Here is a 72,089-nt window from a genome sequence, read left to right as displayed (position 1 = left end):
AGCAAAGAAAGAAGCTCCAAGTCAAGGTCTTACCATGACAAAAGATCTTCTAGTCGAGAGCGAAATTGCTACAATTGTGGGAGGCCTAGACACTATTCCAATGAGTGTACGGCACCCTACAAAAGAAGAGAAGATTCTCCAAAAAGAAGAAGTAGAAGAGAAGAATCACCACCAAGAGAGAGGAGGAGTAGAGATGATCATTATGAACGAAGAACCTCAAGGAGAAGCAAAGATTCGGAAAGGAAGGACAAATCATCAAGGAGCTACACAAAACGAAGACATCAAGCTCATGTTGGTGAATGGGTTTCCGGATCCGACTCCGACAAGAACTCCGAGAGAAGCTATCACTCCGACTCCGAATATACTAAAGATGAAGGTGTTGCCGGTCTAGCACTTGTGTCAACCAACTCCTACGACATATTTGATTCACCAAATGAAGGAATTGGAAGATGCTTCATGGCCAAAGGTCCAAAGGTAACACATTCTGAGTATGTTGATTTCAATAGTGATGAAGATGACTTGCTTGCGGATGATGATTTACTTATTGACAACTCTAGTGATGAATACTATGATGAAACGTCAATTAATCATGCTAAACAAGATAAAACGAATGACAATGATAAGGAGAAGATTGACCTTCTAACTAATGAACTAAACACTCTTAAGTTAGCTCATGAAACTATCTTCGAAAATCATCGAGAACTTTTAAGGGCTCATGAGAAGTTACGCTTTGAAAAGCTCAATCTTGAGCAAGAGCATGAGTTCTTAAAAGCAATCAATGATGATCTTCATAAGAAAAGTTCTTCTTACATTGCCAAGCGTTTACTCCTATCTACTTACATGCCTCAAGTCAAGTCTAGTAACAAGTACAAGAAAGATACTTCCTCTAGTAGTAACAATAATAATGTCAAATCCAATATTGTTGCTTCTAGTAGTTCTCTTGATTCCACTAATGATTCTCTTAGCCAAGTTACACTTGAGCAAGAAAATAGCTTATTGAAGGGAATTATAGAGAAAGGTGTTTACAAGAGCCTTGCCGGGAGTAAGCAATTCGAGGAAATTGTACGCAAGCAAGGAAGACACCGGAAGAATCAAGGTGTTGGTTTTGAACGAAAGTTCAATGCCAATGGAGTTGAGTGGGAAGAAGATCAATACCCCAAGACGAAGTTTGTTCCTCAACAAGAGAAGTATGATCCTACTTCCTTCAAGGGAACACAAGCTCAAGATGATCTTCCACCACAAGACCATAAAGGCAAGGACAAGCTTCAAGAAGAGATTGATGCATTTGAAGAAGCACCTAAGGTCTCGGTCAAGTGGATTCCCAAGACTACGTCAAGTTCTACTTCATCAAGTACAACTACAACTCCAAGGATTCCCATCAAGATGATGTGGATCCCAAAGAAGAAGAACTAGAGAGTTCTTGAGGGTGACTCCGCCAACATTCTTCACTCATATTATTATGGCGAGGACAAGTGCAATCGACTTCCACATCTTGCACTAGTTCAAGGAGTCACAAACCCTCATGTTGGTAAGGCAAGGAACAAGGTAACCTAATGTTTTCATGGACATCATATTGTGTGTGCATCACTCTATGTCTAAGGATATTCTTGTTTGTTCCTTGTGGGACTAACCCATGTAGGTATGTTGAAAGTGCAACTCACTCCAATTGATTGCTCCAAATGATCTACAACAACATTGAGCATCCACATCTTCAACACCTACATGAAGTCACCATCGACAAAACCCAAGGTTAGTTCATCCCTCTAAAAAGGGATCTCACATCTAGGGGGAGCTTAACTCTAAGACTTGAGTCAAAGCAACTCTAATGGTGTGAACACATCAATGCATTATGTAAAAGTGGTAACCCCACTTGGGCTTAAACGATGAGTATGACCTATGATCAAATGTTTATCATTTGACTCCTAAGTCAATATACTCATATATAGATGACCTAGTCATCGCCAATTGTTTGATAGATGCTAGAATTGGTTGTGCATGCTTTGCCACATATTTCATTTGCCATTTTATTGTGTGAGCATGTTGGTGCATATTTTACTCATTCAAGGACATCCACTTGTTGTTTTGATTGTTTGGTTCTTCCTTCTTTTGGCCAAGTGGATGGACAAGAATTCCTAAGAACTTTCTCTAGCTATCTATGCTTTTCTCGTCTCAAACTCTATTCATGCTACATCACAAAATTTGATCAAGTCAGATTCGAACCACTCTGTGTGAGGAGCACTCGGAGTCCCCGATTCGTCATAGACTTAAACTTCCAAAACTTCTTTGTGATTCTCGGTCTGACCGATTCCTCCATTTCGGTCCTACCGAGATCACTAAGTCGATCTAGGTTTTCAATCTCAGTGCAACCGATTTGAACTTTTCGGTCACACCGAGTTGCAGTAACTGAACACAGTTATGCATCCCGGTGCCACCGAGTTGTTCCACTCAGTCACACCTACAGGGTCGGGCTATATATAGTCACGGGCAAAATTTGGAAACTTCTCCGAACCCCTTCGCCCGCGCAATAGCTCGCTCTGCCTCCAAGGTCTCTGGATCGTCTCCTCATCGCCAGCCGCCTCCTGTCGCTGGTCTCCGCCGCCGTCAATGGAATTCAACCCCGCCGTCGCCGCCGTAGCAAGTTCATCGCCAAGCTAGGGTATGGACTCGATCACTGTGCTATCCTCGTCCGATTCCTAGCACATTGTGTTCTTATTGATTCTTGCCACGATTGAAACACTCCTATCCAGTCAATGCAATCCGTAGATTAGATGAGATTTGAAAATTTAGGGTTAGGTTTCCGCCGAAACCATCTCGGACCCACCGAGTTGAAAAACTCGGTCCCACCGATTTGGCTTATGCCATTGCACTAGTAACTCTCGGTCTGACCGAGAATTGCTAATCGGTGCGACCGATTTTAGGACTTTGTGAAACCCTAGCAGTCTCGGTGCCACCAAACTGTGCTCGGTCCAACCGAGTTCATCAGTTTAGGTTCCAAAACTGCTTCGGTATCACCGAGTTTGAAAATCGGTTGATCCGAAATGCTTTCTGTGGAAAACTAAAACTGAATTTTTGAATCGTTCTTTTGCAAAAATCTCTGCATTTTGTGATGCTCATCCACTCCATCTCATCTATAACTCTTCACAGGGTCAGCAGTCAGAGTTTGCAGCATGTCAGACCAGAGTGATAGTCAGAACAGGTCAGAAGGGCAGATGCAAATGAGTGAGGGCACTAGTCCCTCTAGCACTTCAGATGAAGGCAGCAGGAGCAGTCCTAGCAACCTGCCTAAGGCTGCTACCAGGCAAAGGAAGAAGAGAACCTCAGACTCTGAAGATGAGGATTATAGAGCTGAAGAGGATGAAGCTACTTCCAAGAAGGTAGTGCACAAGAAGGTGCTTAGTTCAACTGCAGTAAAGCCAAGCATGAAGATCAAAAGGCCTGCAGGAAGACAACCAATGTCCAAAGCCAGAGCATCAACTCAACTGCCTGAGATGCCTGAAGAGCCAGCTGCTGAAGGAAAGAAAAGGAAGGAAAGGGTCAAGAAGACCATGGCCAGAGTTGTTGGGCAACCTTCCATGATGGAAGAAGAAGAGCTTGCTGCACCAGCACCAAAGGCACCAAAGCTTATGGGAGATGCTATTAGATCAGGGGCTGCAACATCTAAGCCCAAGGAAGCACCCAAAGCTGCCCCCAAGGCCAAGTCTGCACCAAAGAGGAATACCAGGAGTATTCCAGCTGCTGAGAAGAACAAGGCCCCAGTGCCTGAAGTTGGTGAGGAGGAAGATGAAGAAGGACAAGTTCTGAGGAAGCTCAAGCCAAAGATACCAGACCATAATGATGCCCATCCTGTAGCTGAGGACATGAACATCAGAAAAGATTCAGGGTTGAGGCTATGGAGGATGGCAGATCCATATGCCACAAGGAGAAGAACTGTTGTTGATTACAGGTTCCATACAAAGGAACAGCAGGACTTCTATGAGACAATCTTGTTGGACAAAAAGCCCATTGTGTGTGATATGAGGTGGGTCGACTGGACCTACATGAAGGAAAATGAAGAACACTATCCAGGAGTACAAGACAGTTTTGTTGCTTGTGGAGTTGCAGATTTTGTTGGGCAGAAGCTCACCAACTGGAATGATGAACTTATCATGCAATTCTACTCCACAGCACACTTCTATCCAGATGGGAGGATAGTTTGGATGTCTGAAGGTACAAGGTACCAGTTAACTATTGAGGAGTGGGCAAAACTGATAAATGCCCCAAAGGAAAATGATGATGATCTGGATGTATATGCCAAGAAGAAAATGGGACATAATACCATGGCACATATGTACAAGGAGATCCCAGACAAAGCCCTAGAGACTTTCTCTTTTGGATCAGTCCACTTTCTTCTGTCAGGGCTGCCTACAATCAACTGGATCCTAAGGCACACTCTATTGCCTAAGTCAGGTGACCACAACATGATCAGAGGGCATGCAATCAACATGTTGCATTTGTTTGATGTGCCTCAGAAATTCAAGGTCATGAGTCTTATAGTAGAAACCATTAAGAGGACTGCAGCAGATCATAAGAGGAGTTGTGGATATGCCCCGCAGATTCAGGAGTTGATTAACTCAAAGATGGGCACAGGCAAATATCTATTGGATAGGGAACATTTTCCTCTCTATCCAGACTTTGAGGACAATGAGGTTGTCATGAATGAGGATGATCCATCATCAGTTCAAGCTTAAGAGAAGAAGGAGAAGGCAAGGAAGGAGAAGGCTGCCAAGATGCCAACTCAAGAGGAGGCATCTGAGTATTTCTTGAAGAACAAGCAGGAGCAGCTTGGTTACTTGATAGCATCAACACTGAGGATTGAGAAGGGGTTGGCCACCTTAACTCAGAATCAGGAGAGCTTGGAAAGAATCATGGAACAAAAATTCTATGATCTTGATGTCAAGGTAACTGAGATTCAGTCAGTTGTGGAGCAGCTGTAGGATGACATGCAGGAGAGGAAGGGCAAGACTACCACTAATGTATTTCCCAGAGTGCCTAGAGCTCAGAGGTCAGCTGCAGTGCCAGTGTCAGACACTAGAGCAACATCATCTGCACCAGCCACAACTCCTACAGCTCCAGTGCAACCAGCTCCAGCACCAACTCCTCCAGCTCCCTCTACATCAACTGAAGCCATCGTCCAAGGAGCCATCTCTACACCACCAACTGAAGATCAAGCCTGAGAGTCGATCTAGCACTATGCATTTTCTATGAACTTTTTGGTAACTTGTTGCCAAAGGGGGAGAAAAATGTATAGATCATAGGCTTCGAGAGAGAGAGTGTTGTTTTTGTTCTCTCTTGCCTTAGTGGTTTTAAACTTGTTTGCTTTTGATTGCTTGAGATACTATGCTATTCTTGTGAGATATTGATGATCATGTGATTGATCTTAAGCTACACTTATGCATGTTTGATGATATTATCTTATCTATCCTATATGATCATTCACTTTGCTTGGTGATGAGTGCATGTATTCAATCTTTATCATTTTGAGCGCTCCACCAAGATGTATGTGACATGGAAGAGTAACCCATGAGCCTAATTCCTTGTGCATTTGCAGTCCAAAGCAAATCTTAAACTATGCACAAATTTAGGGGGAGCTCTTGCTTATCACATACTTCTCAAAGCGACGATGTTTTTCAATCTTATTATCATTTGTCGAAGCTTTGATCTATATGTTGTCATCAATTACCAAAAAGGGGGAGATTGAAAGTGCAACTATCCCTAGGTGGTTTTGGTAATTCATAACAACATATAGCTCATTGAGCTAATGCTATTTCAAGACTATTATTTCAGGAAAGCTCAATGAATGGCATGGCATGGATGATGAAAGTGGATCCCTCAAAATACTAAGTACAAAGGATTGGCTCAAGCTCAATAGCTCAAGACTCTTCATTTTATATTTTAGTGATCCAAGATCACATTGAGTCTATAGGAAAAGCCAATACTATCAAGGAGGGATGAGGTGTTGCTTAATGAGCCTCTTGCTTCATGTGCTTAGTGATATGCTCCAAAACCCTCAACTACTTTCTCACATCCACAAATGACCTAAACCCAAAGCGAAAATTGGTCACATCGATTCTTCCTATCCGGCACCACCGATTTCAAATGTCATAGCCACTGCCACAAACCCTAGGAAAATCGGTTCTACCGATAGGGATCTCGGTCTCACCGAGATGGGATTGTAATCTCTCTGTTTCCCTTCATAACGTTTCGGTCAAACCGAAGTGAGCGATCGGTCCCACCGAGATTGCAATGTAAACTCTCTGTTTCCCTTTTGTAACATTTCGGTCTCACCGAAAAGAGCAAATCGGTCCCACCGAGTTTACCTGACCAACTCTCTGGAAAGCTTATTACCAAAATCGGTCTCACCGAGTTTGTGTAATCGGTCTTACCGAGATTACGTTATGCCCTAACCCTAACCGAATCGGTCTTACCGAGTTGCATGTCAGTCCCACCGAAAATCACTAACGGTCACTAGGTTTACTAAATCGGTCCGACCGAGTCTGTTGAATCGGTCCCACCAAGTTTGGTAAATTGTGTGTAACGGTTAGATTTTGTGTGCAGGCTATATATACCCCTCCACCTCCTCTTCATTCGTGAAGAGAGCCATCAGACTAAACCTACACTTCCAACTTACCATTTCTGAGAGAGAACCACCTACTCATGTGTTGAGGCCAAGATATTCCATTCCTACCATATGAATCTTGATCTCTAGCCTTCCCCAAGTTGCTTTCCACTCAAATCTTCTTTCCACCAGATCCAAATCCTATGAGAGAGAGTTGAGTGTTGGGGAGACTATCATTTGAAGCACAAGAGCAAGGATTTCATCATCAACGCACCATTTGTTACTTCTTGGAGAGTGGTGTCTCCTAGATTGGCTAGGTGTCACTTGGGAGCCTCCGACAAGATTGTGGAGTTGAACCAAGGAGTTTGTAAGGGCAAGGAGATCGCCTACTTCGTGAAGATCTACCGCTAGTGAGGCAAGTCCTTCGTGGGCGACGGCCATGGTGGGATAGACAAGGTTGCTTCTTCGTGGACCCTTCTTGGGTGGAGCCCTCCGTGGACTCGCGCAACAGTTACCCTTCGTGGGTTGAAGTCTCCATCAACGTGGATGTACGATAGCACCACCTATCGGAACCACGCCAAAAACATCCGTGTCTCCAACTGCGTTTGAATCCTCCAAACCCTTCCCTTTACTTTCTTGCAAGTTGCATGCTTTAATTTCCGCTGCCTATATACTCTTTGCATGCTTGCTTGAACTGTGTGATGATTGCTTGACTTGTCCTAAGATAGCTAAAGTCTGCCAAACTCTAAAATTGGGAAAAGGTTAAGTTTTTAATTGGTCAAGTAGTCTAATCACCCCCCCCCCTCTAGACATACTTCAAGGTCCTACAGATGCCCATCAATGGATATCAATGTGAGTGAGTAGGGATTGCCATGCAACGGATGCACTAGAGTGATGTCTGCTAGAACTACGTCGGTATTTCCCCAAATAGGAAGGGATGATGCAGTACATCGATGGTAGGTATTTCCCTTAGTGATGATCCAAGGTTATCGAACCAGTAGGAGAACCTCCCCACACAACGTAAACATCACCTGCACAAAAATAACAAATACTCGCAACCCGACGTGTTGAAGGGGTTGTCAATCCCTTCCGGGTACGGCGCCTCAAGATAGGCAAATAACATGAGGTGAAAGTGGTAGATAGGATAAATAGATCGCGGAACAAATAAATTGCAGCAAGGTATTTTTGTATTTTTTGGTTTAATAGATCTGAAAATAAATGCAAGGGAAAATAGATCGCAAAGGCAAATATGATGAAAAGAGACCCGGGGGCCGTAGGTTTCACTAGTGGCTTCTCTCGAGAAAAATAGCAAACAGTGGGAAAACAATTACTGTTGGGCAATTGATAGAACTTCAAATAATCATGACGATATCCAGGCAATGATCATTATATAGGCATCACGTCCAAGATTAATAGACCGACTCCTGCCTGCATCTACTACTATTACTCCACACATCGACCGCTATCAGGATGCATCTAGTGTATTAAGTTCATGAGAAAATGAAGTAATGCAATAAGAACGATGACATGATGTAGACGAGATCCGTTTATCTATTGCGGAGATATAGATCTCATCTTGTTATCCTTAATTAGTAGCAATGATACATACGTGTCGGTTCCCCTTCTGTCACTGGGATCAAGCACAGTAAGATCGAACCCACTCCAAAGCACCTCTTCCCATTGCAAGATAAATAGATCAAGTTGGCCAAACAAAACCCAAATATCAGAGAAGAAATATGAGGCTATAAGCAATCATGCATATAAGAGATCAAAGAAGACACAAATAACTTTCATGGATAAAAACATAGATCTGATCATAAACTCAAAGTTCATCGGATCCCAACAAACACACCGCAAAAAGACTTACATCATATGGATCTCCAAGAGACCATTGTATTGATAATCAAGAGAGAGAGAGAGAGAGAGAGAGAGAGATCCATCTAGCTACTAACTACGGACCCGTAGGTCTACAAAGAACTACTCACGCATCATAGGAGAGGCACCAATGGAAGTGGTGAACCCCTCCATGACAGTGTCTAGATTGGATATGGTCACTGCATTCCAGGAGTTCCGTTCCGGTCTTTGCATAGCCGACGCTTTGACTGCGGGGGAGGGGGGTGTTGAATGTGACATATATGTATTTACATACAATTAATCTTTCTGTAGTCTCTAGCCTTGTATAGTTGACTTGTAGAGATATGGTAGGATTAATTGGCTTGTCACGCAAGACATCTCATGTATATATTGTGACCAACTCCGAGGAATACAATTGAGTTGCATCCCATATCTTTTCTACAAGATTGAACACTTGGACTGGTTGATAAGTTGCCATGTCGGTTTAGTATATGTGTTCAACACTTTTTTGACAATCGCCGCTTTATCTGGTCTCGCGTGAAAAAATAACAAAGTATCATCCACGAATAATAAGTCTGAGATCTCGGGAGCCCTTCTACAAATATTTAGTGCCTCCAAACCCTCCTCCCATATAGCCTTATGCAACAGTGCAGACAAAGCATAAGCCACAAATAGAAATAAAAAAGGGGATAATGGATCACCTTGTCAGAGGCCGCGGGTGGGGGACAATTTATCCAACAATCTCCCATTAAGTTTAACTAAATATTTGACCAAACGAATACAAGCCATAATTCACTTCACCCACTCTGTTAACAAGCCCCTTTGATTAGAGCCTTCTCTAGAAAGTCCCAATCCACTCGGTCATACGCCTTTGAAAAATCCAGTTTATAAGGACAATAAGATTGCTCCTCCTTAACTAATTGGATATGAGGTATGCATTCGAAGGCAATAATAGTATTATCCGTAATCAAACGCCACGGGATGAAAGAGCTTTGATTTTTTGATATCAGCTCCATCAACAAGGGACGGAGGCGATTAACCGTGCATTTGGACACCACCTTGTAAATTACATTGCATAAGCTGATTGGCCTAAATTCCTTCGGGTCCGCAAGGGTGGGGACCTTGGGAATAAGAACAATTGCGGTATCGTTAACTCCTTATGGCATATGTCCATTAGCAAAAAAAATTAGCACAGCTCGTGTCACTTCCTCCTTCAAAACTTGCCAATTACATTGAAAAGAACTAGCTGGGAATCCATCTAGACCTGGGGCCTTTATGGGTCCTATTTGAAACAATGCATCAGCCACTTCCTTCTCTGTAAACGGCGCATTGAGAACATCATTCATCTTCTGTGTAACTTTTGTTTTGATGCACTCTAACAATTCATCCGATGATAGTATTGGATCATTTGTGAATAGCTCCTCGAAATATTGATTGCACCACACGCTCCATATCAGTAGGTGTGTCCACCCAAGTGTCGTCGGCCTTACGAAGTTGACGAATAATTTTTTTCCTGGCTCGCCACACTGCCTTCCTGTGAAAGTATTGTGTATTGCGATCACCCTCCATTAGCCAACTTATGCGGGATCTCTAAAGCCACATCATCTCTTCCCGGTACAATAACTCGTCCAGGACAAACATCTTTTCCTGGATCAATGATCTTTCAGCCCTTTGCAACTGCAGGGCCTCCAACTCGGCTCTAAGGCCTTCTATCTATTTAGATACTTGACCAAAATGTTGTTTACTCTACTCAGGTAACTCCATCATATTCTTTAGGTTCTTCTCTACATCTCCTAAGTCCTCAGATTTCCTCTTTGCCCAAGCGTTGGCTATTATGCCTGGGAGGTCGGCATGCCGCTCCCACATTATTTCATATCTGCCGCCGCTCGTACGCCTTGTCGATTCCTGCACCTCCACCTTGTAATGAGAGAACATTTTGCAAATGATACTTTTTTCTATTGCATTGTTCTATAAATGATTGACTTATATATTCAGTTCAATTGGTCAAATTTACATTTATTTATATTGTCAAGAAGGGCTGTGAACCAAAAAAAGGAAAAAATGATAAAATATATTAAAAAGATGTACAAATATTCAATGTGAAATCCTGATTGAGAGGAAAGTATAAACATGGCTTTGGATTCAGTGATGATAAATATTTAATTTGTAATCTCTCTAGGCCACTTCATACACTACTTTTTATATTGAACACCAATACCGGTGCCTTTTATTTTAAATGGCAAGCATTACATCTATAATGTTGCAGGATCCCCCAACCACAACACAATAGTTGGGATTTTTAATGTTGATGATTTTAGTTATTGTTCAGAAAACAAGGCTGCATCTATGATCAGTGCAAATTTGTTGTTGATTATCTGCTAAGATATAAGCTCCGCTTTTTAGAAAATAAATTGTGTTCCCTTGTTTATATATATAATATGAAACATTTTCATTAAGCTGACCACTATTCATTCATTTCTATAAGTTTCACTTTTGATTGAAGCTTAAATAACTCTTACTGGTGTATATTCTGTATCTTGATTTTTAATTATATACTCCTAAACTTATTGTGAATAAATTTATATTCCTAAAAAAGTTAACATGTTACAAATAGTATAAACATTTAAGAGGCACTCAAATAGCTGGCCCGTGCCGGTTGATGACTAGTGTAAGCTAACCTGCAGAATGAACAAGTCCCTTACATGGACTTCGTAGCACCCTAGCAACACTTTACAGCCGAAGCAATCATACAGAACAAAGAGCAAAATGCATACGATCCCTCATAATCATTACTCGAATGTTCAGACCAGGAGAATACCACAACAGATTAATAACACGGCTCAGTATAGATCTCTGAGTGCCGATAGAGTGCAAAAGTGTTGTTTTGATCCTGAGCTCATATGCTCGTGCATGAACAGTAAAATAAAAAAATCGGAATTTTTTTGTGATGATTGTTCTAACTGCATGCAAAATTTCAGGTCGAAATAACATTCATGGAGGTCTGGGCAAAAATAACAAAATTGATGTTCCAAAATGCTTCTAACAATAGTCTTTTTGGACCATCGATTTTATTTTTTTGGCCCAGGCCTACACGAATGTCATTCAACCTGAAATTTTGCATGCAGTTAGAAAATTCATCAATGTTCATCACAAAAAAAATCAGATTTTTTTTGAATTCTTTTACTATTTTTTACTCCCTCCGTCCCATAATATAAGAACGTTTTTGACACTAGTGTAGTGTTAAAAACGTTCTTATATTTTGGGACAGAGGGAGTACATTTTACTGTTCATGTGGAGCATATGAGCTCGGGATCAAATACTCAATGTCCCGATAGAGTGCTCTTACATCCCCACATGCAACCACCGAAATTAGATCCGGCAGAACCTGGATCCCCATTATACATAGAGTAGTGATCTTGCATAACACACGAGCCAAAAATCATAGAGTACACTGGCTAATTAAAGATGCAGGATAGTAGTAGATAGTACACTGGCAAAAATTATACCACTAAATTCGTATTTTCGGTATGAATTCAGTGATATAATTTTTGCTCCCGCCGCAATCGGTCTCGTTGGTTAAATTTACAGTCAAACATAAATCTCAGGAAACGCAGGCGCACTACAGTGTGGAATGGAGGGAGTAGTAGATAGTAGAACGTTGGGTGCAGGATGTAGTAGTAGATGGTAGAACATGCGGTGCAGGATAGATATCCCAGGCATTGACCCATCCGTTCAATCGAATCGACGGACCCCAAGCAAAAAGGTGAGTGCTCCAAGACTGAAGCCAGCACCACAGGCCAAGCCCTCGTCCCTGCGCCTCTTCTTGTGTTGCTCTATAATCTTCTCCGGTGCTTTTATGCTCCCAAAGAGGAAGGAGAGTGAATGTTAGGATGTATTGCGCAATGAATGAATCAATCAGATGACAATCTTGCATGTCTAGTGCCTTACCGAAACTCTGGGCCAAAGCAGTCGAGGTCAGCATTAGCCGGTGCCTACATGCAGTTGAGTTTGAATCGTTAAAAATGGGAGCAGCTAATGCAGGCTGCTGAAACTAAAATGACATTGATAATTTCATCTAAAAACATCTATTGAGTCTGTCTAGGTCAACAGAGAGATTCTGGACTGGATGCCACATGATGATTTCCAAAAACAAGTACTTCATCCTGTTTGGATGAGTGGTGTTCATTGGTACAGTTTGGTATTTCCAGTTCAAAACCTGAAGCTAAATATAGAAGGTTTAACCAACTTTGGCATCTATCTATCTATCCGAAATCTCAAAATCAAGACTCTAGAAGAACATTTAGAAATTCCAGCAATTGAGACTATATTGCTAATTTAATCACAATAACTATATTGCTAAGAACATGAGGAGACTCTAAGCCATCTGGCTGGTGTCTCTGGTAACAGAAAGAAGATGGATTGCACACGTTGATTCCGATTGCTAATATCAAATTTTAACCCAACAACTTAAGCAGGGCCTATCCATAACTATCCCCGCCTCCATCACTACAAGAAATATGCAACAAACTCCACAGTTATGCCATTAAACAAAACTAGAACTAAAAGCAAAGCAAAAAGGAAATGAACAAACATTCAGGAATAGTTGACCAGTCCTTGGATTGAATATAAAGATTGCACTCTTTCGCAAAAAAGAAGAAACGAATAAAGATTGCACCATTGATTGGTCACGATAGACATTTGCGTCATCCACAAACCATATGATTTGCTCAGCCTTCTCACTCATTTTTCCTGGCTCTGCCAGTGGCAACAGTGGGCTAACCTCAGGATTGGTGCTCTTCTTTCCCAAAGCATTCTCCAATGCAGCCCAAAAGGTTTGCACAAGAAGAACTCTTTGCACAGAAAGGCCAATCGACATTGCAAAGGGAACAGGCTTCTCCGCTTCACTTGGAGCTGGCAGGGGCTTATTAGGTACTCCCTCTGTGTGAAAATGCAAGACGTTTTGACAGTTTAAATTGAACTGCCAAAACGTCTTGCTTTTAGAAACAGAGGCAGTAGGATTCTTGCTCCCCCACTACTGGTAAATGTGAGCTAACTAGAAGAATTAACAAGTCACAGATATGAGGCCTTCACAAAACTTCACGGCCAAAGCAATCAGACAGAACATAGAGCAAAATGCATACGAATCATTACTCGAAGGTTGAGACCATGAGAACACCACAACAGATTAACAACACGGCTGAATATAGATCTCTGATAACAACAGATAAGAGTGGCGATAGAGTGCCCTTACATCCCACATGCAACCACCGAAATTAGATCCCACAGAACCTGGATCCCCATTGTACATACAGTAGTGATCTTACATAACACACAAGCCAGGAATTACAGAGTACACCGGCTAGTTAAAACATGCATGATATATAGAGTACTAGTAGATAGTAGAACTTGCGGGTGCAGTAGTAGATAGTAGAACATGCGGTGCAGGATAGATATTCCAGTCATTCACCATTGAGCCATCTCCCTTCAACCGAGCCTATGGACCCCAAGCAAAAAGGTGAGTGCTCCAAGACTGAAGCCAGCACCACAGGCCAAGGCCTCATCCCTGCGCCTCTTCCTGTGTTTCTCTACAATCTTGTCCAGTGCCCGGCTTCCAAAGAGGAATGAGAATGAATGTTAGGACGTGTTGCGCAATGAAGGAATCAATCAGACGACAATCTTGCATGTTTTTAGTGCCTTACCGAAACTCTGGGCCGAAGCCGAAGCGGTCGAAGTCAGCATCAGCAGGTGCCTACATGCAGTAGAGTTTGAATCGTTAAAACTGGGGCCGCTGAATGCAAAATGACATGGATAATTTCATTGGTAAAGTTTGGTATTTTCAGTTCAAAACACCAAGCTAAATATACAAGGTTTAACACCAACTTAAAGTTTGGCAGCAACTATCATCAGTCTGTCCGAAATCTCAACATCGTCAGGACTCTCGAACAACATTCAGAAATTCCAGCAATTGAAACTACATTGCTAATTCAATAATCAATGAAAATAGCTAAGAACATCGGGCTGTGGTGTCTCTGGTAACAGAAAGATGATGGATTGCACACGTTGATTCCGATTGCTAATATCATCAAAATTTATTTATTTAACCCAACAACCTAAGCAGCAGGGCCTCCATCACTAGTAGAAGAACATGCAACAGACTCACGTCGACGGATGGATCCGACTAATCGCGCATCGCAACATGTCTTTATCAATCGATTCGATTGCATCAATCAAAGACTCGGAAGGGGGCGAGAAAATCGAGATGGGGAACGAACCGGAGCACGAGAAGAGACGCGAACCCGCTGGACAGCGGCGGGGATCTTCTGCTTCAGCTTGGCGGCCATGGTGCGCAGCGCCATAGCCATACCCTCCACCAACCCAAGCAGATCTGGACGACGGCGGCTAGGGTTTCCTTCTCTCGATCTCCAACACGCGAGCGATGGTGTCCCAACACGCCGGATCCTACCCCTTCCTTTTTAAGGCACCCAGCCGCCAAGTGGGCCGACCACCTATCTGACTCGGCCTCGCTCTCACCACCACCACAAAGTTTCCCGTCGCTTCGCTGCAAGTCCACAAAAAACTAGTATACTACTACTATGAAATTACCTTTTTTTTTCTTTTTTCTTTTCCTTTTAATTTTCAAAATAAATTCATGAATTTCGAAAAAGATTGCAAATTCAATAAAAATCATGGATATGAAAAAAAGTTTGTGAATTCAAATCGATGTTCACATATTCTCAAGAATTTCAAAATCCATTCACAAATTAGTTTTTTTTTGCGGATTCAAAAAAAGTTCACCAATTTAAGTAATGTCCGTTGTTCACAAATTCGTAAAATGTTCACTAATTCCGAAAAATGATCGCGGGTTCAAAAATGTTCATGAATTCAAAAACAAATCCTGTTTTTTTTAAAAAAAAGCTAGTTTGAAGATTGTTCATGACTTTCAAAAACAGGTTTGCAAGCACATATTAAATGTGATCCAGTGTAGCAGCTTTCGCAAGCACATATGATTCAGTGTTACATGCACTTTCTCGTGAATCACTTCCGCGAGAGGTATCATCAAGAGCTTTGTCTTGATTTCTCCACCACAACCTTGCTTGGAGTTAGGAAAGGTTCTTGAATGTGTTTAACTATTGCAGAACAATCGGTGGTGATCTGTACCTTTTGTACACCGACCTCGAGTGCCAACAACAGACCTTCGTTGCGTGCCATTGCTTCAAGTGTTTCTGGATCGAACAGATCATCCACTGTTACAGCTGAGGCGCCCAAAAACAACCCCGTATGATCTCGACAAATTGCCGCAAAGGCTACCCTGTCTTGATTACGTGGGATTGCAACATCGACATTCATTTTCACCCATTCAACTTCTGGGTGTACCCACTTCTTTAGCCGGACACTAGAGATGGTGGGCATTGTATCATGTTTCTTCTCAGGAACGAGAGCCAAATCAACAAGGTATTTTTTATACAAAACACGCATGGACTGAGGGCATTGATACTCTTGTTCATGTATATCCTTTTCGCGAACCCACGATATTGCCGAAAGTGTAACAATGGCTTTGAATCATCACTTACTGTACTTTGCAACTCAACTAACCACGTTCATTAGTGATTGGGACCATATGCTCAACGTACAAGTTTCATCTCGAGGGGGCGTACACAAAGCGGTGTTCGCAGCATCCTCTCTTCGGGGCGAGCCCTATCGATGATTTCATTCTATACAATGTCAAAACCTGAAATACCAACGGTAGTTTCCAAGTGCCATCTCTATTCGACTCCCATGCTTATTCTTGAACGCTTGAAAATGTAGCATGAGCATGTTGACAATCATTCTAGACTACATGAATAACTAGTGCTAGTCCTTGACCTCTAGCTTTTGCCCAAAGCCGAGCCTCCTCCTTGATTGGGCGGACGAGCTCGCCGGTAGATCGCCGAAGGTCGTTGAAGAGAGCGATGTTTCGATGCTTCGAGACACTCCATGCGGTCAGGGCTATAAGAGAGTTGAGGCCCTTCACCAAACTTGCCGGAGAAGCGGCAAGCGAGGCAGACCACCACGGGAAGAAGGTCGTGTCGGTGCTTGGCAGAAGAACTGGCAAGGCGACGCCAGGATAATATCTCATGCCAGGTGATCTTCGAGAAGACGGACTGGACAAATAGGTGATCAATGGTCTCAAGCTCCTGGTTGTGCAACTTGGATAGAGGGTCGTGAATTAACCATCGCACGCTCTTTGTTCCGCAGTCCAGCAGCGGTCCAAGGAGGCTAACAAGAGAAAAACTTGACGTTCATCGGTGCCCAACACTTCCATATGGGCCGCCAATTGAGCGTGATGGTGGAGCCATTCGTGTATTGCTCGTTCTGGGTCAAGTTCCAAGAGATCTTGTCGGGCACGTCAGAAAGCTCGATCTGCTGAACACGCGACCATAGACCAAAGTATTCGATTGTGATGGCCAGTCCCAGGGAACCATGCATATCGCAGATCCAGGATCGGTCGGTGATCCGATCGCACACCGATCTGTAGCGCCTCGGCCTGCGTGGACTATGGGGTAGATGTGTAGGCATGATCTCGGCAACGGACTGTCCCTAGAGCCAATGGTCAGACCAGAACCGGCAAGTACGACCATCCCCCGAGGTCCGGGTCATGGAAGTGCGAAAGAACTGGTTGGTCTCCTCGTCTCTGGGGAGTTGTAGATGATTCCATGGGCGATTGGGGTCCGCAACCAGTAGCCAAAGCCAACGAGCCCTAAGCATGATGCCCATGCGGTGAAGATCGCGCACAGCCATGTCTCCAAGCTCCAGTGGTCTAGAGATCTTCGGCCAACTAATGAGGCAGCAACAGGCCTTGGAGTCCATACGACCATGCCAAAAAAGTCACGCAGCACCGTGGTGATCTTCTTGAGGATTGAAGGGTTTATGGTCATGGCGAGTAGAATGTGCACTGGCATGGCCATTGCACATGGCGAACAAGAGCGAGTCTCTTGCCCCACGAGAGGGTGGCTTTCCAAGTTTGATAATCTGGGGTACATGGAATTAATCTCACCTTAGCCTCTGTATTTTGACCAGATGACCTTTTAAACCTGGACGGAAAGCGTATTGTGACTATAGAGGCAATATCATATACATGATACTAAATTATGATATTACCCGCTATGAGAGGACTTATTTTTTCTATACAACCTGCTACATCATGACCCACTTTTATTTCCCTTTTGACATAAAGAAAAGGATAATTGAGGATCAAGATTGGCATAGATAATGACAGTATTACAACTAGTATCTAATAGTATCAACATCCCTATCAAAGATATATAAAAATGCAACTTGCCCTGATATTTGCTTGAGCTTACGTTTTAGACCTATCTCCAAAGATATTTCAGGATACAAAAACATACATACTATCATATACATATATACCTAAAATCCATCTATGTGGGAAAAAATAATCAATGGATATTTTTTTCCCATATAGTGAAATTCAGTTTAACAAAATGTTATTGATGAGAAAAAGTAAGAAACTCATTCCTATGCAATAATATGGTTATGTTGAGCTGACGTGTATTATCAATTGAAGAAGTTCTAATTATATAATGCAAAAATCATGTTAATATTCACTAGCATGCGTAGAATCTAAGTGATAAAATATAATAGTTGTGATCACACTTCCATAAAATAAGTTTTATAAAAGTAAAATAGTTCAACATAAATCAATGAAGAAATGCTAGGCCATGCCATATATGTTTTGTTAAACCGAATTTCTTGAGTAACCATCTAAAACCGGTTGTTGAGGATGAAACTTAGCCATGCCAAATAGTTGTTGAGGATGAAGATTAACCATGCCAAATAGTTCAACATGGGATTCAACAATGGGAAATGGATATGAAATAAACAATGAGAACTTAGTCAGGTTTTGGGCGCGTCCGAAAGATCAATTTCTTGAGTAACCATCTAAAACCAGCTTCAATCACAACCTTGACCACGACCAATGTTGGATACACTTTGGGCCTCTCCTTTGTCATCTCATTGTCCGCCAAGGCAAAGAACATCTCTACCAACTGTTCGTGCAACTGCTTCCTTGCAAATTGCATGCCCAGGAAGAAGTCAGGTACAACTACACCAAGGCTCGTGACGAAGCACCACCCAAGGAAGATCCTAAAGCTCCAATACAGCTCGTCAACAAGACATTTTAAACAAGATTAGACAGGAATATGTTTTGGTGAATTTCTAAACACTAGTAGAAAAAGGGTCATTCGTCCCGGTTCGTGAGGGCCATTTGTCCCGGTTCCTGAACCGGGACTAAAGGGTCGTAACTAAAGCCCTATACCTTTAGTCCCGGTTCGATCGAGAACCGGGACAGACGAGGCTCCACATGGCCGGAGCGGCTTGCCCAGGCAGGGGGACCTTTTGTCCCGTTGGTGCCACTAACCGGGACCAAAAAGGCTTCCACGCGTCAGCAGTTCAGGGGCTAGGTTTTTTGTTTTTTTTTCTGAAAGGGGGGTGGTTTGGGGGGTTTTGGGGTTTTGTATGGTTAATTTAGGGGTTTCATATATTGTGTTAGCTAGCTAATAGAGAGGAGTATCCTCTCTTATCTCCGTGCTTGGTCGACGCTACGTATAGAGAGGACTCGACATGCTAGCTAGCTAGTAAGCAAATGAAGGAAACCATTAAGTACAGAAGATCGTCATGAACATATACACAGAGAGAAGTGATCGACCTCTCCTTCTCAGATAGATTGGTCGAACAACAAGTTTTCGTATATCTATCCGACGCTATTGGCTATATATATATATATATATATATATATATATATATATATATATATATATAGAGAGAGAGAGAGAGAGAGAGAGAGAGAGAGAGAGACACAATATAAGATCTCTTACGTCCCCTAACATCTGAACTCAACTTCCACATGGTATTCTCCGTGTTTGTCGATGACGTGGTCAAGAAAGAATCCCGCAAATTCCTATTGAATTGCTCATATGCGATCTTGTGGAAGGAGTTCATCCCGCATCTGCCACATCTAATTTCAAGAAGGGGGTCAATACATATATATGAATGAATCTGAACACAAATGGTGGTAATAAAATAAAATTGTGAATATTATTGCTTACACACTTCATATTGTTGTTTAGAGTAGCCCCACTCACAGGTGGTGTGGTGGATGAACTCGCAAATGTAGTATCCACACAAATCATTCCCGGGTTCCTGCCACAACCACTTTACAAGAAATAGAGGTCAATCAAATTGATAAGCAAGCATGCTAAATGGTATTGATGAAACTAGCTAGAATCAATGGGAGATGCACGGAACTAGCTAGTAGCTAGTACTTACTTTCGGGTGGTCAAATCGTAGTTGCGCCGGTAGTCCCGGAGCTTTTGCGGTGAACTTTTTCCAAACCCTGTCAGACAAAGAAAACAATTACTTGATATCAGAAAATGAACAAAGTTGCCGATATGGTGCGATAATGATAGATTGAACTTACTTCTCAAGCATTTTAGTCATGGTCGCATACTCCTCCGGATTTTTTGTTTGGAGTCTATGACGGTTACTAGTTCCTGCTCAAGCTTAATCTCTAGCAGAATAAAGTGGAAGTTGTGCATGCATGCATAACTCATCAATTACATTACTATAACCTCAAGTAATAAGAGAAACTGAATATGCACAAGACAGTAACACTCACTTGTATTCGTAAGGAAAGAGTATTGTAGCTTTGTTTTGATTTCGAAGTAACGATGCGAGCAAGTTGGCCTCGGTTTGTCTGGCATCATGTTTAACACTCCATTCATCCATGAGATTTATGTTAATGAACCCAATATCACTTATTTGTCTTTTCTTCAATTCGGCGATCTACAATCTGCATAATATAGTGAGGATAATTATATATACATGCAATGAAAGAGCTAAGCTATATATGAGACTTAACTAATTACAGAGAAGTAGTACTTACAGACAGTAGCAAGTGATGATTATTTTATTGAGGGCCTTTTTATTAAAAACTAGAAGAACTCCTTGTATGGAACTAACAACAGATCAATTCCAACGAGGTCGTGCTCCTCTTTAACCGATAGGGACAAAGTATTTTTCCCAGACTTCCTGCAGATGTCCATGTACCAATCATGGAATCTTCGCATCATCGTTGTTAGGGAAGTAGCAGGTCTGACGAGAGGCTTCCCGTGCTTGAATCTTAATGTGTCCACCTCCATTGTTCCAAAAATTATTGCATCATCGTCGGTCATGTAATCTCCAGGATTGGTACCGGGCAGCATCCCCGGAAGATTAGCGACGATATCGCTAGACACATTGAGCGGGGGGCACGATTGCTTCGCTTGTTCGCTGAGCTGGGGAATTTGTTTCCCTTTTCTTTGTTCTGCTAGCCTTTGATCAGTGCAAGTACTTCCCGACCGCTCCGCTTCCTTATATGTCCTTTCAATGATGCGGCCATAGTTGGATTGTGGCGGAGGCGGTGATGGTCGCTATAGGGCATCCAAAGTGCGCTTCTCTTTCACCGGATCTATCTTCTCTGTCGGAGGTGGATGTTTCTTAGCTTTTACCGATTCAAAGAAGTCATTCACTTGGCCTTCATAGATCTTTTGGTTTTCCTCCTCGCTCCTCTCGTATGGTAACTTCTCTAGAGGCTTGAGAGATGATGGACCGTATCTGTATTGCCTCCCGCCTCTGGCTGTACTGCTAGACGCCGAAGCAGGCGGAGCGGCTACGGGTGTCTTCTTTCATTGCTTAAGAGGCGGAGCAGCTAGAGGCGGACTACTACGACGCGCCGGAGCAGCCGGAGCGGCGGCGTCTGTGTTCCGCCGTCGCTTACGAGGGGGCGAAGGAGGAGGCGGGCTGCTCGGACGCGCCGGAGCAGGCTGAGAAGGAGGCGGAGTACTGCGCCCTCACGCGCCGGAGCAGGAGGCGGAGTGCCCTGATCACTCGCCGGAGGAGGAGGAGGAGGCGGCGGAGTGCCCAGCTGACTAGCAGGAGCCGTGAAGTTCAGAAGCTTGATGTGCTCCTTCCCCCATAGACACGGAGTATGCATAGCAAGACCCAGCTGAGTCTCCCCATCACCTGTATGGTGGTCAAGCTGGAGCTCCTCAAATCCCTCCGTTATTTCGTCCACCATCACAACAACATAGCCTTGTGGAATCGGACGGCAGTGAAAAGTTGCTCCGGGTGAAGGAGGGAACACAAAGCCGACAACCGCCTTGAATTTGAGCTGATCCCATTGCGTCATAAGGTGGCACTAGTGTGAATCCGTGATAAAATCCACAGGGTAGCTAGGACCCGTCAAGTCAGGCTGCTGAACGAGCTCGGTGAAAGCCACACTGCTTCTCCGCTGAGATGGCGGGGTAGCTTCTGGGGTAGCTTCTTGGGCAGGATCTCGCAGCTGCTGGTTCTTAACATCTCGTTCCTCTAGCTTTCTTACCCTTGCCTTAAGCTCCTGCAGTTTGCTCTGCTCCACTTTCCTCCTCCTCTCTTGGGTTTTGTAACCGCCTGTGTCGGGAAACCCAACCTTCCATGCAACAGAGCATGGCATGCTTCATGTTCGTCCAGGGTGCTTAGGATTCCCGAGGGCCCTTGTGAGCTCGTCGTTCTCTCTGTCGGGAATGAACTTCCCTTCCCGCACTTTGTTGATTGCTTTTTGAAGCTTCGTGACGGGTGTTGCATGTTGCTCGTCCGTCCAGTAGCACTTCCCTGTTTCAGGGTCCAATTTTCCACCAGCCCCGAAGAACCAAGTCCTACAACGGTCTGGCCAGTGCAATGTCTCTGGTTCGACCGCTTTAGTAATCAGGTCCTGCTCAGCCTTGTCCTACAACGGCCAGGCTTTGAGGTAGCCACCTGATCCCGACTCCGTTCGGTCATCGGAGACGTCATCACGGTTGCCAGAGCCACCATCACGATCATGACCCTCATCCATTGTTTGATCACCGCAGCCTGCTTCCTCTCCTTGCAGACCTTCTTCAATGTCGTTGGGAAACGACAAGACTACATCACCTCCGTCTCGGATTATGTCCCCCAATATCTCTTCTTGATCAAAGTCTCTTTGATGATCCATAGTTTCTGCAAATATTACGACATGGCAATTAATATATAAACATGACATATGGATATATCGAAGTTAACAGGGAGGGGGTATAGCGACAACGACGACATATACATAGAAAAAATGTTATCGGGGAGAGGGTATATATATCGACCCCCACTCACGTCGAAGTTATCGAAGAGGGGGTATATCGACCCTAGCTAGTTCACGACCCTCGACCGCTCGGCGATCCACAACCCTCTACCCTAGTTCCCGACCCTCGACTCCCTCATGTCACGTTTGCCTAGTGTCAAAGGATTCAACAAAACCATGTCTTCATCATTAGGCGAAAGTAACATGCGCATGATGGTACGAAGCTCTCCAAAGTTATTCTGGAACGGGATCCTAGATAGAATATTTCGCTTTTTGGTACAAAGTACAGCAAGAGCCTTCTGAATATCGCTATTTGGAAGGCCTTTGCTGAAATTTGTACCAAAAGGCAGATTATCCTATCCGGGACTCCGTTCCAGAATAACTTTGGAGAACTTCGTACCATCATGCCCCAGTTACTTCCGGCTAATGATGAAGCCATGGATTTCTTCAATATTTTGACACTAGGCAACCTCTCGACCCCTCCCAGATCCTCGACCCCTTGACGACTCTCGACCCTCGAACACTCGGCCCCTCGACGACCCTCGAACCATCGACCCTAGAACCCTCGACCCTCAACAACCCTAGAACCCTCGAACCCTTGACCCTCGAACCCTCGACCCTCAAACCCTCGACCCTCGAACCTCGAACCCTCGACCCTCGACCCTAGTTCCCGACCCTCGACCGCTCGGCGATCCTCAGAGAGTTGGTCGAGCGAGAAGGGGTTGAGCAACGCTCGAAGAAGAAGAAATAGATTAACCTAAAATTTACTAACCTAAAATGCACTAACAACAACTAACCTAAAATGCACTATAAATCAACTAACCTAAAATGCACTAACCTAAATCAACTAACTCAACATATGAAGAAGGAAATGCTATCGGAGAGGGGGTATATTGACCCCCCTCATGTATCCACACACATACATCTATACATACATACATCCATCTATGGATCATCATTGGAAAAAATGCATACATCCATGGATCATCATTTCTCATATATATCCATCTATAGCCACATACATATATAAATGGAAAAAAATGCTATGAAAAATACATATATGAATAAAAATACATATATACTGGTAAATATTCTATGAACATCATTTATCATATATATCAATGCATACATCCATGGATCATCATTGCTCATATATCCATAGTCATATATAAAAAAATTCTATATATGAACAAAAACTTTCTATGAACAAAAAAAATCATTTTTGACATATTTAACATATTCCAAATTTTCCTAACTCTTTTACAACCAGAAAATTACTCCAACTTCATGACAGCACCCACACTCCATTTCACCAAAAACCTTCTGATCCATAGTTCAAAATTTTCAAATTTCATTCAAATGAAATTTGAATTAGATTCAAATTACTTCCTGAAAACCTATTCTAAACCACTCCAAAAATTCTGAAATTTTGCCATCGCGTTGCTGCTGCTCCACTCCTTCTCCTCTCCTCTCCTTCTCCTCTCCTTCTGCTCTTCAATGCGTCAGGGCCGGCGGCGACCATGGAGCAGGGGCAGAGCAAGGGGTACTCGGGCGCAAGAGCGGCGCTTGGGACCATGGGAAAGGGGGGCGGGGGGGTCTCACTTCGAGGGGGGCGGCGATGGCTGGAGTCCGGCGACGAGGACGGTGGGCTCGGGGCGGCACGCGGTGATGGGGATGGCGGGCTCGGGGCGGCGCGGGGAGGTGACGGTGATGACACGGGGTGGCGCGCGACGACGGTGTCAGGGTGGCACGGGCGGCGACGGGGGCGGCAACGACGGGCGCAGGCGACAGTGACGACGAAGACGGGCACGGGCGACGGTGACGAGGAGCAGGGCGTCGCGGCAGAGGGCGGCATCGGCGGCGGGGAGAATGAGGAACGGAATGAAATTTTTGACAAGTGATGTATATATAGCCAGAGCTTTGGTCCCGGTTGGTGGCACCAACCGGGACCAATGCCCCCCTTTAGTTCTGGTTGTTGCCACCAACCGGGACCAAAGGTCTCTTTTCAACAGCCCAAAGGGCGGGAAGCAGAGGCCTTTGGTCCCAGTTGGTCGCACCAACCGGGACCAAAGGCCTTGTGCTGCCCGCGCCCAAATGTTTAGTCCCACCTCGCTAGTTGAGAGGGGCTCAGAGTGGTTTATAACCCGCACTATGGCTGCCCTCTCGAGTTCCTCTCAAATGCAGGCTTATTGGGCCTAATCACGCACTATGCTGCCTGTGGGCCTACTGGGCCTTCTGCGGGCCTGAATCCTGGACCATGGTTGGGTTTCTAGTCGTATTCAGGCCGTGGTGGCCTAGTAGGTGGCATTTTTTTTATATTTTTTTGTTTTCTTTTTTGCTTTATTTATTTTATTTTGTTTCTACTTACTGTTGCTATTTTTATTTATTTTACTTTATTTTACTTTATTTTGTTTCTACTTATTTATTAAAGTTTATTTTGTTTCTACTTATTTTTTATTTTGTTGCTACTTATTTATTTTCTTTTCTTTTTTGCTTTTTTTATTTATTTTATGAAAATTATTTTTATTTATTTATTTTATTAAAGTTTATTTATTTTACTTTATTAAAGTTAATTTTGTTTCTACTTATTTATTAAAGTTAATTTTGTTTCTACTTATTTATTTTCTTTTTTTTGCTTTTTTATTTATTTTATGAAAAATCTTTTTTCTTTTAATGTTTTGAATAGAAAATACTTTGATAATTTTAGTTGCATAAATTTTATATAATTTTAGTTTCAATAATACTAGAGGTTATGAAAGCATTTCAATTGAACGCTGAAAATACTGAAAGTTGGCATGGTATCATCATTTCACCCACATAGCATGTGCTACAAAGTTGAGAGGGTTACGACAAAAACTGGATGCACTTCGTGTACAAAACAGACAATCTCTTTCGAAGTATCAGGGTTTCGGACGAAAACTCATCTATTACAAAGGGATTTCATTTGTTCAAATGTAACTGCAGTGATATTCTACATCAAAGGCATCATCATAATAGTTGTTGATAGAAAGTCTTCACTTTTTCTTTGCTTGTGTTCTTTGCTTATTGCGCCGTAACCATGGATAATCTTCATCGTTTAACAGGGTGCTTGGGTCAACCTTGACTTTGAAGGGAGGAATTTCATGGAACTTTTCATAATCTTCAGACACGCCTGTCTTGCCCTCCAATCCCATGTTGTCTCTTTTTCCTGAAAGAACTATGTGGCACTTTGGCTCATCGTATGATCTTTCCACTTCCTTATCTTTTCTTTTTCTCGGTTTGGTAGACATGTACTTCACATAGAAAACCTGTGAAACATCATTGGCTAGGACGAATGGCTCGTTTGTGTACCCCAGATTGTTCAAATCCACTGATGTCATTCTGTACTGTGGGTCTACCTGTACCCCGCCTCCTGATAGATTGACCCATTTGCACTTAAACAAAGGGACCTTAATATCATTTCCATAGTCAAGTTCCCATATGTCCACTATGTAACCATAATATGTGTCCTTTCCCCTCTTAGTTGTTGCATCAAAGCGGACACCACTATTTTGGTTGGTGCTCTTTTGATCTTGGGCGATCGTGTAAAATGTATTCCCATTTATCTCGTACCCTTTGTAGGTCATTACAGTAGAAGATGGTTCCCTCACCAACGAGTAAAGGTCATCAAAAACAGTGTTGTCACACCTGAGACGTGTTTGGGACCAACTGCCGAAACTCCTGATGTGTTCACATGTAATCCAGTCGTCACACTGGTCCAGGTTTTTGGAGCGCAGAATATTCTTGTGTTCATCAACATACGGGGTCACCAAGGTAGAATTCTGTAGAACCGTGTAGTGTTCTTGAGACCAAGAATGCCCGTCCCTACATACTATTGAGTCCCCTCCTAGCATGCCTTTTCCACCCAGTCTCCCATCATACCGCGATTGAGGGATACCTATCTTCTTAAGGTCAGGAATGAAGTCAATACAAAACCCAATGACATCCTCTGTTTGATGGCCCATGGAGATGCTTCCTTCTGGCCTAGCATGGTTATGTACATATTTCTTTAGGACTCCCATGAACCTCTCAAAGGGGAACATATTGTGTAGAAATACAGGGCCCAGAACGACAATCTCATCGACTAGATGAACTAGGACGTGCATCATGATATTGAAGAAGGATGGTGGGAACACCAGCTCGAAACTGACAAGACATTGCCCACATCACTCCTTAACCTTGGTAGGATTTTTGGATCGATCACCTTCTAAGAGATTGCATTGAGGAATGAACATAGCTTCACAATGGCTAATCGAACGTTTTCCGGTAGAAGCCCCCTCAATGCAACCGGAAGCAGTTGCATCATAATCACGTGGCCGTCATGAGACTTTAGGTTCTGGAACTTTTTCTCTGCCATATTTATTATTCCCTTTATATTTGACGAGTAGCCAGACGGGACCTTCATACTGAGCAGGCATTCAAAGAAGATTTCCTTCTCTTCTTTGGTAAGAGCGTAGCTGGCAGGACCTTCATACTGCTTTGGAGGCATGTCGTCTTTTTTGTGCAAAAGTTGTAGGTCCGCCCGTGCCTCCGTTGTATCTTTTGTCTTCCCATACACGCCCAAGAAGCCTAGCAGGTTCACGCAAAGGTTCTTCGTCACGTGCATCACGTCGATTGAAGAGCGGACCGCTAGGTCTTTCTAGTAGGGTAGGTCCCAAAATATAGGTTTCTTCTTCCACATGGGTGTGTGTCCCTTAGTGTCATTCGGAACAGATAGTCCGTCGGGGCCCTTTCCGAAGATTACTTTTAAATCATTGACCATAGCAAGTACGTGATCACCGGTACGCATGGCGGGTTTCTTCCGGTGATCTGCCTCGCCTTTGAAGTGCTTGCCTTTCTTTCGACATTGATGGTTGGTCGGAAGGAATTGACGATGCCCTAGGTAAACATTCTTCATGCATTGGTCCAGGTATATACTTTGGGTGTCATCTAAACAGTGTGTGCATGCGTGGTATCCCTTGTTTGTCTGTCCTGAAAGGTTACTGAGAGCAGGCCAATCATTGATGGTGACAAACAGCAACGCATGCAGGTCAAATTCCTCCTGTTTGTGCTCATCCCACACACGTACACCGTTTCCAATCCACAACTGTAAAAGTTCTTCAACTAATGGCCTTAGGTATACATCAATGTCGTTGTCGGGTTGCTTAGGGTCGGGCCTTGGATGAGAACTGGCATCATAATGAACTTCCGCTTCATGCACATCCAAGGAGGAAGGTTATAGATACATAGAGTCACGGGCCAGGTGTTGTGATTGCTAGTCTGCTCCCCGAAAGGATTAATTCCATCCGCGCTTAAACCAAACCATACGTTCCTTGCGTCACCTGCAAACTCCTCCCAGTACTTTCTCTCGATTTTTCTCCACTGCGACCCGTCAGCGGGTGCTCTCAACTTTTGTCTTTCTTACTGTCATCTCTGTGCCATCGCATCAACTTGGCATGCTCTTTGTTTCTGAACAGGCATTTCAACCGTGGTATTATAGGAGCATACCACATCACCTTGGCAGGAACCCTCTTCCGGGGGCGCTCGTCATCAACATCACCAGGGTCATCTCGTCTGATCTTATACCGCAATGCACCGCATACTGGGTATGCGTTCAAATCCTCGTACGCACCACGGTACAGGATGCAGTCATTAGGGCATGCATGTATCTTCTGCATCTCCAATCCTAGAGGGCAAACAACCTTCTTTGCTGCATACGTACTGTCAGGCAATTTGTTATTCTTTGGAAGCTTCTTCTTCAATATTTTCAGTAGCTTCTCAAATCCTTTGTCAGGCACACCATTCTCTGCCTTCCACTGCAGCAATTCCAGTACGGTACCGAGCTTTGTGTTGCCATCTTCGCAATTGGGGTACAAACCTTTTTTGTGATCCTCTAGCATGCGATCGAACTTCACCTTCTCCTTTTCACTTTTGCACTGACTCCTTGCATCAACAATGACCCGGCGGAGATCATCATCGGGCACATCGTTTGGTTCCTCTTAATCTTCAACAGCTTCCCCCGTTACAGCATCACTGTATTCAGGGGGCACATAGTTGCCATCATCCTCTTCTTCTTTTCTATCTTCCATCATAACCCCTATTTCTCCGTGCTTGTCCAAACATTATAGTGTGGCATGAAACCCTTCTCAAGCAGGTGGATGTGAAGGGGTTTCCGGTCAGAGTAAGACTTCGTATTCTCACAGATAGGGCATGGACAACACATAAAACCATTCTGCTTGTTTGCCTCAGCCACTTCGAGAAAATCATGCACGCCCTTAATGTACTCGGAGGTGTGTCTGTCACCATACATCTCTTGCCGGTTCATCTATGTGCATTATATATAATTAAGTGTGTCAAAAACCATTACAGAACATCATGAATAGATAATTAAGTGTTCAAATTAATATAAGTTCATCATCACATTAAAACCAAATCATATACATAGTTCTCATTGAACAACATATAGCTCTCCAGAGCATCTAATCAATTAAACCATACATTGAAACTATGTAAAACATTTCAATGCAAAAACAAATGCGATCATAATCGCAACCAAGGTAACAATTGATCCAATGACATAATGATACCAAGCCTCGGTATGAATGGCATATTTTCTAATCTTTCTGATCTTCAAGCGCATTGCATCCGTCTTGATCTTGTGATCATCAATGACATCCGCAACATGCAACTCCAATATCATCTTCTCCTCCTCAATTTTTTTATTTTTTCCTTCAAGAAATTGTTTTCTTCTTCAACTAAATTTAACCTCTTGACAATAGGGTCGGTTGGAATTTCCGGTTCACATACCTCCTAGATAAATAAAATCTATGTCACGTTGGTCAGCATAATTGTCATAAACAATAAATGAACCAAATAGTTATAAAGATAATATATACCACATCCGAATCATAGACAGGACGAGGGCCGATGGGGGCGGATACCAAAACCATCGCACTAAATAATAAGAAGCAATAATAAAAGTAAGAAAATTATACAAGTATCTATATAAACATACAAGTAATATTTTTTTTCCTTTCAGAAAGAAGATAAGAACGAGAGGCTCACCACGGTGGTGCCGGCGACGAGATCGGCGCGGGCGATCGACGAAGGTGAAGATGGAGACGAGACGTGACGGACCACTAAACCTAGTCAAATATTGAGGAAAATGGAGCTTGGAGGTCGAGCTTGGAGAGGAGAAAGCTTAAGTAGTGTGGCTCGGGCATTCCATCGAACACCTCTTGTGCATAGGAGGTGAGCTAGAGCACCACAAAGCTCTCCAACGGCCGGCCAGAAAAACAGAGCAGTGGAGTGCTCTGCTCGCGGGCGAGGGGGTATATATAGGCAACTCATTGGTCCCGGTTCGTGGCATGAACCAGGACTAAAGGGCAGCCTTTGGTCCCGGTTCAAGCCACCAACCGGGACCAATGATGGTGGGCCAGGAGCGAGGCCCATTGGTCCTGGTTCGTCCCACCAATCGGGACCAAAGGGGCTAGACGAACTAGGACCAATGCCCCCACAAGGCCTGGCAGCCCCCCTGGCCTCACGAACCGGGACCAATGGGCCCATGAGTCCTGGTTCGTGACTGAACCAGGACTAATGGGCTTATCTGGCCCGAACGTAAGCCCTGTTTTCTACTAGTAAAATGAGACCATGTTTAATAGTGTTTCACCATGTTTTGAAATCTGATTTCTAAAACTTGTCAAAATATATTCTGAGAATGGTCTTGTTTGAAAGCCCTCATCACTAGAGCACACATATGCAAATGGATCTTCAATTGGAATTTTGGTTTGTAAGATAAAATGATTTTTAGTTTGTAAACATTATGAAAAAGCATGCGAGAGTAGAGCATAGCATGATACAATGGACAAAGCATAGCGTTCGTGCAATCTCTAGTAAAGGTACTATGGATGAATCATAGTAAATGATTGATGTGAGGGAATAAAATTCAATTGAATAAGCAACATGCGTGAAATGTACTATACATCGGACCAAAACTGCATGTGTCATAATCTCCAAGAAATGGATGGCTTAGCCATGCAGAAAGAACATCATCTCTCCTCAAACAACAAGAACAACTAACAAGAAGGGGGAGAGATACTCCCTCCGTCCCATAATATAAGAGTGTTTTTACACTAGTGTAAACGCTCCTATAGTATGGGACAGAGGGAGTAGAACTTACGCTATAGACTTCGTTGCAGCTTGGACAATGCTTTTCTCTGTCTCCTCCACGCTTGTTGTCCCCTGATACGTCTCCAACATATCTATAATTTTTTATTATTCCATACTATTATATTAGCAATCTTGGATGTTTATTATGCAATTATATATCATTTTTTGGGACTAACCTATTAACCTAGTGTAGTGACAGTTGCTGTTTTTTGCATGTTTTTGGCTCTTTTAGGAAATCAATATCAAACAGAGTCCAAACGTAGAAAATACTTGGATTTTTTGTGGACCAGATGGGACACTAGAAGGTTCAGGAGAAGACCTGACGAGCCACGAGGGAGCGACAAGCTCGGGAGGCAACGGAGGGAGAAGAAACTAAAATATTTAATTGCAAGATCTAAAGATATACCTTCAAGCACTCACCTTCCCGACAACGGCGCCAGAAAAGAGTTTGATGTCTACTACACAACTTGTTCTTGTAGACTCGTGTTGGGCCTCCAAGCACAGAGTTTTGGAGGACAGTAGCAAATTTCCCTCAAGTGGATGACCTAAGGTTTATCACTCCGTGGGAGACGTAGGATGAAGATGGTCTCTGTCAAACAACACCGCAACCAAATAAAGAAAATCTCTTGTGTCCCCAACGCACCAAATACAATGGTAAATTGTATAGGTGCACTAGTTCGGCGAAGAGATGGTGATACAAGTGTACATATTGATTTTTGTAATGAGAACAATAAAAAAACAGCAATGTAGCAATTGATAAAACGGAGCACAAACGGTATTGCAATGCTTGAAAATGAGGCCTAGGGTCCGTACTTTCGCTAGTGCAATCTCTCAACAATGCTAATCTAATTGGATCATATAACCATCCCTCAACGTGCAATGAAGAATCACTCCAAAGTTCTTATCTATTGGAGAACATAAGATGAAATTGTTTGTAGCTATTCTTTCCGATCAATCTATCCAAGAGCTCGTACTAAAATAACACCAAGTTATTATTTCCGATCGATCTATCAAGAGTTCATACTAAAATAACACCAAGTTATTCTTCCCGATCGATCTATCAAGAGTTCGTACTAAAATAACACCAAAGCAAATTCAGATTCATAATACTCAATCCAACACAAAGAACCTCAAAGAGTGCCCCAAGATTTCTACCGGAGAAACAAAAGAAGAGAACATGCATCAACTCCTATGCATAGGTTACCCCAATGTCACCTTGGGAATCCGCGAGTTGAGTGCCAAAATATATCTCAAGTGAATCAATATAATACCCCATTGTCACCACGAGTATTCATATGCAATACATATATCAAGTACTCTCAAATCCATAAAAGTATTCGATCCGATAAGAACGAAAGCTCAAAGGGAAAACTCAATTCATCATAATAAGATGGGGAGGGAGAAACACCATATGATCCAAATATATTAACAAAGCCCGCGATTCATCAAGATCGTGCCATCTCAAGAACACGAGAGAGAGAGAGAGAGAGAGAGATTAAACACATAGCTACTGGTACAAGCCCTCGACCCCGAGGGTGGACTACTCCCTCCTAATCATGGAGACCATATGGAAGATGAAGATGGCCTCCGGTGATGATTTTCCCCTCTGGCAGGGTGCCGAAACGGGCTCCCGATTGTTTTTAGTGACTATAGAGGCTTGCGGCGGCGGAACTTCCGATCTAGGGTTATTCCCGATTGTTTCTCTATTTATAGGATTTTTCATTGTTGGAATCACGTGAAGATGGGCCTCGGGGTGAGGACGACCCCTCTGGGCGCGCCAGGCCGCTCTGGCGTGCCCTGGTGGGTTTTGCCCACCTCGTGGGTCTTCTAGCCCTCACACGAAGCTTCTAATGCCTCTTTTGTTCCCAAAAAAAATCGTAAAAAAGTTTCCTTGCATTTGGAGAACTTTTATTTCTACACAAAAAACAACACCATGGTAGTTCTGCTGAAAACAACGTTAATCCAAGTTAGTTCCATCCAAATCATACTAAAACCATATAAAATTATTGTAAACATAGCATGAATACTTCATAAATTATAGATACGTTGAAGACGTATCACCTACCCGTACGGTGTCTGCGGGAAAGGGGTTAACAACTTAGTGAACCATATCTTACCTGTGACAGGGACATGTGGTAGCACGAATCAAGTTTGGGGGTTACCGGAACAAGACTCGATCTACGGTCGACTCAGGAGGTTCATATTTCCTGCAGTGGTTAGCACATTATATTTCCTTTAGCAATACCAACAAGGTCACAACCCAACATGCCTCACTGATCACTCTTATCACTACAAGGTTCATGTTTCACGGTCACTTTTATTTGTGACAAATTCTTTCCTGCAGGTTAGTCAGGATCAACATAGGCATGTGTGGCACGAATGTTTCATGTTGAAGTGAAATAAAATGTTGACAAGGGACTACATATGCATGATCATCTATGTGCAATTCCATTTGAGGTAACATAAACATGTTTAAAAAATTCTAGCAAGCAATCAACCAAGCAGTCATCATATCAAGTGTCCAAGATGCTTGCCTTGGGCATGTAGAAAAGTTGGGTGCACTCCATAAGCTTTGAAAATTCATTTCCCTCCATATATCCTACTTTCAAAATAATGCAATTACAACATGATTTGAAAACTGTAAAAAAAGTTGTTTGGAAAATTTTGAAATAGATACTATAATAAACTAGATGAAAAATAAAGAATGTCAGAGAAAGAATTAATCCATCTGGAGTTGGGAATAAAAAGTTGTTAAGGTTTTAATATCACGGATTTTTCTGCAATAAAAATCACTACTTCTGGGTCCATTACTGTTTTAACAGAAAACGCTTCGGTTATAAATACGTTTCTCTCGCTCACCGAGGATGGAGTAGTCCTCGACAAGGAGTACGGCCAGCCACCGGCATCGGCGTCTGGTATGGTCGCTATCGTCATTCGACTGTCGTCTCGTACGGCCGCCGTCCACGGGCAGTTTATCCGGCCGTCCGCGACGAAACCTTAGCGCACTGTCCCTGAACGTGTCGTTCGCCGAGCCAACAGTGTGGCATGGTTCCGCCATGGATGAGTCGTCCGACAGGTCGGCGGGCGACGAGCTCCTGCAGCGAGGCCATGGACGAGAGGTTGCATCATGTTGTTTGGCCGCGCCGTCAAGGCCCTGCGGTGTATCCGCCATTGACGCAAGCAAGAATAACAGGATCGTAATCTTCTCGCAAAAGAAAAAACAGGATCGTAATCAGAAGTGCCTAGCATGATGATGAAGGGCCCGTTCGGTGTCCCTCTGCTCCACGCCTCCACTCCTGGAGCGGACGGAGCTGAAGTTAGAAACCTCGGAGCAGGCAAAGAGGTGCTCCCATATCCGTGGATTTTAAGGAGTCGGTGGATTGCCGAACGGGCCTGAAGTACATGGGTTTTGGAATTGGGAAGTGGGAACGAGCGATTGGAATTGAGAATTGATGGCGAGTGGGAATGGGATGCTTTGAGATTGTCATCGCCTTGTATCGCACATTCAAATGGGTCTCACATCCTGGCTTGGAGTGAAGTCTGTAGGCCTCGTCGAAAACGAACCCTCACCTTCAAATCCCTGAAGTCTATACCGTGTCCTCCCTAATCCCGGACCTTGTTGCCCTTTCAGGAATGGATTTGCTGATGTGCCAGGGGAGACCGGGATTTCTAACTTATTTATAAAGGAAAAACGAAGTGAGTGCATGCATGGCGCGTGGTAGCGTAGGAGGAAAAAAGGAAAAAGAAAGAAACGCATGTACGCGTACGTGCGTACGCTTGTGAGACCTGGTTTGGTACTAAGATTTTTCTCCGCTCCCGCACGCCATTGGCTCGTTGCAATCCACGCCCGGCGTAGCGGTACAGGAGTGGCTTCGGCGCAGGAGTCTAAGAGCAAGTCTAGTAGAGGCCTCAAATCCTCAAACCTTTAAAAATAACTGCTTTTTTACGGTCTTCGCCGAAAAATAGCCGTAGACTAGAACCTCTAAACCCTCAAACCCGTAAATAAATTTAGAGGTCCAACCCTCAAACTGCTCCCCAACCTGTAGAAGTGAGGGTTGGGAGGAAAAACTCCCCCAAACCCGCACTCCTCTTTCCTCTCACGCGGGAGGGAAATTTCATCCCCGCCTCCCCGGCTCCTCCCGCCGCCTCCTCCCGCCGTCGCGCCCCACGCCAGCCATGGAGGCCTCCGCCGCCGCCGCGTCCCCACCCGCCGCCGCGCCTGCCCCGCCCGACTCGGGCCCCGCCCCCGCCCCCGCACCCGCCCAGCACCCGACCGTGGCCGATGTGGTGACGGCGACACACGTCGGGGCCAAGCGGCGGCGGGCGGGCCTCGCACCGCCTCCTCCCGCCTCCCGGCTCCCGCCCCGGCCCCGTCCCCGCCCCGGCTCCCGCCCCGGCCCCGTCCCCGCCCCGGCTCCCGCCCCGGCCCCGTTCCCGCCCCGGCGCCCGCCCCCGCCGCCGCGCCCGCCCCCAGGAAGAGCCGGCCGAAGGCGGCCTCCCATGGGCCGCGAGGGGCTTCCTCCAAGGTCGTCGGCTCGTCTCCGGCCATGAAGAAGCTGCGGAAGAAGCCCGCGGCCCCGCCCGCCGCCGTCGCCGAACCTCCTCCCGCCGCGCACGAGGTGTTCGAGGAAATGGCAACCCCATCCTCGTTCATGGACCTCCTCCAAGACACGGAGGTGGACCTCGGGGCTCCGCCTCTAGAACCCTTTAGGGTTGGTGACGACTTAGAGGAAGATGAGGAGGATGAAGGGGATGACGAGGAGGAGGTGGCCGAGATAGGGGAGGAGGCATTCACCGCCGCTTCCCGCCCACACGCGTGGTTGACAAACTACACCGAGGCGGAAGATATCCTATTGGTTCGTGCTTGGGCGGCTGTGGGGATGGATGCAAGCACCGGCACCGATCAAGCCGATAAACGGTATTGGCAAAGGATCGAGGACAACTATTGTAGGATCAAGCCGAAGAATAGTGGGTTCATCTCTCGCACTTACCGGCCGCTTCAAGGCCGGTGGGAGTTGATGAAGCCCGCTTGTGCTAGTTGGAGTGCGGCCATGGACCAAGTGAGGGATGCACCACCTAGTGGAACCGTGGAGAGTGACTATGTGAGTACATATCTCTTTACTATTTTGATTATGTGTGTGTACTATGCTATTGGTGGGTTCTTATGTGATTATGTGTGGTTGATAGGAGACAATTGCCGGCATGAGGTACAAGGAGATGGCCGCTTCCAAGGGAAAGCCATTCCCATTTAAGCATGCTTGGGCAATGCTTCAAACCTTTGACAAGTGGAAGTTGAGGGATCAAGAGACCGCACCCAAGAAGTCGACAATGCTTAGGATGGATGATAGTGAAGATGAGGAGGAGAGGAACTTGGGCAAGCCCGAGGGAACCAAGAAGGGCAAGCTAAGGGTGAAGATGGAAGGAGAGGCGTCAAGCCTAAGGGAGAAGATGGAGCACATGATGAAGGCAAGAGAGGAATTGACAACGAAGACATTGGAGACGAAGCTTCTTATCACCGAGAAGAAGAAAGAGGTCAAGCTTGCACAAGTTGAAGCAAAGCGTGAAGAAGCAAAGAGCAAGGCCGACTTGGAGGAGAGGATGATCAAGCTCAAAGAGGCAAAGGTATGGAAAGAACTCATGGTGGAAGAGAAGGAGCACATGATGATGTCCAAGAAGGACATGGATGAAGACCAATTGCAATGGTGGAAGGACTACAAGGAGGACATCACGGAGAGGAAGAGGATGTTCCGTGGTGCGTCCTCTACTTTTCGAGGTGACACTCCGATGAGTAGTTGTGGCGATGGCGGTGTGGACGAGTCCACCGGCGCCTATGGAGATGCTTGATGGAGCCCGCATGTGGTCTAGGAAATGGCGCCGAGGTGCAACTTCTTGGTGATGGTGCCGATGAGAGGGGGAGGATGATGATTTTGTGATGTAAACTATTAAACCATGCATCAATGATTGTCATTTGGTAGTTTGTTTAGAGGTTGATTGTATTCTTGTAGTCATAAATTGTGAGATGTCAAATGATAGATTTAAAGGTTGGGGTTGAGGCAAAGACTAGAACCCTCAAACCTAACCCTTAAAGCAGTTTAAGGGTTGAGTTTGAGGGTTCTAGTCTTTGGTGACGACTTGGATGAAGATGAGGAGGATGAAGGGGATGACGAGGAGGAGGTGGCCGAGATAGGGGAGGAGGCATTCACCGCCGCTTCCCGCCCACACGCGCGGTCGACAAACTACACTGAGGCGGAAGATATCCTCTTGGTTCGTGCTTGGGCAGCTGTGGGGATGGATGCAAGCACCGGCACCGATCAAGCCGGTAAACGGTATTGGCAAAGGATCGAGGACAACTATTGTAGGATCAAGCTGAAGAATAGAGGTTGATTGTATTCTTGTAGTCATAAATTGTGAGATGTCAAATGATAGATTTAAAGGTTAGGGTTGAAGCAAAGACTAGAACCCTCAAACCCAACCCTTAAAGCAGTTTAAGGATTGAGTTTGAGGGTTCTAGTCTTTGCCCTTGTTTTTCAACCCTTAAAAGTGCCAAAAAAACTGGCACTTCTCAACCCTTAAAACTGCTTTAAGGGTTTGAGGGTTTTACTAGACATGCTTGCTTTAAGGGTTTGAGGGTTTTACTAGACATGCTCTAAGGTGGAGCGGCGACCCTCCCCCAAACGTCTGCCGGAGCTGGAGTCGGCGCTGGACCACGGGAGGGGAGGGGAGGGCGGCCGGTGGTGCAAGCAAGAGCACGGTGGGCGTCACGAACTCACGATAAACCGGAATCGGCGACTGTGGTGGAGCAGCGGGATCATGGGGAGGGAGGGACCCGTTGCATTGCTAAATTGCTAAACATACACAGGTCAGGTGAGATTTTTTATGTGGCTGGTTAGATCTAACTAGATGGGCCTGATGGTCATGTGTTTTGTTTTTTTAATAATAGTACAGATAATCGAGTATTCAAGATCCGATGGGGCCGACTTGAAGAGAGAGAAAAAAAAACTCACACCTTAAGCCTGCTGACAGTTGAAGATCTATCTCTTGAACATTTGACAGATAACTGCATACAGTACCATTGTATTTCACGGTTGAATGACAGTCTGTCTCAACACATTCCTTATCAAAGCAGAGTCGATCAACTAATCTACTAACACCCATAATAACTGATAGTTTTATGGGGCTTCCCGACTACATGATGAAGAGCAAGTGTAACAACCTACAATTACAATACTTTGTCAATAGGTTTCAACTCCGTTGGTAAATTGTCATAGTTGCCTGGACCAAAGTCAAACTCGAGGGTGCGCTTCTTCCCATCAACGTCTATCTCATGTTGTTTCAAGACCGTACACTCTCGATTAAGTGTTTGGTATCTGCATTAAGATAGGAAATAGTCTTATTAGCACAACATCAATAAGAATATTAGTAATCAAAACAAATTGGTTTACTTCATGATACTACTGACATACTACTATCATATATACGTGACAAAAAAAATGCAACCTGGCTTCTCTGAAATCCTCAACACGAATTCCCAACCCATACGATCTTGTACCTTTCGAATGATCATTTTCAACTGCAAATAGGAAACATTGTTGAGAAAGCGGATGAAATCTTCAAACAACACCGACATGTCTACAATAAAAGATGGCATCCTTTCATATTCAATTAGCTACTGATGATTCATGGTGATATCATAGTTATTATTGTTCATATGTTACGAGAATTACAAAAACTATATAACATGAACTAAAGGCCGGCATCAAAACATCTTGTATCAGATTCTCGAGCGGTCAGTTCACGATATATAGGAACACTGAGGTGCTTTATATAATCAAGTAAGGTGTTTAGGTTCAAATATATTTGAAAACTCTGCTGTGAATATGGGAAACAGCGGATTCTTTCTGAATAAAGCATAGAGCTGAACTAGATAATATATTATGGCAACATGAACATAGAGACATAGAGAAGCTCAGGAGCAAGGTCTTATGCAGCATCCTTAAAAAAAAGGCTATAACACAGTTGCGCCTGCAAATAAAATTATTTCAAGGAATTGAAGGGTTGCAAACCTGTGATACTACATGTAAAGAAGGGTGGAAACTTACACGCCAATGCTGCAGAAGATTTCGAAGGGCCTAATTTCCCCTGGTAAGAAAATAAGAATGATGATTGTCAAATAAATCAAGACAGGAATAGCTAACTCCAAATTTAGTATAACTGGAGGTAACAAATGTTTGAAGGAAGGCCAAACATGTACTCCCTCTTTCTCTAAATGATCTTATATTTCTTTACAGAGGGAGTAAGTTATAAATCTCCAACATGCGAGTTCTCGTAAATATTGCCACCGCGTTGACTAGTCGACAAAATATTTCAGTGGATTCTTAATTTTACAGGAATTTCGGAATAATTTCAGGGGAAATAGTTCTGTTCCCGCAGGATTGATAAGAAATATCTAATACTTAAAAATAGACCATCAAGACATGGCATGCATGTGAAGCATCGGTTGCCAGGATACACTAACATAAAAGAAAATAACTGAGGTGCGGCTGACCTTTACAAGTAAATCTGTATGAAGCTGCCAACTTGCAGCTACCTGAAACGATGAATTGCCAGCATCATCTGTTGGTTTGTCTTTATCCACCCTAAAGTTCACACAAGATGGAGCTGTAGTAAACTGAATCAGTCGCAAAACTGATAAATATGTATTTGTTTAAGGTATACCTTGTGGCTAGCTCAAGTCCAAGATCAATGTAGTTCAAAGTTTCATCTCCACCCCGATAATTTAGTACCTGATATAGTATGCAGACTCTTGGTTAAGATGAAATATTTAAATATAATAATAACTTCTTATTTCAACCCACGAAAGACACAAACTAAATTCTTTCACCTAAGTGTCGATCCTGTTATTCACTGGGTGGATATGATTTCTCCTAAGTTCGTAATTCTGGACACTAATCCCAAATTGGATTTTATTCTGCTAGAATTCCAAACAATATGATATTTCTTTTAAATGCACATAATCAGATTTTAATGCATGCATGCTTTAAACATTAGTATTCAAAGAAATGAACTGTAATATATCCCCAAATTAAATACAGACTGAAGTCTATCAAATGTTTTCCTAAAACCTTTCAAGAAAATGTTTCCCTAAAAGATGAAATATAGGACAACCATTACATGGCAATGGTCTTGCCTACATATGCAACTAGCTAAAAGGATTAGAACAATGATCTTCAAAATAATATGCACGTTATATAACTTGTTATTCACCTAGGAAAAGATGGCAACAGGACAAATAACCCAATCCTCAAGGGCTGGCAGAGTATTTTTCTTATGGAACTGCTAGAGTAAATTGCTAAGTAGGATAAAGGAGATATATTTTAAATCCCAATTGTAGTTGCAGGAAGCAACTCTAGTTATCAAGAAATGAAATGCAATTGCACTTGCCTTTGCAGAAATATGGTGTTGATAGAACGATGCAACCAGCTGCACACCAAGGAAAAGGAAATGCCATTAAGTGAGAATAAATAAATGTAACTTTTGCTGTGTATGAGATTTGATGAAGGAAAAACTATATTTATATATCAAGGTTCTCCTTTAGTAGCTGAGGGCCACTTCTTAATAGTCTATCAAAGGAAACATACATAAGATCACTGGATTCTTTATTTGTAAGTCAAAATCGAGGAATTTTACAATGGAACTGCTCTGCACACGACAAACACTATGCACGACCATTGCACGACCGCCCATCTGTGGGTGTGCTGCCGTCTGTTGCCATGCATCAACCGACTGATTGGATTGTCGTCTGTAAATCATGTGCATAGTGTCGTGCATATAGCAGTGCTCATTTTACAAACACATGCATACCGTAGAAGTAATAATTTATTGAAATTACAAACAGAGAATGGTATAGTTAAATAATTCTTCCAAAGAATAGTCATGTTCACAACAGCAGTATTAAATTTTTAAAAATAGGAGCATCTTAATTATATGCATCAAATACACATCATGGCCGGCAGTCTGTTTATAATCCTGTCAAAATGCATAAGCCAGTGCAACCTAACAAACCAATAGACATCATGCCTGGCACTCTGTTTTTAATCTTGTGAAAAATACCTAAAGCTATTGCCAGCTAACACACAATATGAAGCTTTCTTGTCAACTAATAAGGAATAAATATAACAAACCTGCGAACTTCTAACAAGCTCTAGTGCAAAATTAAATGAAGGGCTGAGTGGGCTACTTGAGCCTACACCATAACCGATTGCACAATTCCAGTTCATCAAGTCAGTAAAAGGCATAGGATGCTTGCTTCCACCTGTTGGAGTATATTTTTTGTACACAGAAGAAATCAAAATGCTTGCGTTTGGTGACACAGAACAAAATGCTGGAAAGTGTAAATACAGTGAACATCTATATCCCGACTATCTTTATGTAAGAAACGGCACATGACTCCAAATAGAAAAATGCTTGTAATAATAAACATATGACATGTCAGCAGAACATTTAAAGCTGATACAGTGCAAATTACAATAACCTAGAATTGCAACTAGTAAATGCATAGCATGGAAATCTTGTAATTTGTAAAAAGAAAAGGTCTTTAAGTGCACAGACTTGTGGACACATGAACTTGACAAGTTGCTTGTTTATTTATAAAAATCCCTTAGGTATAAAATACACGGTAGGGTCTAGTAATATCCTACATAGAAATCCACAATAGAGAAAAACCAAATGATGATATCATGGTGTTTAATTGCACTTAGCTTCAGAATAAATTAAGAACAGCATGTTAGTGTTCCACTTTTAGTTTTAACACGACAATATGAATTTTCGGTTTATAGACCTTTTGTAACTAAAAATAGTTGTCCGAAAACACCCTTGTACAGTTATGTATTGTATGCACCTTATTTATGGTCCTTCCTAAATCGAGAATTTTTTATGGTAAATTCTGAATGAAGTATTAACATTGTAAACAGAAAGCCTCAAAAAGCAAAGGAGCATTTTCCATGTGGACACAGAAGAGTATCAAATATTTAAATAAAAAAGAATATGCAAGAGCCTCAAAATCTGCGGCGTAGAATATATTGCTCTGATAATCAGTGAACGTTTAGTAACACAAACCTATTGGTTTGTATTGTACGCCTGCACTTAAATTCCCTTTTCTCCCAACCAACCATGCACCATAGGGTACCTCACCAGGCGCTACAAACAAAAGTCATATCAGCATACCATGACATAACTGAATGTAAGTATTATTTTATTAGAGAATAACATAAATAAATATGTTTAAAATTGATAAGAGTATTAATACATGGTACATAACATCTTTACTCTTCAATCATAATTCAATACTCCAAGTAGAACTATAAGTAATTGGCGTACAAGGAAATGGGACGAAGGAGGCCCCAATTGATAGATTCTCTGAACCATATCTTAAACCCATGACACCATAATCTTCTGGGCATGCCCTGCAAAACAGAAGAATAAACTTCGCCATGTTACTAATCGTATTTACAAATCAAGAACAAGAACATCTTGTACCTGGTCATGGAAATGTCTCATCAAGATGTTAGTAGGAAGCTATGTACAACTAAATAGATGATCGACAGCCACAGTCAAGATATAAGATACACAACCTACCTGTTTGCCATATTCAAAGGGAATGTCCCAAAGGCGCCAATACGATACTTCGGATAGTAAATGCTTGAAGACAGCCGCATTGTGCTGGAAAATACAAGTTATAAGCCAAATCGGTATATTTCTGCACCTTGCATAACAGAATTAGAACTGTTCATGACAAACAAGAGATAACTTACGGCTTTGAAGTCGACACAAGAAAGTCCACAAACGTATTGGGATCTTTCAAATCCCTACAAAAAAAATGTCAAGCCATTTGGTGTTCATCATAACAAGTATGCATTAAAAACTGGAAAATATAGCTACGGTAAACTGTATGCAATAAGCACCTCTGCCATCGAAAGTGAGCTTCCCCCCCATTTGTAGACATCTAGTGATTTAAAGTTAGGGAAAACAATTTTTCTTGCAATAACTCAGGAAAAGAGACAAGAGTCCTGAAACTGAGCAGCTACATAGAGAAAAGAAATAGGGTATATATAGATAATTTAAGAACTCATTTTATACCAAGCTTCAACAGCAATCATATATACTACTGAAACACAACTTGTAGTCATGAATGGGACAGAACCATACTAATTACAAGAAAAAGCAGCAATCAAATATATTTGCTTGATGGATACAGTGGCAGTGAGATCAGCATGAGAATCTCCCAGCTGCTTCAACACAATCTGCGCATCCACGCCCCCAGAATGGAGGTAGTCATCAAAGAGGCTGCGTCGCGCGAGCTTTCCGAACATGAGCTCATATGCCGGCACCAACATCCTGCATGATTGATTATATGTACTTGAGCGCGCATACAACAATCAAAGAGCAATCTAGAGCTATACATATACTCCCTCCATTCTCTAATACTATAAGACATTTTAGCTTTTTCTTGATTCGAATGTATTTAGACACATTTTAATATGTATATGTTCACTCATTTTAGTATGTATGTAGTCAATATTGAAATAGCTAAAAGGGTCTTATATCAGGGAACGGAGGGAGTGGTAGTGATAGCAGTGCAGATTGTCAGGATGTTAATTCTTTCAGTTCGTCAGTCAGTCAGCAGCTGTTGTTTTCTTCAGTTAAAACGAAGTGAATTGTTAAGTGGCATCGGATGGTCCAGGAGATGTGAAGGGCTCAGATGGGCCAAGCGCGAGAAGGAAGCTGCCGTTGGCTGTCAATTTTCAGCTAAACTGTTAATCGGCGGCTAAACTCAACCAATAATGATGATACCAAAACTTAGCTTCTACAGCACTATCTACTTTCTCTCCAGCCCATAGTTTGTGTAGCTAGGAGATCCCCCCAAACCCTAGTGCATTAAATACCCAATTTCCCTGCGATTTGCGCTACGAAATCGTCAGACAGATGCAAATTTGTGTGTGCGTGTGTGTGTGTGTGTGTGTGGGGGGGGGGGGGGGGGGGGGCAAGACAATATAGGAATTAAGAGAGGGAAGTAGTCCTAATTGATAATCAAAAGAAAGAATTCTCAAGAAAGAGAGGAGCCGACGGGGAAGACCTGGTGCGGGCGGCCAAGGGAGGGAAGTCGAAGACCGGCGGCACTAGCACCTGCGGCTCCGGCTTTGGCTTCTCCGGCGCCGGCTGCGGCTTCTTGACCCCCATCTCCTGATGGATGTCTGAATCCTGCTTACCCTTCTTCTCCAGAAGCACCTCGCTGCAGATAAAGATCCAGTCTTTTCGCCAATTATTTTCGACGAACTTTTATGAGGGCTCTCAGGTGCGGCGGCCGGGGACTGTTTTCTTTCTTCTTTCTTTCTTGCTAAAGAAGAAGGGAGCAGGAGTGCCCCAGTGCGTCACGTGGCACGTCTCGGCACCGTCGTGTATCGCCTAGGCACTGAACGTTTTCCTTTTTCCTCGGTTTGGGCCTTTTTCTTCCTCGGTTTTCTGGGCCTTCGTCCCGTGAACGCGAGTGGTGACCAGCGTACAACCCACGCTATTCTTGCGGTACTGTACTGACCGCGGAGGTCACGGAGTGGGGCCGGCCATTGCCTTTGCTGCTACAGTACTAGTAGTACTATTTTTTTCCTGGCCGGCGCAGCGGGCATCAGACTGAGCAGCACTTGAACGCATACGAATGTCCAAGCGGGCATAGATGGCCAATTTTCGGCTGTTTGGTTCTAGTCTTGCATTGCCACACATTTTTTGTTAAATTTGTCTTAGGTTAGCTCAATAAAATGAGAGCCGTAAATTGGCAAATTGTCACTTTTTTGTGTACATGTCAAGCGGGGTCTTGGTGTGGCTTGTCTAAGGCGTGCCTTAAATCAAACACTCAACTAATTTGGTCAAACTTGCCTAATCTTAGGTGTGACAAACTTTGGCAATCTTAGTCACGAACCAAACAACCCTTTCGTGTTTTGATCTTTTTTCGAAAAGTTTAACATGATCTGACCAAAATTATTTCGAGATTTGACACTTTTCTCTACTGTCAGGGTCCATGGCGCTAGGGTTGTAAAGGCTACCACCAAAGCCTAGGCGGTAGCTCACTCATCCACGTCAGTCCGAGTAAATGACAGTCGTCTCTTGCCGTCCACCCTACTGCCAGGTACACAGGCGGTAGGCTATGAAACCCTACCGCCGGAGACCCTGGCGATAGATGTTGAACAGTTATAAACCATGGGGCCGGGGCGCAGGGCCCACCCACCAACGCCACCCCCCATCTTCTCCCCTGAGCCGCACCACCCAGTAACAAAGAGCAACTCCTCCTCATCCCTCCACTCCCCCCCTCCGATCTTCTTCGTCTCTCCACCATTTTTGCGGATCGAGATGGCTCCTAAATGAGAAAAGTAAGCTCTCTCAATCCCTCCAATTAGTTTTAGTCAAAATGTTTTTGATTCGATGCATTATTTGGTCAAAATGGACCATTTTTTCCTACTAGATTTTAATTTTGGTTGATCCTAGGTTCGCTTAGCTTTATTCTATATGATGTATGAGGTTGAATATGAACTCTAGTAACTAGCTGGAGAGATTATATGTAGTTTCCATATGAACCCTAGTTTACCACCATTTTTTTGAATGAATGGTCATATGATGGATGTCGGAGGGATTGTAACTAGTTGGCTACATATGATGGATGTTGTTGAATGAATGAATCATATACATATGTATGCTGACTTTAGATTTGAACTTGATATGATTCATGTTGGTTGAAAATGATTCATGTTTATCGAAAATGATATCATTTATATTTCAAAATGATATGATTCATGTTGGTTGAAAATGATATCATTTATATTTGAACTTGATTCATTTCCAATTGTTTTAGCCCCCCCCCTTGCGCCCAACATCGGCGTCAAGTACATCATGCTTTCGGCAACGGTCAGCGCTCCCGTTTTGTGGAGAATGGAGTGGTAATATACATGATCAAGTTGTTGCAGAAGTTATTGGTTATTATGAGAAATGAAGTTACTAAGTATTTCTGATTATATTTTGCCAAATGCTACCCCCATTGCGGATGAGGGGCCACACCAAGGCCGTTCAGATGCAATATGACAAGCGGTTATATGTCGTACTTCAGGAGAGCACGACTGCTCGATTCATGCTTCAGTTCAAACAAAAGTTGCCGACGCTCGTCTGCACGGCTCTCACGGCATTGATCGACCGGTGGCGCCCCGAGACGCATAGTTTCCATCTCCCGTATGGTGAGATGACGGTGACACTCGAGGACTTCACCATGATCATGACCCTGCTGATTCAGGGCCATGCTCTTACTGGGCGAGTGGAGAGGACCAACTGGAGGGACAGGGTGATACGTTTCCAACATATCTATAATTTTTTATTGTTTCATGTTGTTATATTATCAATCTTGGATGTTTTATATTCATTTTATAGCAACTTTATATCATTTTTGGGACTAACCTATTGACATAGTGCCCAGTGCCAGTTGTTGTTTTTTTGCTTGTTTTTTTACTTTGCGGAATATCAGTACCAAATGAAGTCCAAATGCCATGAAACTTTTTGGAGATTTTTTTCTACCCAAAAGACAACTTGGGAGCCAAGCAAGTGCCCGAGGGGAGTCCCATGGGGCCCACAAGGCACCAGGGCGTGCTAGAGGCCCCTAGCGTGCCCTGGTGGGTAGTGGGGCCCATAGGCCCCCTCTCCATCTCCTCTCAACTCTATAAATAGCTAAATATTTCAAAAACCCTAGGGGAGCATAGAGATTAGAGTTTCCACTGCCGCAAGTTCCAGAACCACGAGATCCAATCTAGAGGCCTTTTCCGGCACCTTACCGGAGGGGGAAACGGTCACGGAGGGGTTCATCATCCTCATTGATGCCTCTCCGATGATGTTGAATAGTTTACCACAGACCTACGGGTCCGTAGGTAGTAGCTAGATGACTTCTTCTCTCTTTTTGATCTTCAAAATGTTCTCCTCGATGTTCTTGGAGATCTACTTGATGTAACTCTTTTTTGTGGTGTGTTTGTTGGGATCCGATGAATTGTGAATTTATGATCAGATGTATCCATGAATATTATTTGAGTCTTTGTTGAACTCTCTTATGCATGATTATTATAGCTTCGTATTTCTTCTCCAAAACTTTGGTTTAGTTTGGCCAACTAGATCGATTTTTCTTGCCATGGGAAGAGGTGCTTTGTGATGGGTTCGATCTTGCGGTGTCCTCACCCAGTGACAGAAAGGGTAGCAAGGCATGCTGTAAGGGCATGTCCTACCTTAGGGTTTTGGTGATGATGACAACACGCGTGTGGACTAACCATGCGTCCCAGTTTTCTCAGGTACACATTGTGTGGCGCAAGACGGTTAGGCCTTCCCTCTATGCAGAAAAGATTGAAGACGGAGTTTCCGACCTTTTTATTCCTTTGATCGTAGGATACCCATACATTTTAGAGGGAATCCTCATCGGAAGGTATTGGGTGAATCACTACACGTACACATTCTTTGCACCCACCATATACCCTCCGTTCGAGGAGAGAGAGGTTCCCAAAGTCCTCTGTGACTGTGCAGTTTCGCTCATGGCGGTAGTACCGCTCTCTTGAGCGGTCGTACTGCTGGCATGCAATTCCGGTCAAGCCACTGCTCCAAGTACCGCTCAGGGGTGACACCCTTCTGTACCGGGTACGATGGTAGACCTGTGATGGAACGGAAGTTCCGGTTTGTCTTGACGAACCGGTACTACCGGTGTTCTGGGTAGTAGTACCGCCTGGAACTCCACTACCCAGGAATTGCTGGTCCAGCCGTAGTTCCGGCCCAACCACCGCTCCAACTACCGGTCTAGGGTGAAAAACTTCTGTTGTGAAGCGGTAGCCAAGCGGTGGTGGAACGGTAGTTTCGGTTTATTCTGATATACCGATGGCTCCACCGGAAGTACCGTTCCTATGGGTTTCTGCGCATAATGGTTGGATCTGAGGGGACCCTATTTAAGGAGGTGCTTCTCCCACCTCCCACCTATCTCTTGCCTCTCTCTCTCTCCTCCATTAATGCCCTTGAAGCTTTATTGCCCGATCTCCCTCTCTAGCCACTCAAACTTGTTGATTTGCTAGGGATCACTACTAGGGAAAAGCCTAGCAGCAGCACGGGTTCTAGGTATATCAGTAGCGCGGGACGCAACGCTACTAATAAGGCGCTACAGCTAACCCGTAGCAGCAACGCGTGCGCGCCCACGCTACTGATATACAAGTGTAGCAGCAGTGTTCTTCCCGGGAGCTCGCTACTGCTAATAGCTATAGCGCGCTTCTCCTGTGCGCGCTACTGCTACTATCGCGCTGCTGCTAACTTTTCTCCACTCGCTACTGCTAATTTTAGTAGTTTTTGCTTTTTTCTGCATATTTGTTTTGTATTTGAACAGGCTTTATAGAAGAATCTTTAGCACATACAAATGTCATCATGATACACATACAAATGCCTGCGAGACCACAAATGTAATCATAACATATACATACAAATAGTCTCATCATAATCATCATCCAACACAAAGTGGTATCTTGTCATCATCTCGAAAATAGCGATACATGCAAGTCTCGAATACTTGTAACTACAACGTCATCCATCTAAACAAAGGTATACGCGAGAAGAGCTATACTATGAGTGAGAGCGGAACTATGCAGTACATGAGGTGGCGGTTACGAGTCCTCTCTCGCGCTAGCATGAACCTCAAGTAACTAGCTTCTCCTTCTTGTCTGCTTTTGAAGCCTTTATGGCTGGCGCCCGAGAACCCATTCACTTGCGCCTGACACTCAGGACACTCGTTGTACACCCCCGGAACCTTCCCTTTGTACACGACATAGCACTACCATCTCGCCATCAAGAAACTAGGTAACTGTTAGAGATGCATCTTCATGAAGAGGATGTACAATCATATGCAACAAAATATACTAGAGCAACACGAAAAAGAAAGGGTTAGCAACTAGATGCAACATGCAGTACGCAAACTAATTAACTAGAGGTACACATGTCATCGTACGTAAACTAACAAAGTAGCGTTACGCAAGTTTGGTGGGGACCGTGGACATCACAAAGTTTCATCGCTACAAAAAGTATACAAGTTCAACCGACACATATCATCATCATCGGCATCGTAAATCACTAGAAGTTCCATCCTTCCATATCATCAAGGATGGACCCTAGCCTCTTGAATGGCGTGAGGTATAGACGTTGCATGCCTATGCGAGTTCGGACGTCAGCTCGCGATAAAGGGCCGTGGTGGAACATCCCCTTCTCATCGACGACTTCTTTCATGATGATCGTCGCAATGTCCCTTTGGATGCGAAAGGAGTCATCTGTAAGTTTATAATCCGCTTCTCCATGAGATTCTAGCCACTTGTGGATATGATCATCATTTCTGCTTGTCATGCAAAGCTTTTGGTGATCCGTGTTGAATTCAATCATGAGATGCACGATGTAGAATCCATCCTTCTTGCTTGGTTTTGGGACATGGATGCAGGAGAAGTTAGTTTTATGCGCGAAACCCATCTTCTTGTTCCTTTGTTTCCTGATCTGCATGTGGCCACCTCTAATGCTGAAGCCTTGGAGAGCATCATCTAGAATATTCATTATATGGGTGTAGTCCTTTTTCTCGTAGTCTCTGCAACAGTCAAAATACACGGCGTGGGAGACTCGCGGGTAAAGAACGATATGGACGGTGCGCCCGTTCCGGTGGGGAAAATACACCTCAAATTATTCTCCATATGAGCGAGAAGGAACGATAATGTACGAAAGGGTTGTCCGGAACTGACTTACTTTGGATGATAAGGCACGAGGACAATTTCCTGGTCCTTATTCTGTACCATGAAGTTTTGGAGGTAGTCCCTAGCAGTTTCACGCTCAAAGTCGCCGAGACTCAAGAAAGACTCGTGCATGTAGTACGGATCCGCCACACAGATTTGCGAGACTTCTTCACTCTTCATGACGGAGCTCATATGTAGCGCAAAAAGGCGGACGATTGTAAAATCGAGCCACCTTGTCAGAAACATCTCAAAGATATGGTCAAACCGCAGGAAGAACACCTCCGCGGGCCGTGTGTCGACGTAGCACTTCCCCTCAGGCACACGAGCCGCGTATGTCGGATATCCTGGATCCTTTGAGGCTAGTAGGCTTTTCTCAGTCGACATCACATGGTCGTGCAGTCTCCTAAGATCCCCTGATAGTGCCTCCAGCGGTTTCGGCGGTAGCATCGGCTCACCCGTGAGATGGAACATGGCCGCACCTTTCAGGGTACATGCTCTTCAGAATCCATCATCTGGCTGCTATGTGCTCTGGCTTGTTTGGAGGCAGTTATCTTCCCCGATCTCTTCCTCTCCTTTTTCTTGGGCACACCTTCCAGACCCTTCATTAACCCCTGCCCCAGGGTTCTTGAGCTAAGCATTGTACGACCCCCGGCTAGTTGAGCTTGTGTTGAGGCGGCATCTTCAGGCGTGTCCTGTGAGGAATTCATGAAGAGAAACTTTTTGCAATCCTTCCAACGACCTTCCTGCCCGGGCATATCATCCATATCCTCATTAGCATGCTAATGGCCCGATTCGTCATATGGTTGACTCATCATATCTATGTCACAGTCATACGCGTCTGTATTGAGGAAACCCATAGGGCCGACCTCCGTCTCATCATCCATTCTCTGTTCTACAGGACCGATTACATCAACCAGTAGTATTGCACCCCCTTCATCACGTCGTCCGCCGCTCTCACCCTGCACTACAGGAGCTGGTAATTGCGTAGGCGGGGTGGTGGTCTCCGCACATTCTTGTTGATGTGTGGTTATTGGAGTGCTCTCGGCCGGCTCCAGACGAATAAGATTCTTCGGCCATAGAAGCACCCAACCCTTGCAGCTTCCAATCCGCGGCGGGGTCTCGTCGTCCTCTCCCACATGTTGTACTAGAGGAGGCAAAGCCTCGTGCCCCAATTTCACACTAGACAAGCTAACCCTGAAGTGCCCAGCGGGGATCGGCTGGTTGTGGAACGTGGGTTTCAAGAGGTTCATTATCATCCCCTTTCCCACGTCCACCTTCTGCCCTTTGATCAAGTAGAGTATGGTGCACGGGGTTTCTTCGCCCTGCAAACACATATGTCTGTGGCGTAAAACATCTGAAAGGCAACGAAAATGGAATATTCTATATATATATATATATGTTGGTGCGACATGTAATTACCGTGACGACGTCGAGCTCAGCCAAAGACGAAGGCCCACCTAGCACGCCAGAGACTGAGGACGGTCTGCTATGAGCAGGAGCGACTGCGAGAGGAGGCCCGATTGTGTGAGCAAGTGATGGTGCGGTGTTGTTGTTGTTCATGGAGTTGCTCCCGATGAAACTGGGCATCGGGAAATCATGTACCGTCTTGTCTGGATTTTCCTTCGTCCAGTTGATGATAGCTGGAACCAAGTTAGTAGCCAAATCATTTCTGCAGGCAGTTACAGCTGCATTGACTGCCTGCTGTAGCAACTCATTTTTCTCCTTGGCTATTTTTTCCGCGTCCTCAGCTGCTTTTTTCTCGACCGCAAGCTTCACCTTCGCGTCGATGTCCGCCTGACTAAACTTCCTTTTCTGCTTCTTGGCCTCCGGGCCCTCGTTGTAAAACACCTTCCACGTGGTGTCGTCTCCAGCGTCGTGCACACGACCATATTGCGGCCGCTGGCCCAAAGGGAGTCCCTTAAGTTCGTTCAAGGCCCGGTTGAGAGGGGTGTCCCACTTGGGCCTCATTGGAGAAGTAGGGCCTTCGGCTGCAAGCTGGTGTTGCTTCTCCTACAGAAGGAGTGTGAACCGTTTAGGAATGTGTAGTCGACTAGATATGGAGCTAAATGTAAGGTGCTAAAAGAATAATTACCAATAGTCTAATCAATTTCCTCGTGATCTGGTCCGTGTAAAAAACCATCTTTCCTTGTCCCACTTGTAGCGGGCCCTGATGAAGTCACGCTCCAAGGGGTTGGTGAACTTCGCAAAGGGGTCTGGGAGACCCGCGGCTTCACGTTCCGCGTCCTCCTTATCCCGTATGGGCCTTTTACCGAGGTAGCCACGGCTTCCAAGGAGATGATTCCCCGTGTTCCTTTGCTGAAGGTTCTTGAATTTCGCAGCCTTAGCCTTGGCTGCCTCGGTAGCGCAAGTGTCCTTGAACTTTTTGAACTCCTCTTCCGTAAGTGTCGGATTTTCCTCCAGAATCTTGGACAGGGGTTCCTCAGCCTCAATAGCTCGTTTCACCCTCCCTTTCCAGGAGGCCAATTCATTGCTAAACATGCCCATGGCGTGATTGTTAATCTTTTTCATCTTCGGATCATCCCACGGTTGTTCTATGTTATCATCCCGGTCAGGGAACTTGAATCTCTTGTGCAACTTCGTTAGGAGAAACTGCGTCAAATGTTCTTTACTCCTTAAGTCATCATCGTTGAAGCTCGCGCATTCCCGTAGGATGCATCCTATTTGGTTCCCATAGCACGTGCGAGGTTCTTCCGGCTCTAATGGCTCAAACTTGCCAGGTGCCATCTTTGTGACCACTAGTCGTCCAATCCCTAGTTTGTTAGGTTTTCGTATCCTCTGCTTTTTATGCTTCTTCTTTTCGGTAGTGGCATTGGCGCCGGTACCTTCCCCGCCGGTATCTTCCCCGCCGTACCTTCCCCACCAGTCTCGGCACCGCCATCGGTGTCGGAGCCGTCGGTGTCGATGTCGGCGTCAGTACCATCATCGAGGCCGACCTGCAAACCTTGCTTAGCACTCAAATAGTCGAGGTACTCTTGTTCACCCTCATAATCCATCTCGTCTGCATCTTGGTCAGAAGGCCCAGTTTCTTCGTTGTTCGACATGTTTCCTATGATTAAGTATCCTCGTTTATTTCTAAAAGTATGAAAAAATGAGAAATGACATAAAAAAGAAATCTATGTGCCAACACTCGATATGCCTACTATCTAGCACAAATCATGCCAAAATTCACGGAAAATTTCGGCATGACCTTTGCTAAAAAATGAACATATCGAGCGCCTGAAATTCACCGGAACGTAAATGAATCAACATTCCGGCGTAACATAGGACACTCGGATCATTTACCAAAATTGAACCAAAACATCACATGTCCAAATGACATGTCCAAATTCCAAACATTACATGCCCAAAACATGACATGTCCACATATCACATGTCCAGTTCAAATTTGCATATAAATTCAGCCTACCTAAATTTGCTGTAACAAGGGATGTTGATTTGGACAATTGCTTAAATGCTGCCTTTTCTTTTAACTACAATTGCTTAACCCTAAATTTCTGTCCTATTTTAAAACCTAGCTAAATTCATAACTAAATAGATAACCTAATTAATTAACCTACTGCCCTAACTAAAACCTAAGTAAATTAACCGAAGAACCCTAGCTAGCAGAGAGAGGGGGGGGTTATAGAGGGTGCAGGGGCGAGGAGGCAGGCCCGACGACGACCGAGGTTGGGAGGGGAGGAAGCAGAGGAGGGAGGTGTGGCGCATCGGGGTCAAGGGCGAGCGACGGGGCCGGGGGCGAGCGCCGGGGCGCGGCGGTGCGACGGGGGAGAGAGTAGGGATTTGGGGGGGAAAAGAGGCGGGATGATGCAGAGTGAGTGAGGATTTTGGGTTAAGTGGACGTAGCATTAGCGCGTTTAGACCAAACGAGCTACTACTATTACAGGCAGCGATAGCGGTTTTACACAGAAACCGCTACTGCTATCTTGACTAGCTGTAGCTCTTTTTCAGTAAACCGCTACTACTATAACCAGTTTCCCTTTTTCTTTTCCTTTATTTTCTCTCACTTTTTTTCCGAGAGCAGTGAATGAAGGGAAGGCGATATATATTGCATCATTTGACGGTTAATATGTATACAAAATAGGAATATATATATATATGTATGTATGTATATATATATATATATATATATATTACATCATTTGACCGATAAGATACGGTTCCTCAGCGTTGACGTTTTCGTTTTTGAGTCAGCTTCTTTCCTGTCTTGTTCGTTGAAGAATAATTGAGCCCCTCATTGTGACTTTGCCTTTTCCATGGAGTATGATTTTTCTTAGGTAATGTAGTATTGATTCTTATTTTGACGTATACTTCATCATCATCATCATCTTCCCTCATTGGGTTGCCGTACTGATTGTAGTCTTCCTCGTTGGCGACTCCATCCATTCCAATGATGTTCCTTTTGCCTCTCCTCACGACAACACGATTGGGATTGCGCGGGTCGGTTATGAAGAAGCATTGTGTCACGTGCTTAGCGTGTACCCATGGCTCGTTTTTTGCGATAGCGTTCACGGTAGCGCTCTTGGCGTCGGGTATAGTCATGGTAGTGAAAATCCGGTTTTCTCTTTCGACATTCTTAGCCCATCTGACATGGAACATCATCGTGTTGTGCAGTCTAGAGTAGTCAAGCTCCCAGATCTCGTCGACCCTTCCGTAAAATCATTCAGTTGCACTGTTGTCGCTGCCGGTCATGCATTCCATCGTCACCCCTGAGTTCTGATCATCACTGTCCATATCTTTGGCCTCCGTGTAGAACGTGTATCCGTTGATATCATATGCCTGATAGGTTACGAGGTTGGGCGAGGGGCCATGTGCTAAGGCGTATATGAGCAATCCGTCGTTAGAGCCCTCCTCTGGGGGATTAGCAATAATATGCTCTTTGAACCAATGTAGGAAAGTGGAGTTGTGCTCTCTAGTAACTTCGGTGTCTGTCCTGCATACCCCCCCGGTCACGATACTTCTTTGCGATAATTTCTTTGTGCAGTGCCACGAAAGGATCTACCTCGTCTAGGTGTTGTAGCACTACCAAGTTTGCTCTGTCAAAGTTGCTGCGTCGATTTGAGTATGCCACGTGTAGTTCCCTGCGACCGTTGCAGTGACCTTCTCCTTCGAGCCACCCATCGTGCTTGTTAATGGGCAAACCAACACTAACACCAGGCGGCTGGTCTGCGCCATATAGAAAATTCTCGCAGAAAGAGATGTACTCTTGTGTCACATAGACCTGGATGATGCTTCCATCCGGACGGGACATGTTACGAACGAATCCTTTGATGATCCCATTCATCCTCTCAAACGGCATCATGTTGTGTAGGATTGACGGCCCCAGGTCTATTATGTCATCCACAATATGGACACACAGATGCACCATCACGTCAAAGAACGCGGACGCGAAGTACATCTCAAGCTCATTCAGTATCATAACAATCTCTTCCTGTAGCCTTCGGAGCTGCTTCACACTGATCGAATTTCGAGAGATGATGTCAAAAAAGTTGTAGAGACCAATAAGCATGTCACGGACGTGCTTGTCCATTATCCCTTGATACGTCTCCAACGTATCTATAATTTTTTATTGTTCCATGCTATTATATTACCCCTTTTGGATGTTTATGGGCTTTATTTTACACATTTAGATCATTTTTGGGACTAATCTACTAACCGGAGGCCCAGCCCGTATTGTTGTTTTTTTGCCTATTTCAGTATTTTGAAGAAAAGGAATATCAAACGGAGTCCAAACGGAATGAAACCTTCGGGATCGTGATTTTTGGAACGAACGTGATCCGGAGAACTTGGAGTGCAAGTCAAGAAGCAATCGAGGCGGCCAGGAGATAGGAGGGCGTGCCCCCTGTCTCCTGGGCCCCTCGAGTGACCACTGGCGTACTTCTTCCTCCTATATATGCCTACGTACCCCGAAAACATCCAGGGAGCCAACGAAAAACAATTTCCACCGTCGTAACCTTCTGTATCCGCGAGACCCCATCTTGGAGCCTTCGCCGGTGCTCCGCCGGAGGGGAAATCGACCATGAAGGGCTTCTACATCAACACCATAGCCCCTCCGATGAGTTGTGAGTAGTTTACCACAGACCTTCGGGTCCATAGCTTCTTCTCTCTTTTCGGATATCAACACAATGTTCTCCCCCTCTCTTGTGGAGATCTATTCGATGTAAACTCTTTTTGCGGTGTGTTTGTCGAGATCTGATGAATTGTGGGGTTTATGATCAAGTTTATCTATGAGAAATATTTGAATCTTCTCTGAATTCTTTTATGTATGATTGAGTTATCTTTTCAAGTCACTTCGAATTATCAGTTTGGTTTGGCCTACTAGATTGATCTTTCTTGCCATGGGAGAAGTGCTTAGCTTTGGGTTCAATCTTGCGGTGTCCTTACCCAGTGACAAAAAGGGTTGCAAGGCACATATTGTATTGTTACCATCGAGGATAAAAAGATGGGGTTTATATCATATTGCATGAGTTTATCCCTCTACATCATGTCATCTTTCTTAATGCGTTACTCCGTTCTTATGAACTTAATACTCTAGATGCATGCTGGATAGCTGTCAATGTGTGGAGTAATAGTAGTAGATGCAGGCAGGAGTCAGTCTACTTGTCGCTGACGTGATGCCTATATACATGATCATGCCTAGATAATCTCATAATTATTCACTTTTCTATCAATTGCTCAACAGTAATTTGTTCACCCACTGTAATACTTATGCTATCTTGAGAGAAGCCACTAGTGAAACCTATGGCCCCCGGGTCTATCTTTTATTATATAAGCTTTCAATCTACTTTTATTTGCATCTTTACTTTTTGCATCTATATTATAAAATACCAAAAATATATTTATCTTATCATACTATCTTTATCAGATCCCACTATCGCAAGTGGCCATGAAGGGATTGACAACCCCTTTATTGCGTTGGTTGCGAGTTCTTTGTTTGTTTGTGTAGGTGTGTGGGACTTTTGAGGAGCCTCCTACTGGATTGATACATTGGTTCTCAAAAACCGAGGGAAATACTTACGCTACTAGTGCTGCATTACCCTTTCCTCTTCAAGGAAAACCAACGCAAGCTCAAGACGTAGCAAGAAGGATTTCTGGCGCCGTTGCCGGTGATGTCTTCGCTCAAGTCAAGACATACCAAGTACCCATCACAAACTCATCTCTCTCACATTTACATTATTTGCCATTTGCCTCTCGTTTTCCTCTCCCCCACTTCACCCTTGCTGTTTTATTTGCCCTCTCTTTCCCAATCTTCTCTCTTTCGCGCTTGTCTTTTTGCGTGCCTGTTTGCCCTTATGGCTTTGCCTAAGAACACCGATTCCCTTCTTAGAAGGTTGGAAGAGATTGAATCAAATATTAGAAGCTTTATGACTTTGCAATTTGAGCATAATAATTTCTTCAGAAAAGAGCTTAAAGAACAAAAAGGTTTTTTGGGGTTTATGAATAAGGAGCTTGATGATATGAATAAAGAATTTTATGGTGTGAACTCTCAAATTACCCGGCTTGAGAAGGCTATAACTTAAATTTCTGACAAGCAAGCTACCTTAGTCAATAAGATGGCTGCCCAACCAGAAAAGTTCCATGAAAATAATGATGAAGATCTTAAAGTTATTGATGTGTCTCCTATTAGATCTTTGTTTTGCAATATGAATCTTGATAATAATGGGACTGGAGATGAGTCAACTTTAGTTAGTAGGCGTCCCAAGAATTCGTTGTTTTTAGATCTTGATGCTAAATTTGGTAAAAGTGGGATTGGAGAGGTCATGACTTTAAATAGCATTGAACCCACTATCTCGGATTTCAGGGAATTTGATTATGATAATTTTTCTTTAGAAGGTTGTATTTCCTTGTTACAATCCGTTGTTAATTCTCCTCATGCTTATAGTCAAAATAAAGCTTTTACCAAACACAGTGTTGATGCCTTGATGCAATCTTATGATGAAAAACTTAATTTGGAAGTTTCTATACCTAGAAAACTTACTGATGAGTGGGAACCTACTATAAAGATTAAAATTAAAGATCATGAGTGTTTTGCTTTGTGTGATTTGGGTGCTAGTGTTTCCAAGATTCCGAAAACTTTATGTGATATTCTAGGTTTCCATGATCTTGATGATTGCTCTTTAAATTTGCACCTTGCGGATTCCACCATTAAAAGTCAATGGGAAGGATCAATGATGTTCTCATTGTTGCAAACAGAAATTTGGTGCCCGTAGATTTTATCGTTATTGATATAGATTGCAATCTTTCTTGCCCTATTATTCTTGGTAGACCTTTCCTTAGAACGATTGGCGCGATTATTGGTACGAAGGAAGGGAATATTAGATTCCAATTTCCATTAAGGAAAGGCATGGAGCACTTTCCAAGAAAGAAATTCAAATTACCTTATGAATCTATCATGCGGGCTACTTATGAATTTAGTGCCAAAGATGGCACTACTTAGATCTATCTTCGCTTTTATGCCTAGCTAGGGGCGTTAAACGATAGCGCTAGTTGGGAGGCAACCCAATTTTATTTGTGTTTTTGTTTTTGCTTCTGTTTAGTAATAAATTTTGCACCTACCTTCTGTTTAGATGTGTTTTTATGTTTTAATTAGTGTTTGTGCCAAGTAGAACCTATAGGATAACCTATAATGATAGTTAATTTGATTCTGCTGAAAAACAGAAACTTTGCGCGCATGAAATTAGTTTTGTTAAATCACAGAAACGTGATTTTGCGTTGATTCTTTTTTCTTCTGATCAATATACAAATTTTCCAGGACTTCCTATTTTTTTAGGATTTTTAAAGTTCTAGAAGTTTGCGTTAGTTACAGATTGCTACAGACTGTTCTGTTTTTGACAGATTCTGTTTTTCGCGTGTTGTTTGCTTATTTTGATGCATCTATGGCTAGTATTAAGTGGTATGAACCATAGAGAACTTAGAATACAGTAGGTTTAACACCAAAATAAATAAAGAATGAGTTCACTACAGTACCTTATGTGGTGGTTTTCTTTCTTTCACTAACGGAGCTTATGAGATTTCCTGTTGAGTTTTGTGTTGTGAAGTTTTCAAGTTTTGGGTAAAGATTTGATGGACTATGGAATAAGAGTGGCAAGAGCCTTAGCTTGGGATGCCCATGGAACCCCAAGATATTCAAGAGTAGCCAAAAGCCTAAGCTTGGGGATGCCCCAGGAAGGCATCCCCTCTTTCGTCTTCGTTCATTGGTAACTTTACTTGGAGCTATATTTTTATTCGCCACATGATATGTGTTTTGCTTGGAGCGTCGTGTATTATATTAGTCTTTGCTTTTTAGTTTACCACAATCATCCTTGCTGTACACACCTTTTGGGAGAAGCCCAGTTGATTAGAATTTGCTAGAATACTCTATGTGCTTCACTTATATCTTTTGAGCTTGATAGTTTTTGCTCTAGTACTTCACTTATATCTTTTAGAGCACGGCGGTGGCTTAATTTTGAAGAAATTGCTAGTCTATCATACTTCACTTATATTATTTTGAGACTCTTTTAGAACAGCATGGTATTTGCTATGGTTACAAATTTGGTCCTAGAATGATGAGCGTCCAAGTTGGGTATAATAAAAACTATCATAGAAAGTGCATAAAACACTAGGATCAATTTGATGCTTGATAATTGTTTTGAGATATAAAGGTAGTAATGTTAGAGTCATGCTAGTGGGTAATTATGAAATTGAGAAATACTTGTTTTGAAGTTGGCAATTCCCGTAGCATGCACGTATGGTAAAAGTTGCGTGACAAATTTGTTGCATGAGGTGCTCTTTTAATTGCCTTCCTTATGAGTGGAGGTCGGGATCGCGCAATGGTTAACTCCTACCAACCCTTCCCCTAGGAGCATGCGTAGTAGTACTTTGCTTCAAGGGCTAGTAGACTTTTGCAATAAGTATATGAGTTCTTTATGACTAATGTGAGTCCATGGATATATGCACACTCACCCTTCCACTTTGCTAGCCTCTATTATACTGCGCAACTTTCGCCGGTATCATGCACCCATTATTTACCTTCCTCAAAACAACCACCATACCTACCTATTATGGCATTTACATAGCCATTCCGAGATATATTGCCATGCAACTTTCCACCGTTCCGTTTATTATGACACATTTCATCATTGTCATATTGCTCTTTGCATGATCATGTAGTTGACATCGTATTTGTGGCAAAGCCACCTTCATAATTTTCATACATATCGCTCTTGATTCATTGCATATCCCGGTACACCGCCGGAGGCATTCATATACAGTCATATCTTGTTCTAATTTTGAGTTGTAAATCAATAAAAGTGTGATGATCTTTATTATTAGAGCATTGTCCCTGTGAGGAAAGGATGATGAAGACTATGATTCCCCCACAAGTCGGGATGAGACTTCGGACTTTAAAAAGAAAAAAAAGAAAAAAAAGAGGAAAGGCCAAAAAAAAGGAAAGGCCTAAGAAAAAAAGAAAGAAAAAAAGGAAAAAAAGGAAAAATAACAATAAATAAAATGAGAGAAAAAGAGAGAAGGGACAATGCTACTATCTCTTTTCCACACTTGTGCTTCAAAGTAGCACCATGATCTTCATAATAGAGAGTCTCCTATGTTGTCACTTTCATATACTAAGTGGGAATTTTTCATTATAGAACTTGGCTTGTATATTCCAATGATGGGCTTCCTCAAAATGCCCTAGGTCTTCGTGAGCAAGCAAGTTGGATGCACACCCACTTAGTTCTTTTGTTGAGATTTCATATATTTATAGATCTAGTGCATCCGTTGCATGGCAATCCCTACTCACTCACATTGATATCTATTGATGGGCATCTCCATAGCCCGTTGATACGCCTAGTTGATGTGAGACTATCTTCTCCCTTTTTGTCCTCACAACCACCACCATATAGCAACATAGTGCTATGTCCATGGCTTGCGCTCATGTATTGCGTAAGAATTGAAAAAGCTGAAGCGTGTTAAAAAGTATGAACCAATTGCTTGGCTGAAACCGGGGTTGTGCATGATGGGAGTATTTTGTGTAATGAAAATGAAGCATGGCCTAACTATATGATTTTGTAGGGATAACCTTTCTTTGGCTATGCTATTTTGATAGGACATGATTATTTGTTAATATGCTTCGAAGCATTATTTTTTTTATGTTTTATAAGCTTTTATCATGAATCATTTGGATCTGAACAATCATGCCACAATAAAGAAAATTACATTGAGAAATATGCTAGGTAGCATTCCACATCAAAAATTCTGTTTTTATCATTTACCTACTCGAGGACGAGCAGGAATTAAGCTTGGGGATGCTTGATACGTCTCCAACGTATCTATAATTTTTTATTATTCCATGCTATTATATTTCCCCTTTTGGATGTTTATGGGCTTTATTTTACACATTTATATCATTTTTGGGACTAACCTACTAACCGGAGGCCCAGCCCGTATTGCTGTTTTTTGCCTATTTCGGTATTTCGAAGAAAAGGAATATCAAACGAAGTCCAAACGGAATGAAACCTTCGGGAGCGTGATTTTCGAAACGAACGTGATCCGGAGAACTTGGAGTCCAAGTAAAGAAGCAATCAAGGCGACTAGGAGATAGGAGGGCGTGCCCACCCCTCCTGGGCACGCCCCTGTCTCCTGGGCCCCACGAGTGGCCACCGACGTACTTCTTCCTCCTATATATACCTACGTACCCCGAAAACATCTAGGGAGCCAACGAAAAACAATTTCCACTGCCGTAACCTTCTGTATCCGCGAGATCCTATCTTGGAGCCTTCGTTGGCGCTCCGCTGGAGGGGGAATCGACCATGGAGGGTTTCTACATCAACACCATAGACCCTCCAATGAGTTGTGAGTATTTTACCGCGGACCTTCGGGTCCATAGTTATTAGCTAGATGTCTTCTTCTCTCTTTTTGAATCTCAATACAATGTTCTCCCCCTCTCTTGTGGAGATCTATTCGATGTAAACTCTTTTTGCGGTGTGTTTGTCGAGATCCGATGAATTGTGGGTTTATGATCAAGTTTATCTATGAGAAATATTTGAATCTTCTCTGAATTCTTTTATGTATGATTGAGTTATCTTTGCAAGTCTCTTCGAATTATCAGTTTGGTTTGGCCTACTAGATTGATCTTTCTTGCCATGGGAGAAGTGCTTAGCTTTGGGTTCAATCTTGCGGTGTCCTTACCCAGTGACAAAAAGGATTGCAAGGCACGTATTGTATTGTTTCCATCGAGGATAAAAAGATGGGGTTTATATCATATTGCATGAGTTTATCCCTCTACATCATGTCATATTTCTTAATGCGTTACTCTGTTCTTATGAACTTAATACTCTAGATGCATGCTGGATAGCGGGCGATGTGTGGAGTAATAGTCATAGATGCAGGCAGGAGTCGTTCTACTTGTCGCGGACGTGATGCCTATATACATGATCATGCCTAGATAATCTCATAATTATTCGCTTTTCTATCAATTGCTCGACAGTAATTTGTTCATACACTGTAATACTTATGCTATCTTGAGAGAAGCCACTAGTGAAACCTATGGCCCCCGGGTCTATCTTTTATCATATAAACTTTCAATCTACTTTTATTTGCATCTTTACTTTTTTGCATCTATATTATGAAATACCAAAAATATATTTATCTTATCATACTATCTTTATCAGATCTCACTTTCGCAAGTGGCCGTGAAGGGATTGACAACCCCTTTACTGCGTTTGTTGCGAGTTCTTTGTTTGTTTGTGTAGGTGCGTGGGACTTTTGAGGAGCCTCCTACTGGATTGATACCTTGGTTCTCAAAAAATGAGGGAAATACTTATGCTACTATTGCTGCATCACCCTTTCCTCTTCAAGGAAAACCAACACAAGCTCAAGACATAGCATCCCTCTAAGGGCAACAGGTAGTATTTGCGTCATCATCACATGACAGTCATGGGACTTCATCCCGCTGAACCTTTTCTTGTCCGCGTCTAAATATCTTCTTACCTTGACACAGTAACCGGAACTAACTTTGACTCCGGTAAGGCACTTAAAGAATTGATCGATCTCAGCTTGACTTAAGGTGAAGCAAGAAGGGTGGCAATAATCCTCTTTCTTTATTTTCTTGCCCTTCTTCTCTCGTGCCTCTGTCTTCGTCTCTGTCTCGTCCGACATTTTACGGGGCGGCATGTGCAGATCTTCCCTGATTTTCAAATCTTGCAAGTCTTTTCTTGCCTTCGGCCCATCCTTGGTCTTATCCGGCATGTTCATCAGTGTTGCAAGCAAGCTCTCAAGGACATTCTTACAAATATGCATTTGATCAAGGCAATGAGGTGTATTGAGTTTGTGCCAGTACTCCAAGTCCTAGAACACAGACCTCATCTTCCATACCTTCAGCAGCGGCTTCGGCGCCTTTGTCATCATCTTTCCCGGCGCGGGGCACTCCTTCCAGTTTTTCAACAACTCATCAATTTCGGCACCGCTCCACTTACGTGGAGGTCCTCAATGCTCAGCGTGACCATTGAATAGATCTCCACGGTTTCTCCACGAGTCGTCCTGTTCGAGCCATCTTCGATGCCCCATGTACACGATTTTCCCAGACCCGCCATCCTTCCTTGACATTAGCTGCTGAGACGTCGTATCATCCAATCACCGCGTGCATCCGCAATATCCATGGCACACCTGGCCTGTGACATATCCGTAATCGAGATAGTCGTGCACCGTCGTGATCAGGACGGATCTCATGTAGAAATACTCGCCTTTGCTGGCATCCCATGTCTTGGACTGTGTTTTCCATAACGTGTCTAACTCCTCTTGAAGTAGCCCCAGATACAAATTAATATTATTTCCTGGTTGTTTTGGCCCTTGAATAAGCATGCTCATGTGAATGTACTTCGACTTCATGCACAACAAGGGGGGAGGTTGTACATCCATACAAACACGGGCCATGTGCTATGGTTGGTGTTTTGGTTTGTAAACGGATTCATGCCATCGGTACACGCGCTGAGCACGATGTTCCTTGCATCACATTTGAAATACCGATAGAAGTTGTTCAACGCTCTCCACTGGCTTCCATCCTTGACGTGTCTTAGCTTCGGATCATCTCCATCGTCGGGCTTCTTCCTCTCCACGTGCCAGCGCATTAGCTTTGCTTCCTTGGGATCTACAAAATACCGCTGGAGACGGGGAGTGACTGGTAAGTACCATACAACTTTCTGGGGACATTTCTTCCCGGCCTTCTTGTATCGAGAAGCATTGCACGCCGGACAGCTTGTTTTTTCCGCGTGCTCCTTCCGATAAATTATGCAATCATTGATGCATGCATGGTATCTAACGTGTGGCAGATCAAGAGGGCACACGATCTTCTTGGCCTCATCTATAGTAGTAGGACATAGATTCCCCGCGGGAAGAACATCCTTTAGGTACTTGAGATGCTCATCAAGGCTAGTGTCGGTCCATTTGTTTTTAGCCTTCGTCTTTGAGGAGTTGGAGCGTGAAACTCAAGCGGGTCACCTCAGGATTGCAACCATCATACAATGGAGTGTTCGAGTCTACCACCAGTTGCTCTAGCTTAGCCTCCTCTCTAGAAGCATCTCTCTCAGTACTCGTCTCCTTGCGAAGCAATGCTTGAACATAGGGTCCTGCACGATTGAACTTAGTACCGACGAACTCCGCTGCGTGGAGTACACGTCGTTCTATCCGCCGTCATGTCCGGCCCCTTCTCCTCCGCCATGTCCGACCCCTTCTCCGCCGCCATGTCCGGCCTCTTCCCCGCCTCCATTATTGATCATCTCTTTTTTTTGCCCCGTGTCATCATTGCCTGCCCTGTCGGCGTCCTCAACATCGTCATCCTCATCTTCAATTATCCACCGAGTATAGCCATCCATGAAACCAATCATGAGCAGGTGCGCTTCGACACGACCATCGTCATGGGGGTCGAGCCAAACTATTCCTTTGCATTTTCGACATGGACATAAAACCTCTGTCCGGTTATTTTCTTTCATGTCCTGCACTGCTGACCGCAACCACCTGTCCACCATCGTTCCACTGACCATCGTGAACGTCTGCACGGTAATAATAAACAAATTGATTATAAAAATGTGTGCATGCATCAAAGTCATACAAAAATTAGGCATGACCTTCCCTAAAAATAGGACATATATAGATCTAGAGTTTGCCCAGAATTCGCCAAAACGGAAATAAATCAACATTTCAGCAAAACATAGGCAACTCAAAAGCACAATTTGGCATCAACTCATGCCACACACACAATTTCCATCATATCTCCCAATTATCATATCACACACACATAAAGATATTTCCATTTTGCAAAAGCATGAAATTTTAATCACCTCTATCTCGAGATCGAGCACACGGTGGAGATGATGATGTAGGGAGATCAAAAGTGCACAAAGCTCTTCTTGACAAAGATAGATCTAGTTAGGGGGAAAATAGGTCACTTAACTAAATGCTACATCTACCTAGCTAGCTAATTTGGGACGAGACAACTTCAACTAGTGGAGGGGAAGGAAAAAGAGAAAGGAGATGCATTAATGGAGGTCGTGTAGTTAGCTAGGAGTAATGAAGAGAGAGAAAGGTAGGTAGAAGAGGGAGAGTAATGGGGGAGAAGTATTGAGGAGGAAGAAGAGTGAGAGAGGGAGGATGTGGGAGGTAGGGGAAAGGGAAGAGAGGAGATGGGGGAGGGGAGGACGGGTGGGGAAAGGTGTTGGGTTGGTGCGTCTTAGTAGTAGCACGGGACGTAAAACGCGCTGCTGATAAGAAAGTAGCAGCAGCGCGCTTTCCACACACGCGCTACTGCTAATCGGGACCAACAGTGTGCCCAATCTGAAAATTAGCAGCAACGACCTCAGAAAAAGCGCGCTACTACTACAACTTTAGCAGTAGCGCGTGTCGTGACAACGCGCTGTTGCTAAATGTAGGTTGGTGGACACTGTCAGTCGATATTTGTAGCAGCGTGGGTTGTCCTCCGTGTCAGTAGCGAGTTTTGCACGCACGCGCTACTGCTAATTAGCAGTAGCGCTTCTTTTTGAGCCACACTACTGCTAAGATTCTGTGTAAGGTTTTCCCTAGTAGTGGATTGAAGGAGGAGACCTAGATGTACACTCTCACCAAAGGAAACTTGATTCCCCCATACTTTCTTCTGTGGATTTTGTTACTCTTAGGTGTTTGGGCGCCCTAGTCGGAAGAGGTCACTTCGGAGCCACATTCCATTGTGGTGAAGCTCCGGGGTTTTGTTGGGAGCCTCCAATTAAGTTGTGGAGAGAGCCCCAACCTTGTTTGTAAATGTCCGGTTACCGCCTTCAAGGGCACCAATAGTGGAAACACGGCACCTCGCATTGTGTCAGGGCATGAGGAGAATACGGTGGCCCTAGTGGCTTCTTGGGGAGCATTGTGCCTCCACACCGCTCCAGCGGAGACGACTTCCCCTCAAGGGGAAGGAACTTTGGTAACACATCCTCGTCTCCATCAGTTCCACTTTTGGTTATCTCTCACCTTTACTTGTGCAAGCTATATTGTGTCATATCCTTTGCTTGCTTGTGTGCTTATTGTTGTTGCATCATATAGGTTGCTCACCTAGTTGCATATCTAGACAACCTACTTTGATGCAAAGTTTAATTTGGCAAAGAAAAGCTAAAAATTGTTAGTTGCCTATTCACCCCCTCTAGTCAACTATATCGATCCTTTCAATTGGTATCAGAGCCTCGTCTCTTTATTAAGGACTTTGCCATCCTAAGAGTATGGTTGACACTGTAGACGGTGGGGAGGAGCACTCGGTGCGAATTCGGTCTCGTCTACGGCCGATGGGGGAACCGTGGTCTCTTGTGAGGAATTCAATGTGGCTTTCGACATATTGAAAACCTCCATGACGACCGAGGTTGAAAGCATGTTTAACAAGTTCTTAGAAGGGCTTAAATTATCCACCCTACCAATGAAAGTGGGTGATCCCGCTAACAAGGTGACGGATGCTAACTCCAACAAGGGGGAAGCTACTAGTGAAAAAGCTCCTTTATCTAGTGGTAAAAATGGTATCGGCATCTTTACCCATGTTGAACCTCCACTTTCTTATGGAGGACCGGTTCCCTCCACTCATTTGAATCATGTTGGTCCTCCTCCTAAAATTGTGAAAAATGAGGATTTTGACTCTTGGGTCTATCGCTTTAAACGTCATTTAAATCATGTTAAAACTAATCTTTGGAGAATCATCGAGCAAGGTTTCTATCTGCATGACCCAATCAACTTCACCCCTAGAGAAGCCGCGGACCATCAATTCCATCATCCAAGATGCAATTCCATCTGAAGCTATTGCACATCTTCGACCATTCACTGTGGCAAAGGAAGCATGGCACCATGTCGTTTCCATTTACAAGGGAAGCGCAAGCATTCAACGCTCCAACTATGAAGTGGTGCAAGATGAAGTCGATGAGTTTGCAATGAATGAAGATGAAGAACCTCGCGACCTTTACCGGAGATTAACCACTCTTGCGGTCTCACTCCAAGATCATGGGAGCAAGGATAAGGATGAAAATTGGATCAAGCGCAAGTTCCTCAAGGCCATGATACCTTACCACAAGGCCATGTACGCCGTCATCCGTCAAAGGCCGGACTTCCACACCTTGACCTCAAGTGAAGTGTTGGATGAGTTTGTGGCGATGAGGATCTTGGACAAGACCGCCGACAATGCGGTGTTGTGTTCTCAAAGAGCAAAGAAGCCTGATACGTCTCCAACGTATCTATATCTTTTGATTGTTCCATGCTATTATATTACCCCTTTTGGATGTTCATGGGCTTTATTTTACAGATTTATATCATTTTTGGGACTAACCTACTAACCGGAGGCCCAGCCTGTATTGCTGTTTTTTTTGCCTATTTCAGTATTTCGAAGAAAAGGAATATCAAACGGAGTCCAAACGGAATGAAACCTTCGGGAGCGTCATTTTTGGAATGAACGGGATTCGGAGAACTTGGAGTGCAAGTCAAGAAGCAATCAAGGCGGCCAGGAGATAGGAGGGCACGCCCACCCCTCCTGGGTGCGCCCCTATCTCCTGGGCCCCTCGAGCGGCCACCGACGTACTTCTTCCTCCTATATATACCTACGTACCCCGAAAACATCAAGGGAGCCAAAAAAACAATTTCCACCGTCGTAATCTTCTGTACCCGTGAGATCCCATCTTGGAGCCTTCGTCGGTGCTCCGCCGGAGGGGGAATCGACCATGGAGGGCTTCTACATCAACACCATAGCCCCTCCGATGAGTTGTGAGTAGTTTACCACAGACCTTCGGGTCCATAGTTATTAGCTAGATGGCTTCTTCTCTCTTTTTGGATCTCAATACAATGTTCTCCCCCACTCATGTGGAGATCTATTTGATGTAAACTCTTTTTGCGGTGTGTTTGTCGAGATCCAATGAATTGTGGGTTTATGATCAAGTTTATCTATGAGAAATATTTGAATCTTCTATGAATTCTTTTACGTATGATTGAGTTATCTTTGCAAGTCTCTTCGAATTATCAGTTTGGTTTGGCCTACTAGATTGACCTTTCTTGCCATGGGAGAAGTGCTTAGCTTTGGGTTCAATCTTGCGGTGTCCTTACCCAGTGAAAGAAAGGGTTGCAAGGCACGTATTGTATTGTTGCCATCGAGGATAAAACGATGGGGTTTATATCATATTGCAGGAGTTTATCCCTCTACATCATGTCATCTTTCTTAATGTGTTACTCTGTTCTTATGAACTTAATACTCTAGATGCATGCTGGATAGCGGGCAATGTGTGGAGTAATAGTAGTAGATGCAGGCAGGAGTCGGTCTACTTGTCGCGGAAGTGATGCCTATGTACATGATCATGCCTAGATAATCTCATTATTCGCTTTTCTATCAATTGCTTGACAGTAATTTGTTCACCCACCGTAATACTTATGCTATCTTGAGAGAAGCCACTAGTGAAACCTATGGCCCCCGGGTCTATCTTTTATCATATAGGCTTTCAATGTACTTTTATTTGCATCTTTACTTTTTGCATTTATATTATAAAATACCAAAAATATATTTATCTTATCATACTATCTCTATCAGATCTCACTTTCGCAAGTGGCCGTGAAGTGATTGAAAACCCCTTTATTGCGTTGGTTGGGAGTTCTTTGTTTGTTTATGTAGGCGCGTGGGACTTTTGAGGAGCCTTCTACTGGATTGATACCTTGGTTCTCAAAAACTGAGGGAAATATTTATGCTACTATTGCTGCATCACCCTTTCCTCTTCAAGGAAAACCAACGCAAGCTCAAGACATAGCAAGAAGGATTTCTGGCGCCATTGCCAGGGAGGTCTTCGCTCTCAAGTCAAGACATACCAAGTACCCATCACAAACTCATCTCCCTCGCATTTGCATTATTTGCCATTTGCCTCTCGATTTCCTCTCCCCCACTTCACCCTTGTAGTTTTATTCGCCCTCTCTTTCCCAATATCCTCCTCTACTTCGCTTGCCTTTTTCTGTTTGCTCGTGTGTTAGATCGTTTACTTTGTCATAATGGCTAGCTCGGTCTTTACTCCTTCATCTCCCGACTTTGAAGTTCTTCACTTCAAACAAAGACAAGGAGAAAATTTAAGAGATGCTTGGTTTAGGATGTTAGAATCTTATCGTAGTTGTGCTATAGAAGGAGATTTCAAGATTTTAATTCGCAATTTTTATGTTGGGTTAACCTTACCCCATAAACAACTCCTTGATTTTGCCACAAAAGGGGGATTTATTGAAGTTGATCCTAGTTCCGCTTATGAAATTATAGAGGGGATAGTAGGAGTACTTCCCCTACAGAAAGTATCACACTTCTCTCATGAAGGAACCCAAATTTTAGAGAAGTTATGTGAATTGCAAAAATTTGTTGAACCACTTAAGAATATTGGTGGGATTATCAACCGCCTGAGTTATTTGATCACACTTTGTAATAAACGGTTAGATGCCTTAGATCAAAAGATCTCCGAGCATGAAGGGAAACACAAGGAGCCTCCGGGACTTGAGCATAACCCCATAAAAAAGTTGAGTGCCAAAGATGGCACTATTTAGATCTATCTTCGCTTTTATGCCTAGCTAGGGGCGTTAAACGATAGCGCTAGTTGGGAGGCAACCCAATTTTATTTGTGTTTTTTTGTTTTTGCTTCTGTTTAGTAATAAATTTTGCATCTACCTTCTGTTTAGATGTATTTTTATGTTTTAATTAGTGTTTGTGCCAAGTAGAACCTATAGGATAACCTATGATGATAGTTAATTTGATTCTGCTCAAAAACAGAAACTTTGCGCACACGAAATTAGTTTTGTTAAATCACAGAAACATGATTTTGCGTTGATTATTTTTTCTGATGATCAATAGACAAACTTTCCAGGACTTCCTATTTTGGTAGGATTTTTAAAGTTCCAGAAGTTTGCGTTAGTTACAGATTACTACAGACTGTTCTGCTTTTGACAGATTCTGTTTTTCGCGTGTTGTTTACTTATTTTGATGCATCTATGGCTAGTATTAAGTGGTATGAACCATAGAGAACTTGGAATACAGTAGGTGTAACACTAAAATAAATAAATAATGAGTTCATTACAGTAACTTATGTGGTGGTTTTGTTTTCTTTCACTAACGGATCTTATGAGATTTCCTGTTGAGTTTTGTGTTGTGAAGTTTTCAAGTTTTGGGTAAAGATTTGATGGACTATGGAATAAGGAGTGGCAAGAGCCTAAGCTTGGGGATGCCCATGGCACCCCAAGATATTCAAGAGTAGCCAAAAGCCTAAGCTTGGCGATGCTCCGGAAAGGCATCCCCTCTTTCGTCTTCGTTCATTGGTAACTTTACTTGGAGCTATATTTTTATTCGCCACATGATATGTGTTTTGCTTGGAGCATAGTGTATTATATTAGAATTTGCTTTTTAGTTTACCACAATCATCATTGCTGTACACACCTTTTGGGAGAAGCCCACTTGATTAGAATTTGCTAGAATACTCTATGTGCTTCACTTATATCTTTTGAGCTTGATAGTTTTTGCTATACTACTTCATTTATATCTTTTAGAGCACGGCGGTGGCTTAATTTTGAAGAAATTGCTAGTCTCTCATGCTTCACTTATATTATTTTAAGAGTCTTTTAGAACAGCATGGTATTTTCTATGGTTACAAATTTGGTCTTAGAATGATGAGCATCCAAGTTGGGTATAATAAAAACTATCATAGAAAGTGCATAAAACACTAGGATCAATTTGATGCTTGATAATTGTTTTGAGATAGAAAGGTAGTAATGTTAGAATCATGCTAGTGGGTAATTATGAAATTGAGAAATACTTGTGTTGAAGTTGGCAAGTCTCGTAGCATGCACGTATGGTAAAAGTTGTGTGACAAATTTGTTGCATAAGGTGCTCTTTTAATTGCCTTCCTTATGAGTGGAGGTCGGGATCGCGCGATGGTTAACTCCTACCAACTCTTCCCCTAGGAGCATGCGTTGTATTACTTTGCTTCGAGGTCAAGTAGACTTTTGCAATAAGTATATGAGTTCTTTATGACTAATGTGAGTCCATGGCTATACGCACACTCATCCTTCCACTTTGCTAGTCTCTATTATACCGCGCAACTTTCGCCGGTATCATGCACCCATTATTTACCTTCCTCAAAACAGCCACCATACCTACCTATTATGGCATTTCCATAGCCTTTCCGAGATATATTGCCATGCAACTTTCCACCGTTCCGTTTATTATGACACACTTCATCATTGTCATATTGCTCTTTGCAGATCATGTAGTTGACATCGTATTTGTGGCAAGGCCACCTTCATAAGTTTCATACATGTCACTCTTGATTCATTGCATATCCCGGTACTCCGCTGGAGGCATTCATATAGAGTCATATCTTGTTCTAGTTTTGAATTGTAACTCTTGAGTTGTAAATCAATAAAAGTGTGACGATCTTCATTATTAGAGCTTTGTCCCGGTGAGGAAAGGATGATGAAGACTATGATTCCCCCACAAGTTGGGATGAGACTTCGGACTTTAAAAAGAAAAAAAAGGAAAAAAAGAGGAAAGGCCAAAAAGAAAAAAAGGAAAGGCCAAAGAAAAAAAAGAAGAAATAAAAAAGGAAAATAATAATAAATAAAATGAGAGAAAAATAGATAAGGGACAATGCTACTATCTCTTTTCCACACTTGTGCTTCAAAGTAGCACCATGATCTTCATAATAGAGAGTCTCCTATGCTGTCACTTTCATATACTAAGTGGGAATTTTTCATTATAGAACTTGGCTTGTATATTCCAATGATGGGCTTCCTCAAAATGCCCTAGGTCTTCATGACAAGCAAGTTGGATGCACACCCACTTAGTTATTTTGTTGAGCTTTCATATATTTATAGCTCTAGTGCATCCGTTGCATGGCAATCCCTACTCACTCACATTGATATCTATTGATGGGCATCTCCATAGCCCATTGATACGCCTAGTTGATGTGAGACTATCTTCTCCCTTATTGTCCTCACAACT

At 43.4% G+C, this 72,089-nt stretch overlaps 1 protein-coding gene and 1 long non-coding RNA gene across 3 annotated transcripts; both read right to left on the bottom strand.

Annotated features, from left to right (window-relative positions):
• Positions 1-13,632: 13,632 nt before the first annotated feature.
• Positions 13,633-14,973, bottom strand: LOC123068421 (uncharacterized). The gene is made up of 3 exons (XR_006431741.1): positions 14,722-14,973; positions 14,149-14,198; positions 13,633-14,057 (listed from the first exon to the last, which is right to left on the bottom strand). It is a non-coding gene; the product is annotated as an uncharacterized lncRNA (long non-coding RNA).
• A 22,796-nt stretch (positions 14,974-37,769) lies between these two features.
• Positions 37,770-44,216, bottom strand: LOC123068419 (uncharacterized). 2 transcript variants are annotated; one of them, XM_044491008.1, is made up of 14 exons: positions 43,915-44,216; positions 43,034-43,175; positions 42,743-42,783; positions 42,593-42,646; positions 42,417-42,500; positions 42,159-42,244; positions 41,898-41,978; positions 40,964-41,094; positions 40,224-40,262; positions 39,498-39,565; positions 39,328-39,418; positions 38,846-38,921; positions 38,280-38,352; positions 37,770-38,149 (listed from the first exon to the last, which is right to left on the bottom strand). In XM_044491008.1, the coding sequence occupies exons 1-14, from the start codon at positions 44,016-44,018 to the stop codon at positions 38,002-38,004; spliced, it is 1,218 nt and encodes a 405-aa protein (XP_044346943.1). In that variant the 5' UTR covers positions 44,019-44,216; the 3' UTR covers positions 37,770-38,001. The 2 variants fall into 2 exon arrangements, with proteins under 2 accessions (XP_044346943.1, XP_044346944.1); XM_044491009.1 differs by having other exon boundaries at positions 38,882-38,921.
• Positions 44,217-72,089: the final 27,873 nt, after the last annotated feature.

The sequence above is a fragment of the Triticum aestivum genome, chromosome 3B (genome assembly GCF_018294505.1).
Source record: "Triticum aestivum cultivar Chinese Spring chromosome 3B, IWGSC CS RefSeq v2.1, whole genome shotgun sequence".
Lineage (NCBI taxonomy): Eukaryota > Viridiplantae > Streptophyta > Magnoliopsida > Poales > Poaceae > Triticum > Triticum aestivum.
This window is presented reverse-complemented; position numbering and strand designations above follow the sequence as displayed.

Excerpts from the sequence above, each read along its gene's own strand:
- LOC123068419 (XM_044491008.1), bottom strand. The coding sequence starts at position 44,018 with ATGGGGGTCAAGAAGCCGCAGCCGGCGCCGGAGAAGCCAAAGCCGGAG. Across the intron at positions 41,095-41,897 it reads CGTACAATACAAACCAATAG|GTGGAAGCAAGCATCCTATG; the intron begins GTTTGTGTTACT and ends ATACTCCAACAG. Across the intron at positions 38,922-39,327 it reads ATACAGATTTACTTGTAAAG|GGGAAATTAGGCCCTTCGAA; the intron begins GTCAGCCGCACC and ends TTTTCTTACCAG.